General features: G+C 41.8%; 1 protein-coding gene and 2 long non-coding RNA genes across 3 annotated transcripts in view; 2 read left to right on the forward strand and 1 right to left on the reverse strand.

Annotated features, from left to right (window-relative positions):
- Positions 1-23,144: 23,144 nt before the first annotated feature.
- On the forward strand, positions 23,145-31,714 carry NPY (neuropeptide Y). Its single transcript, XM_084512112.1, has 4 exons — positions 23,145-23,256; positions 23,408-23,595; positions 28,379-28,459; positions 31,491-31,714. The coding sequence occupies exons 2-4, from the start codon at positions 23,408-23,410 to the stop codon at positions 31,513-31,515; spliced, it is 294 nt and encodes a 97-aa protein (XP_084368238.1). The 5' UTR covers positions 23,145-23,256; the 3' UTR covers positions 31,516-31,714.
- Positions 31,715-34,088: 2,374 nt separating this feature from the next.
- Positions 34,089-45,538, reverse strand: LOC311432263. Its single transcript, XR_014689924.1, has 2 exons — positions 45,212-45,538; positions 34,089-34,802 (listed from the first exon to the last, which is right to left on the reverse strand). It is a non-coding gene; the product is annotated as an uncharacterized lncRNA (long non-coding RNA).
- A 25,126-nt stretch (positions 45,539-70,664) lies between these two features.
- The window catches only part of LOC311432922, a 12,598-nt gene continuing 11,173 nt past the window's right edge, over positions 70,665-72,089 (forward strand). Inside the window, exons 1-2 of the long non-coding RNA XR_014690427.1 lie at positions 70,665-70,772; positions 71,424-71,497. This is a non-coding gene — a long non-coding RNA (uncharacterized lncRNA). The remainder of the gene's footprint in view (positions 70,773-71,423; positions 71,498-72,089) is intronic.

The raw sequence follows: 72,089 nt of genomic DNA on the forward strand, positions 1-72,089 counted from the left end.
TTTGCCTGTGCAATAGAAACAACTAACCAGAAACTCATACACAATAATTACACACTAACAAGCCTGTTTACTCTTCATCATCTTTCAAAATCTGGCTATTACCTGTTATTCACAATTTTATAAACACAACAGTAAATAACTCTGAGTGTTTTAAAAATAGGTCATAAAAGCAGGCTGATTTCACTTAATGCATATATATACAGCTGTATTGCAGTGTGCGCTGCCATCTCCATCACTGGAGGGAAGCACAGCCCTGACAAATATGACTAAGACCTTACACAAGAGTCAGGTTCTCCAGGTGTTGAGGGAGAACATGTTTGGACTGAAAATGAAAGACTGAGATGTAAAGACAACTTGATAAAAGGGGAGGAAAAAGTTAAAAATTACATTTTAATGAAAAGGATTAATCTTTTATTACCAATGGCAGATTCTAATGGAGATAATTTTAAAACCCAAATTTATGGTTTGTCATTACTTTTTCCTTGAATAACAGCACCACATTGTTAATTTTGAGGTACTGTGTTAACAGAACAATGTTTTAACAGCCAGTAGTACCACTGGAAGTGAATATTTGCGTTTAAACAAAGCTTCCTTCCCTGGTAAGAAAAGGAAAAGTTTTAAGTAAGAGTGGGCTTGCAAAGCCATAGCCATCATGGCTATGAACCCCATAGCCATTGTAAAGCCCCAAGTGCCTTTGCAAGCCCAAACCCGATTCAGCCACCAGAGCAGAACTTGCACCTGGAACTGCAGCTCGGGAATGTGTTGTGTGTAGGAATCACCATTTAAAAAGAAACAGCTTTGGCACCTTGTTAAGGGAAATATGTATCAGCTACAATTTCTGCTTCAACTCATCAGTAATGAAAAGATGAAAGGGCAGGCTAGACTGGGAGCAGGGAGAGCTGCATACCTTCTGATGTTCTCCTAAATACTCATGTTTGTAGTGCTTCACAGTTTTTCATGCAGCATCCTTCTGAAGTGGAAAAGAGTCACAGCTCTCATTTTACCAATGGGAATCTGAAAACAGGGAAGCTAAACTCTTCTGGTTTGGATCAAGCACCTCACTTATGGACACAGAGGAAGTTTCTGGTGAAATGGGCAGGGAAGACCAGCTATCCTAAACCGTGGGCTAACGCTCAGGTAATGGGCCCATCCTGTCTCTGGGAAACTGTTGATTCTAGCCTTGGGCTCTAATACATGTACATTCTTATTAACAGCCCATAATTTCTACCACTAACACAATGACTTCTCCTGATCTACACTGAGAACATTTTAAAAGCCCTGGCAGATGTTGCCCTGGTATAAGATGCCCTGCTTTATAGATGGCTAATCCTCAACATACCTCAAAAAAGGTGAAGGGGAGAGAAGATTTAAATTATTAGAACAAAAATCCAGGTAGTCATGTTGTATTAAATTTTTCCTGAAGTGGGAAGACGGCAACCTCAAGTCTGACTTTAGCCAAAATTAACCTTATTTTCTGTTGGTCAGAGAAAGCTTCTGGGAAATTCAGAGCAGTGACTGCCCTTTTAAAGGGCATCTCTCCTTTTACTTGCTCTGGTCAGGGGTTAGAGAGACCAGCTGTTAGGAAGCCCAGGTGCTGATGATCTTCCTCCACAGAAGGCTGAAATCCAGACTTCCCAGTACTTCCTAACCCAGTGGGAAGCCAAACTCGCAGACTCTTTGTTTGTCCAGCAAGGTCCTGTGATCTGGGGCTCTAGGTTCTACCCTGTTCTCCTGGATACCCAAGCTCATTTGTTGCGCTGGCTGAGGCAGGGACCTGCTTAAATCCTAACCCCCTTAGGGTCATATGCATGTGCCATGCCATGGTCACCTCAAAAGGTGCAGCTGCAGCTGCTGTCACCACCTGCCTTTGGCATTAAAGAGTGCTCATCTGCAAAAGGCAGAGCTATTCTGGCCTTGCAGCTGCTTGGGCTGGTGGCAACACCTTGACCCACCAGCAGTTCAGGTAAGAAGCTCACAGGATCACCATGTTTCTCTCTCCTACTGATACTGGGCAGCTAGGCAGAAGACTTCTGGTTGGCACACATGGGAGCCCGACTCTGCCCTAGCAGGTAGTAGAGCACAGAGGTGGACGGGTAAGTCTGGTCTGTTTCTATTTTATCCAGTAATGGACTAATGTGAAAAGTATTCTTTTCTGGGGGCTGAATTTGGACCTCCAATTCTGTACCCATGAATGTGGGAGTCTGGTCATCTTATTGCCTGGCTCTGTGATGTTTAAATTCTGGATGCACAGTGGTACAACCTCAATGGAGGGGTTATAAATGCCCCTCTCCATTCCTTCTAGAGTGCCTGGGAGCCTAATTAGGTCATGCACTGAGAATGTGGGAAATGTAGCCGAATAGAATCTTCCATTCCTTGACAGATGTTCTACTGGGACACTGTTGTTACTGCTACATAAAAAGAGCTGACCATCTGCACTAGTGTCTTTCTGCAGAAGACTCAGTTTGGATGCTAAGTGGAAGCAGGTATTTAATTTCTGCAATTTTTCTCTGTAAGGTCAGTGGAGAGAGGTGAACTTTTCATTTACATAGCTGTGACTACTCGCAGATGTGTCTGCTTTTTGCCATGGAGCACGTAGGGAAGCTGTGACCTATGTAGACCACTGTATGGCTGTGACAAGGCTCCTGCAGTGCAGAATCCACTGAGTTGAGTCTATGTGGTTGAGTTAGGTGTCTAAAAACACTAAGATAGATGTGATACATCTTTCCTTTCCCTCTTGTGTTACATAGCTCCCTCTGGGATGTGAATGGGAGAGATGGCATCAGCCTGTGGCTGTGCGTAACCTTATTGTGTAGGTATCCACAGTCAAAATACTTTGGTGTCTCTTCTTCAACTGAGAAGCCAGTTCAGATTTCTGATTCTCCTGTCTTCAGGGGTCCATAATTAGTAAGCGTGCCGGTGTCCTGACTTGGAACACAGACATTGATTGTCAGCCTAGCACCTTGCCACAGATGCAAGAGGGGAAGCCTTCACCCAGGTGTTCCCTGACTTCTGATTGCTGAGCAACCTCATTGTCCTGGTACAGTAACATTTTCTTTCCAAGGGATACTTGGTACCTTTTTCTAGAAAATGTGTAAATATTTTAAACCAAGTGTTGAGAAAGCATAGCAAACACTGGAGAAAAGTGATTGACTTAACACTAAAACTATTATTTTTATTCCAAAATTAACGTTATAAACAGAATGTTTCAGTCACTTCTTGGTCACAAATTGCCTTCCTCATCATCACTTCTATTCTGCTTATTCTTTGCTCTTAAGAGAGGAAAGCAGAGAAAGCTGGGTAGAAAGATGGAAAGAGGAGGTTTGCAGTTGACTTGAACTGTTTTAAAGGATGTTTTCCCCTGCTTGTCCTCTCTTGGAAAGACATCAAACACAGACAATCTCACTTACATTTAATGACTTATGCCAAAATACTGGGGTAGTTGTACCTGAAAGGGGAGGGGTTGACTTCACACACTTTTGTGGGCAGACATGCCTGCTCCACACCAGAATCCATGCCTGACCTACCTTGCTCAACACCAAGTTTTAAAGAGATTATGAGAGCAATGCTTGCTTTAATATATTTCAATTTTTCAACTTTTTTCCCCCTTTTCTAGTGCTATCTTTTTGAGATGTAAGGTGATACTCACAGGTTTTATTAGGGGTGTGTTATGGTCTTACTTTAAGCCAAAAAATAAATAAATGACTTTTTCTAAACAAAAAGGCAGGTGATAATTTTTCTAAAAGACACCATCAAACAATCAAGAAATTCAGTTCAGTTTTTATCTCTTAATGCCAGAAAGCAGGCGAGGTTCCATTTGGGTCAACTGTATGAGCTCCCTGACTGGCACAACAAACAGAAATATTCAATGGATTTGTAATTTACCCTAGAAACTGACTGGTCTGATTGAAAATAATGATGTCTGACTGTGCAGGGTCAGTGAGTTGCCCTTTGTTAATGCACAGCTAACCAAGATCTACCATGCACAGAGGCTGGAAAACCAATTAGCTATTCTAAGAAGCACTGGCAGATAAAATGTCCCAATTAATCACACAAAATATGCGTATTCCCTTCGTTCTCTAACGCCTGTTTGAAAATGATCACTAATAGTTCTGAATGAACTCATTTAGCTGCTGAATATCCCAGCAGGGCTTTTTTTCCTTTTTGTTCTTTATTTTTTTTTTTTAGTCAGATATAATTTGAATATCATTTGATATATAAATCCTTAGACAAGAACATAGCTGTGCATATGAACTCATGTCAAATATATTTGTACATATAAAATGTGTGTGCATAAGCAATAAATGTGTATTGTTTACTCTGGTGTATATCGTAAAAAAAAACCCACAAAGATTATTAAATCAGAATGGCTACATTATGCTAATTTATTATTTATTATCAGACTACTAGAACATTTTACTACTGAATGTACTATTTTGCAGACATACTAGTATGCTAATGCACTACTGTTTAAATAATTTCAACAATAGAGTTTTATCCAGAATACTTGTTCTGCTAAAATCATACTTGTAAGAATTCAATTACTCTTTCAGTGAATGGATAGTGAAGAATGTAGAATATTTTATTTTTCTTCACAGAATCAATAGAAAGTGCAAGGGAAATATTTCCTTAAAATCTACAGTGAAATTATGCTCTGTGTTTGGGAAAGCATGATTATGCAGCTAAAGGTGAGAGAGATTAAGAAGGATATGTAGACAAGAGGCTGAAAACCTTTAAAAAGTGATAGCTCAGGAAGATGCATATATGTGCTTGCTGTCAGCCTTGGACCAGAAACCTGGTCTGGGCTGTAGGGTTTGGCTCCCCAGCCACTCGGTTGCAGTCCAAATAAGCAGATAGGGAACAGGTAAGACTGGTGCAGAAAGCTCCCAATGGAAACACGTTGATTAAGACCAAACTCCTGTGGTTAATTCCCTAGTCTTGTGCTTAGGATTTGGCCATTCATGCATATTCCTGTGGATGCTGCTGCCCTGTTTCTTTCCTTTATTAGGGCTGGACCTGGAGGCACACTGGGCAACCACCCAGCAAACAGCTCATGAACACTCACTGAAATATGTTCTGGTATCATTATAGCCAAACACATCTGTCCTGCAGATACTGTTGAGTAACAGAAAGGGTTTGCTGTTAGCAGGCTGCCAGTTTCAACCCTGGACCCCAAATGTTGTCATTAAGGACTTGATTAAAAGAGTAATGTTCAGTCCAGGGAAGAGAGAATGTGGGGAGCCTGTGGTGTCTGCCATAGCCTCTCAGAGAGAACATGAAGAACCTTTAGGCCAGGACTGGGAGTGAGCAGATATAAAAATCCTAAACCCACCTCCGCTCTGCTCTTGCCGGATGCCTCCCAAGTCTGTCAGGAAATATTAAGGATACTTTGGGGGGTGGGAGCTAGCATCTAAAGGTATGAGTGTAAATCGGTTCCTGCAGCACCAAGACTACCCATAGCCTTGTTTTCATCCATCTTACAGGTAGATGTCAGGATACAGTCACTCATGTGTCCTACATCTTCATGAAGTGTCACAGAACTTTGTTTGGATAAACAGTGCTATAATGTAAACAGCTCTCTGCCCTGGAAGCCTTTCTGCCTCTGTTTTGCAAGCATAGCTGTTTTTCAAGCTATTGCTTAACCATGTGGGTGTCTGAGCTCTGAGGAGGAAAAAAAACATCAGAGAATTTGAGCAGGTGTACATATGCCTCTATGCTTGGCAATGGCTTTAAGACATTAATGAAGTGATCCTTGTTTTTGGTTCAATGAAAACCCATTCTTCGTATTTTTGCTATATAAAACAATGTACAACATGAGAGAAAATGTATTCAAGTACTCCTCACTCTACCTTAACATGAAATTGCTTAGTGTTATCTCTAATAAACCTAGAAATTAAGAAAGAAAGTACAGATTGCTCTGTGCAAGGTCTATTTTTTGTGTGTGTGTGCATTATATTAACCATGTCTGCCCAATTTTGTGATAATAAGGCAAATAAGGAAAAAGCCTCAGTTGAAAACCCCAGGATATAATCAGCAATTGCAAATGGGTAGTGCTTCATTGTAGATGGTTTTTACAGTCATTATGGATGGTAAGAGTCTTGTTTAAATATTTGAATATAATTTCCCAGAATCAGTTAGGTACCTCATTGTAATGACTACTGATGGGGTTGTCCATACACTCACCACCCTGTTTTTTGAGAATGTGGCCTCTGAAATCTGTAACGTTAGCTTATCATCTGTCTCAGTGTCAGGCAGCCTTCAGCCATGGGTAGATAATGAAGCCCCAGGATGGCAGCAGCATAGGAGAGCTCAGTAGGGCTATAGGAGCAGTGATATTCTTCCATGGGGAGACTCCAGCTTTACCTACAGCTCCTCAGTCTTTCATTTAGCAAGAGGCCTTAAATTATACAAATTATTCAGTGACTCCCTTCCACAAATGGGAGGGAGAAGGTTTGACTAACCCATATTGATCAGAGGAAATTTGTGTGCTGCAAAAAGAGAGAAAAGAAAGTCCCTTACTTGTTTCACATTCATATTTTCAAAGACTTAACAGACCACAGAGAAGTTTGTTTGTACTTTTAGTGTAGAAAAGGATTAATAAAGAAACTATGCAAAATTTGAATAGAAAAGACTTGTGACTAAAGACTGTGTATGATCTAAGAAAAGAACCTAATACACAGAGCCACATCAATCCTCAGGATCTCAGAGCATTAACAAACCTGTCCAGATTACAAAGGAGCTGAACCTCTGGTAACTATGAACTCTGGTAACTTTGAATTACCAGATAACGCTGTGGAAATTGATCACTCCCTTAAATATCATAGCCTTTCTCATCCCTGCCTCAAGCATTTAAGAGACAGTACTATTAGTCAAAAGATAATTATTCGTTAATTGATTTTGTAAAATTCTCAGCCAGAAGGTAATTTATATACTTGATTGGACTAGGAAAAAAAAAAATAAGGAAGAAAAAAAGCAGTTTCTTTATACCAAATGCATAAATACTAAAGGAAAAAAAAAAAGTTTAATTTCTTTTTCATCAAGGATAAAGAGTAAAGTTGTCAAGAATGATCCTAAAAAGTCTAAAGAATGAACTTGTGCACCAGAGGGAATCATGGTACTTTCATGCACCCAGCAGAAATTTTACACTGTGTTAAAGAGTGCACACTCATGCAATGTGTAAGTCCAGAAGTCTGGATAGATTTAACATGACTAAAATTGACTTTGACCTTATATGATTGATAAAGACTAATTCATTTTTCCCTAAATTCTCTTGATGCCTTTGCATCCTGACTGTATTTTTGCTTGCATCTAAGCATTTGCAACCCCTTTCATCCCAGACTGAAGCTGGAAAAAGTCATGTGCCATGGTGCTACATGCTTCTAGGCTGGAGGACACCTGTAGTTAACCTAATTCTCTGTATGTTTCTGGAGTCTGGTGCTGTTATGGAAATGCCCTTCTGGGGGGTATCCACCCCCTACTTGTGAATCGCATTATTCCTGCTGAACACCAACAGTTCAGTGATTATTGTATTCTCATCAGCCATCTGACCAAGCACAGGTGTGGCAAGGGTAGGGGAGGCTTTCCCTCTGGTGGGGCCACTAAAGTTAATTAAATAATTAAATAAAAATCATCACGCAGAACCAAAAGAAAAAAATTGCAGTTGTAACTGGATTGTGCCCATGCACTGAAGCCTTTAGCATGAAAGCAAAAACCATCTGCATATTGACTGAAAAGACCTGTACCTACAACGTACCTGGAATTAGCAAAAAAATCCATATGTTTCTCATAAAATGCTTTTGTTGTTTTTTAATCTGTGTGTTCACTTCCTGCATGACAAACCCAAAAGGAGACATGCACGTGAGGAATACACAGGCAATAAGCCGTCTGGGTTGAATTCATCTTCTGTGCAATTCCAGCAACATTTCTCTGTTGGATTTGGACTCTCAGCTTTTACAGAAAAATCTGGATTGAGTTGAACTTGCATTAACCAAGCCAGATATGTAATTATAAGGTCTGGCAAGGAATGTGTCTTTTTTTCTGCTTATTTTGTATTTGCTATTGTTAATAGCAAGTGATTGCCTCTGTTATTCTCACGCCAGTCTTGAATCTACGGAGAATTCAGAAAGATGAAGAACTTGATCTGAGAGACTGAAAACATAAGGCTCAAATTAAAGCCCTATGTAAGTAAAGTGAAGGTTTTCTACTATAGTAATGCAGGAAACAGTGGGTGGCAGATAATATTTTCCCTCCATTTAATATGACAGTTTGGAATATCACCTATTGTTTTGTGAAAGAAATTGGTACGTTTAGATTAGATCTTGAATTATATACCACACAACACAGTCTTAGATATGACTTTTCCTTTTATTACCAACTGTTTCTATCAAGAATTACTCCTCCTACTGCATCTTTTTGTTTCTTTTTTCCATGATTCTTTTGTCCACACCCTTTCTACAAAAATCACCCTGTATTTTTCAGTGCACATGCATTTTGACAATAGATACAAGAAATGTTTTAGTAATTTTTTTGTTTATTCCTCCTTGCTTATCTGCTGCATATTATCCTCACAGGGCTAACCGTATTTTCCCTTCCTCATGTAACTCTGTTATGAGGGTAGTGGTAATAAGGACATGGTAAGGAAGGAGTTGCACCCAGAATTCACTGTGCCTGTAGGGGAATGTGCAAGGGTGAGTGCCCCATTGTAGCATCACTTATCAGGATGGTGTAAAGACATCTTGGGGTCTTTGGATGCCTTAAAAACAGAAGTAATTGAATCCGTTTCTACAGCCTTGTTTCCTCAGTGTGCTCTGGCACCTTGTTGAGGAGGAAGGGCACTGCTCTCCAGCAGCTCACTGATTGCACAGCCATCTGCAGCACACTGACAGGAGTGTGGTCTTCTGTTTCACTCTTCTCTTTTATCAGATTTAAAACCTTCTGCTGGTGTTGAACTGGACTCTCCAGTTCAAGGAGCCTTGGCATTAATGTTAGTGAACCTGGTGGCGGTGCTTGCCGCTTTGATTTCTTATTTCAGACTCTATGCAGACTCACAGAGACATCCCTATGCCAGTTTTACGCAGTCTTATCCCATAAATAGGTAGTAAGGAAAGAAATAGGTCCTAGGGTCTGACCTCTTATGTATCACAGGCTTCAGTACTCTACTAAGGTGATTTACATTTGTTCTACAGTACTGCTTTTACATCAATGTTCAGTCTTTGTTTAGATTGCTGTTGCCAGAGATTGTGCTTCAAGGACTGTTTTCTACCAAAAACGTGTTTTGCATATTGTTTCTATTGTAAATATTGCCAGCCTTAGCTTTCTCTGACTTGCTATTCTTTGTCTGCTGAACCAGATAACACTTTATCAAAGTTATGTTCCTTTGCAGGTGCTTACAGACTCATGAAAATACCTTTTAACCTTTTCTTTCATTAATTAAATACATTGAGTTCTTGAACTGTTATTAATAGATGCTTCTTCTAGTTCTTTAATCTTGTTCAGTGTTGCCTTGATCCATCTCAGCCCTATCAATGTCCTTTCCAGGTCATGATACTCATGATACAATGTAGTCATGGCTACATTGATATTCAGAGCAAAACCAGGACCAGCTCCTCATCCTTTTGCTAGATGTGAGGTTCCTTTTTTGGCTGTAGAACTGAGCTAAGAACTCATGCTTCTTCCTGACTAATGCTCACACTTGGACGAGATCTCATATTCTTAAGGGACTCTGTTTCTCCAAACTGACTCCCCAGAGATGCACTCCTTCCTTTGTTTCTAGACATAGGACCACCAGATGGACTTAATACTGTATTTTCTCTTCTGTTCACCTTGCCATGTAGTAAATTTGGTTAAGCCCTGAGTGTTTGATTTTATGTTCCCTGTTTTACATGCCTTCATGTTGGCCTATGTGTATAAGCAAGAAAGTGTGTATGCATTTTTTATGTGCAATAACATACATCACCTCTGATGCATCATAAAGCACCATAAATCCTTCTGCAACAGTCGTCTATCATCTTAATTGCATACTTCTCACCCAGTCCAAAGACACACAAGTGTTATCTACAGTTCTCATCAGTGATGACTTTAAGTTTCCTTCCACATCTCAGGCAGAAAAGTTAACTGATGTAGGACAAAGACTGGATCCCCACTGAACCTCACTAAAACCACACATCTTTACAGTGATGTTCTGGTATGTAACTGTTTGCCAGTTCTAATCCATATGTTTACGGTGTTGATTCATAGCATTCTTCAATCCATTTTTTTTTTTCTTTTTTTTGCAATATATGGTACTGACTGCAATAAATGGCCTGTAGAAGCCCAAATATAGTGATACCACTATCTCTATCAGCCAATTTGTAATCTCATCAGAGAAGGATATCAAGCTAGTTTGACAGGATCTATTTGCCAAAAAGCCCTGCTGAGTGATGATAATTATACTACCTCCCATTTATTCTTCATTAATTGGGTCCTGTATCAGCCATTCCTTTATTTTGCCTAGGATTGATGTTAGTCAGTCTGACAAATCTTGTAATTACCTGAATTGTACCCTTTATTCTCTGATTTATTTTTTATTTTTTAAATACTGTCATCACATTACTTTTTCTCATCTTGTGGAACTTCCCTGGTATCACAAGTGTTATTCAGAAATCAACACTAATGGTTTAGAGGGTTTTTCATGTAGCTCCTTTTAAACTATCATATGCTGGTTTTGAGACTACCTGCTATAAATATATCTAAAATCAGTAGCTCTTATTTGACTTCCTTCTGATATACTGCTGAAGTGAAAATTGTTCCATGATTTTCTTATGAAATGGTTGCATCACCTGATCCTTGGCCAAATACATAAGTAATTTATTGAATACCTCTGCCTTTTTTTGGATTATTTTTGGCAACTTTATAATTTTCAGTTCTACTGTTAGGATTCCTTATTCCCTTAAAGTTCAAAGTGTCCTCCTGACTGTTGTTAGCCCTATTTATCACAGATTTGCATAATTTTTCATCACTAGTTTTCTTGTGTTAAAATTTCCAGTTTATAATCTACAATCAAATCTACATATTCACTTTTTTTTTTTTTTTTTTTTTTTTTTTTTTCCATTGTGAACTTTACTTTTTGAAATAAGGAGAATTTGAGTTTTAGCTGGTGTAAGCTTGAGCATCTCCAAGTGATCATTCACGTTTTTCCCATTGATCCTTTTATCCTTAGTGATTTGGACTCAGGAGGCCTAACAACTTCCTTAAAAACTAATCCCAATGAATAAATGAAACAATAAATGAAATAAATGAAATGAAATAAAAGCTAAGACATCTGTAAGAGGCTTCCAAGAGGTGGCACCTGTCAGAGACTACCAGCACAAGGGAAGACTGTACAAGACTGCCCTGTTTTGAGGAAGAGAAAACTGTCCAGTTGTGTGGACAAAAGTTGTGCTGTCGCCTTGGTTTCATAGCCAGAGAATTGCCCCCTGATCACTGTAGTTTCTAATACAGATGTGGCCACTTCTGCTATGTGACTGTAAGCTATTTCCCTGCATGTGTCCATTGCCACTAATTGTGGGCAGGCAGCTCTCAAAGATAAGCTTGCTGGATCTCAAATAGCATGACCTCTTCATAGGGACACCCCCAGTGTCTGCTATCTAGGTAATGTCTGAGGAGAAGCTCTGCGGTGACCACATCCTTGCTGTTCCAGTCTGGCAGCCAGAATTTACCCTCACAAATTAGTAGACAAATTTAAATAGCAGGGTTTGTTTGAGCTTACTGTGTTTTCTCTCTACTGGTTTGTAAAAAGAGGAAGAGAAAGGGTGTTGATGTTGAGGCTTAGCTTGGCTTGGCTTTTTTCTCTGTCAGAAGGGTCCTTCTTGGTAACGTCCTAGCAAGATTTATGCTACCGCTATAAAAAGAGAGACAACAAGCAACATGGAGGTTTGCATTCCTCTGCTCCCCCCACTTTCCAGGAGCAGGTTCATCAGTGCTTCATGGGAGTGTATATGGAGGTGACATTATATACTTTAATAAAAGTTAAATGGATTCAGGCCAAAACCCTGGAGACAACACCTTCCTAAGGATTGCTAATCAGGCCCAGGCACAAACTTTTGCTGGTATAAATGATGCAGTAACTGTTTTAGTGTTAAGAACGGAACAAAAACCCAATAAACCATGTTGGAATGTTGAGAGGAGCTTGGGATTAATTACAAAGAACCCATACAGAAATTGAGGAGAGTTAGATGGGTGCTAGTGGGTGTTTACACAGACACCGTGACTTGGAGAGAGGTGCTTTGGGATGCTATTGTTGCAGCTCAATACCAGTGGAATGAGAAGAAAATTCATCCATACTATCACATAAATATTTTTTCAACTGTTAATGATAATATTTTAGACCAAAGAAAACCGCATGTGTTAAGCTGGGAGGAATTCTGGAATCACCAATGGGAACAAGCTGATATCAGATGTAGCTTTAATTTAGTGGGCTGAAAAAAAGCAAAAGTCTTGGTGCTTCAGTACTGCCTAAACTGGAACTGAGGTAGAATACGAGTGGCTAAGACATTGGGTGAGATTTACAGTGTGATTCTTTATCAGTGGGGCTGAAAATGCTAAGCCAGTTGGTGGCACCATTTCAGTAATAGCAGACATGTTAGCACCCTCAAGTTGCCCGGCAATTTGGAGCAATTGCAATTTGGTTGGGGAGGTGGTTAAACTCCTCCTGAGTCCTAGAAAGTTGGCACAGTGGGAGTACGCTGAACATGTTCACGTGTAGGTTCACTGTGACAACCAAATTTTTGGTTTGGCCACTGCTCAAAGCAGAGTGAAGGAGAAAATTAAAGAATTTGACTCTTCAGCTCAGTAAGAAAAGCATTCTCTGTAGGGAGGGAGGCAACAGTCTGTTCTGGATTTTGCTCACGGTGGATCTTTAAAATGCAAGAGGCATTTATATTTTTGGCATGCAGACCACAAACCTTCCCCGGAGCAAGGGTCAAGACTGAGGACTCTTCACATGTGTCAGAATTTCCTCCTCCTCAGGAATGCCGTTCATCCTGCTTTCCTCAGCAAGAAATGAAAAATTCTGGTCCTTTGATATCACCCGCTATCTTGCAGTAAATCAATCCCAGCCAAGGGAATTGCATTTTTACTGCATTCCAGCCTAGGGCAGTTTGTTTTGGGAGCAAGTAGCTTCTTCCTGGCGCTGGTGTTTCCTGGTGCACCATCACCTCCAGGCTGAACGGTTCCTGTGGGACCATTCACTCACTCTGGCAGTGACAGTTTCAGGGGTTGTGCACTGAGTTTCTAGTCCACAGAGAACATGGTATAGCTGGGGATGTCTCTGTACTCCTATGGAAGACATCACTTTTTTTTTTTTTTTTTTTCTTTTTTTTTTTTTTTCCTTCAACAGGCATTGCTATTTGACTTTTTTAGAGTATTTGCTTTTAATGGGGAGTGGGAGCGTACTTTCCCCTGGCTAATTAAAACACTTGGAGTTGGCATTTCTATTTCCACTCCTGCCAGGGCTCTGTTTGCAAAGGTTTGCCATCTCCCTCGGTTTTAGTTACTTATCTGCCAAATACAGGGCTAGCTCTTTCCCCCTTCACAGGGTATGGTGGAACTAAATTCACGGCTGTTTATGGGATGCTTGGCTACTTCATTAATGAGCAGTGCAGACAAGCCAGCAGAAAAATATGGTTTCAGTGAAATATACCCAGAGTCTGATGTGTACCAGCACTGTTTTATCACATCAGCATTCAAAGCTGTTGATTAATGAGACTTTGGGAGTCCATCATGGGAATAATTTGTTCCTAAAAGCTGCACAGAACTAGAAAACCTCCCCAGTCAGATGGTGATGCCACACAGTAATGGGGATGCCTTTTTGCACAGATCCTCTTCAGTACTTTACTTGGCTTGGGTTCCTTACTCTTATTTGAGCTCTCTAGAAGGATAGGGAGAAATTCTATACATTTATGGGTTTTAGAAGATATGTAGAACTGGACAATCAGGCACTGAGAACCCCCTTTTTGTTTGTTTCCTGTACCATACTTTCAACATCCTTCTTAACATCCTTATCGGGTCTAGATAGTCTGAAGGTGGAAACCTGCTGAAAGCACTGGTTTCAAACACAGTAAACGCTAAGATTAAAGCTGCACCTGAAAATATATCTGAAACTATTTTTTAAACATAGCTGATAATAGTCCTCCCCCAATACGAGCTGAGCTGGTAGCCAGACTGTAATTAAACAGGCTAACTTGTCCTGTTACACCGTATTTAAAGCTATTTCCATTAGCAGTTACATAGCCTGGGTGGCAGATGAATTAGTACGGTCTTTTCCAGTAGTGAAAGCAGCTATAACAGCAAGATAAGCTAAAAGTTTTTCTGTGTGTTTCTATCTGTCTGGTTGGCTTTAAGGGGATTTTCTTTGACTTTTGTCCATGTATTGCTGCTACCTTACAAAAAAAAAAAAAAAAAAAAAAGCTAAAACATGAGAATACAAATTCAATAATAATATCATCATGGCAGTAAAAAAGTAATGCCATATTAATTTTGCAATGCAAAGTCAATACATTAAAAGCAGATGTGCTAATCCATCATGGTGGTGAATCTGCCACAATTCAATAGCACCACTGAGTTTGAGGAAGTTACAGTAGGGACTGGTTTGATCTAACACCTTTAAATAATAGTTCTTCTTTTGATCGTGATTTTCTTCTACTTTGCAAGAAAAAAAAAAGTCATCTGGAATCTGGAAACTTCTGAAGAACGGGGAACCACTACTATTCTCTGAAAAATTAAGAGCAGAAGAAAACTACAGAAGTTATCCAAGCAAATCCCAGATGTATTTAGGGATCATGTCAGTTCTTATGACTGGAGAAATTTTGACTGGTTTTCCAAAGATTTATCCGGTCTGCTATGAACCAAATAATGTTTGGAGAATTACATTGTGCAGTTGAGATTTTGCTTCTTGGGAACAACGTTTTATTGGTTCCATTTGAACATACTGTAGTGTGCAAATGATCACAGGTTTGGCAAGTTCTTTGCAAGGCTTTGTATTTATAAGCCCAGAAACAGATGTACAGATTATTTCAGATACATGCATACTTTATATGGTTGTAGACAAATACTGTGGGGATGGGTGCTTTAGAAAAAAATCAGATCTGTGAATATCCTGGACATCTTTCTTCCAGCCTCTCTTGTTATGCTGGAAACCAGCAGAATTCAGTAAGAATCACTAAAGTATACAGATCTGCATTGATTTCCAGTGATATTTATTTGACTAGAGATTCTTTGATCCCTGTGTAAAAATGTAAATTTTGTGCTAACGGACTTGTTGTGAATGAGCACTGGCTCTTCAGCAGTGAGGTGACAGTCTCAGGTTGCCAGGGGCTGGGAAATTGCTGGGGAGGTTGTGCAAAGTGCTGGTAACTGGCAGCTTAATCACATCAGTTGCTTCAGACACACACGGGCAACAAATGGGAAAGGAAGGATGAAGGCTGTGTAAACAGTAACAGTGCTATCTCATGTCAAGACCTTTCAAGATTCAAAGGACGGACACCCTATGCAAGAAATCTGTGCTTTGCCAGGTGTAGTTTGCAAAGCAAAGGCCAAAAGCTGTACCAAATATTCTCCTGTGGAGCTATTGCTTGAAGCTTTCAAAGATCTGCGCAGGGCCATTCCCTGGTCTGGTGTCTTCTTTGTGGGCCATCCCTCCACTCTTTGCACATGTAGCATGACTGGCAGCATGCCACATTTGGCTTCCAGCCTGCAGCTGATCCCTGCAACCTGCCCACACTGATGCTCACCAGAATTTGGCTCTCATTCAAGCTCCCCAGCTCCAGTAAAGCCTTTTGTCTTTTCCTGCTTTGGGCGGAGGTTAGAGTTATGCAAAGAGGGAGCCAAAAGTATTTAAGGCTGTTCCTTCTCTCCAGGGAGAGTGTACAAAGAAAGGCATTTCCACAAGATCTTAACCTCAATTATAGTCAACATGATTACGAAGTGGGAGACTTTCTGCATTTACTTATGCCGTCTCTCAGCAGGCAACAATTTACAGGTGAGGTTACAGACAGCACAGTGGTAGGCTGAGGGGCAACATATCAATTCTTGCATGATTGCTTCTATTTGCATAAAGAAAATCACTGCTAAATTTAATAAATTAATGTACGATATTAGTAAATAGCCACATATTGTCAAACTACAAGCAAAGGAAAAAAGAGTGCATGTACATACATCAGGCAGAATCTGTTCTCAGTCATGCTCATGGAAGATGTGTTTTGATGTACTTTATCGGGGCTTTAGTGCCTGACAGGAAGTTGTGTGAGTGGATTAAGAGGAGATATAAAGAACTAAAATATGAAATATATAATTAGTTGTAACACTATGAGAATTTTTTAGAAGCAGTGTGTCTCAAGGGTAGAGTTTGTAATCCTTATGCTTGTCATATAAAAATAAGCCTGCCCTTACCATTACAGCCGCCATGATCTTATGTTCAAAATTGCACCAGTTAGTGAGAAAAAACACACGACACAGAACAATGGATAAACAAGTCACTTTTACTGATGCCAGAATTATCGAATTAATGGCTGAACTTGGAATTTATCTGATGGAGCTCATCCATTTAGGATGAATGGAAAGCTGCTAGCTAAGCTACAAACAAATTGTCTAAGGCCAGTGAACCCTTAAGAACATTTGGACATCTTTTTAGGAGAGAATCAAGATATTTTGATTTGTCCATGCTCTGTGAGACCAGCACAGACTGCATGATGCTATTCTAAGTGCATGACCCTTTCCTAAATCCTATGTGTCATTTCAAAACTGCATGTCAGGGTATAAATGAAGAATGATTTCTAATGTGGACAACTGTGGTGGTCCTCTGTGCTATCTAAGCCCATGTGATGGCTGAGGATTCCCTGTCACCAAAGTGTGTTTTGTTCTTGGTTTCTATGACTGTGTTCAATTGGATAGTCTACTGTCTCTGTGCTTTTGGACAAGGAGAGAGGAGCACCTTCCAGAGGGGTCCCAGTTGTGGTAAATGCTTATCTTGGGTGAAATGCCTTGCAGCTGCCTGCCTTTTTCTTGTTTTGAGTTTAGGGCCTGGACCACTTAAAGCAGGAGCCTTCTTTTTAGATAGCCAAAGCTAGCAAATCCCATCCTGTATTCCCATTGAATTAATCAATCTATCACTCTTGCCTCCAAGTTTAGATCTGCTTTCTAAAGTTCTTCAACTTTGGCACTGGTGGTTTCCTGTGCTATACTCCATGACAAGTTATAAAGCATTCAACACATACAAAATTATGAAACCATACGGGACAGTTTACTCTCAGCTGTGTCAGTGTTGCAGGACAGGAAGCAGAAGTGATTCTAACTGTTCTTGGACTGTGAATCTGCTGGGAGAGATTTATTTTTTTGTCTGTATAATATCCACATTTTAAGCATAAGGATGTTTTTCAGCTCCAGTGCCTTGGATGGAGATGAATTCATTTCTGTGCACATATCAGTAAGTGGTAATATTCTACAAATGAACACACATAGGAGGGTTTTTCAGAAGCCTTTGCAGATGTCTTTCTTATATCTGCTTCTCTGATTTACTCCCTGCAGGTAAGATGTGTGACAGTTCTCTACATGACTGTGATTGGATTTCTTCAGTCCTTGGCACAATCCCACCAACCTCTGCTATCTCTCATGTTTCAGGCAAGTCTTTGCTGTTCCCTTTTCAGGCAGAGTCACCTCAGCACAATCATAGTGCAGCCTGTTTGGACTTCTCTCACTTTTTGTCCTGTTTCCCTCCTTAACAGGATTGAAGTCAAGATGTACACCGCAGCAGAGAATGGTTATTTCTAGTAACGCTGGTTGTCCCTAAGTCATGACAGCTTTGCCAACTTTCTCATCTTACATGCATGAAAAATCACTTTCTCTCAGTGAGGATAATTTTTTCTTTCCGATGTACACACTATTTTTTAAACCGCTATCTTCTCATAAGCTGTTCCTTACCGACTTTGGTCTCAGCAGCAGGCGTGTTGCCAGAGGTCATGTTCTGATCTCCATCCCACTAATCTCTCCTTGTTTTTCTGTTGTCCTGGGGGAGTGGGGAAGGGAAGAAGGTACAGAAAAACAAATGTCACTACAGTTGCAAAAACTGTTTCTGGCTTTGCAGCTTATATGAGTATTGTGTTCCTGTCAAAACTGAGCATTGTACCATGTGTCCTCAGGACAATTTCCGATGGCCCTCTGACCTCATGGTGGCGTTACAGTGGTCTTCCTGGTTCTGTTTTCAGAAGTAAAAACCAACCAAACATCAACTTTCATTTTAAGATTCCACTAAAACCAGGTTTTGTTTTTCTGGTTTCCAGTCATATGTTGCAATGATTGAGAGTCAGATGTTTGCAGGGCTCTTGATGTGAACAACAAGGATTTAAATAGCAAGGATTTTATTCATGTTCCATCTGGGGTCTGCAGCTCACAGTCAAGGAGCTGTATGGAAGCTGTTCACACATCACCAGAAGCCGCTCGTGTCAAGGGGAGCCACCTTTCCCTTTCTGTTTCCCTGAAGGAGAGCAGGAGGTGCCAGGCAGATGTGTCTGTGGCTCGGGGTCATCGCTTAGTGGCACCTCACCTTGGTGCCTTAGTGCCACCATCTCCCCAGCACCCAGCAGCTGGACTGCCCTGGGGCTTAGGAGAAGGGACACACGGGGGCAGGTATTCATGTCAAGGCAGTAAGAGAGAGATGGTGCCGGCTGATGACTTCTATTCCTATCCTTTTTTTGGACTGACTCTCCAGGGACACCCCCAAGTGAGTTCTCCTAGGCTTTAATCTTGGTTACTTCCCAGATCTGCTTCCTTGTGCTGCCTAAGGATGCTGGTGAAAGATGAGAAGAGAAAGTAGAGTTCAGTCCGAGAGAAACCAGCTGGATTCCTCACACCACCTGCAGGAAGGCTGTGGGACTGGCACGGGAGCCTGGTGATGCTTGGAGTTTACAGTGATGTGCAAAACCTTGGCTGCTAGTTAGGACGTCCCTAAATGTTAGTTTTTTTCTGGAGGATAGGAAGGATTACTACCAAAATAGTGTCACGTGCTTTTCCTGTCCTGACAGTCTTAGAAGCATGCTTTTTAGAAGCCACTGAAGACAAGACAGACAGGCTTTTGGCTTGATCGATGGATTTTCCTTTCTCTTATGCTTTCTTATAGTTTGTCTTTAGCCAGAGCCCAAATTTTGGTGGAGCATTATGAATCTGCTTAACATTTGCTGGATTCACAAGGGTGCCTCTTGAAAATGGTACTACTACCAAGCAGCTAGGAGGGCTTATTGCTCCAGGATTACAGCATGTTCTGTTCAACTCTTAGTGGTATGTACAGGGGAGGTGAATAAAAGCACTGAAAGGAGCCCATAACATTTGGAAATGTGGGGATTGGTGTGGTGCATCAAAGTACAATGAGAAGCTTTTCTTACAGTGTTCCTAAGCACACTGAAATCAGCAATACTGTAAAGTGTGTGAGAGCCTGATTCTGTGAGATTAACAGGCCAATTTTCTGTCCAAATAGGTTCAGATAAATTCATGTGACTACCGAGTAATTATACAGTGCTTATCTGACTGAACTTCCAGTCCTAAAGATTCAGCATGTCTGGAAGGTTTGCTCGGCTATGGAAACCTTTAGTGAGACATTTCAACTGCAAGAGCACAGCCAACATCAGCTGATAACATCTGCCATTTCCAGGTCCCTAGTATCTCACAAATCTTTTCCTCCCGGGGCTCCAATTTTTAACACTTTCCTTGTACTAGCAGATTAGTCTTGATCTTCTATTTAAAACAAGGACTATTAGTGGGCTATTAGGGAATGGTACTTTAGGATCACTGATGCCACAACTGTACTTTGTTTCAGTGCGAAAATGACATTTTGTATATTTATAATATTTTTAAAAAAGTAAAGCTCTAATTTGTTGCCTACCACAAAAGACACACTATAAATAATATTCTGTCCAAACTTAATCACACTAATTTTAGTTTTAATTAAAGCAAATATCATGGCTTCAATGCAATCATATATACATGTATTTCCAGTAACAAATGACTTGATTTTTCTTTCACATTTATGCTGTTTCTAGAACAAGCTTTTAAAATGTTGATATGTTCTCATGAAGTTTTCATGTTTATAGTATAGCCTGATGTTTGGAGTCTAAACGGCTGTGGATTGAATCTTTAAATACCATGGCACTAAAACGTAGATAAAATTTGGCTGTTGTGCTAGGGGTAGCACATCTGCAAGCCCAGACATAGTGTTGGTGGCCACTTTAGCCTTGTAGCCCTGTGCCCATACTAAATTTACTCCCTGATAAGGGGAAATGGTATCATGCCAGGTTCATTCAGAAAGGGTGAGAATGCTGCACAGAGAAACGTGGCTGCATTGCTGAGTGTGGTGGTGGGAATATCTGGCAAAGATAAGATATGGGTATCTAAGAGCTGCCATTCCTGAGCTATGCCTGTGTCTTTCAGCTTTACCTCCTGGGCTGTGTTTTTCAACCCTGTTCAGTTCTTCCCGACTTTCTTTATCAGCTCTTCTGAGTCTCACCCCTTTCCAACTACTCTCACCACTTTCTTATTCACCTTTGTGGCCCGTCCAAAAGCTGCTTGTGGTAAAAGCAGCTCTGCCGTTTGTCAGAATACAAATGCCTGCCTGCTTTGTGTGAGGGCAACAACCCTGGGCAAGCATCCATGTGGAGTAATCATCAATGGGTGCCAGCAAAGGTGCAGGAAACCTTGATTTTGGAAACTATTTATAGGACACCCATGAATATCTGTGAGACCCAGGGATGCTCAGTTTCATTGAACAATCAAACTGTGCAGGAGCCTATGTATGCCTGTAACTTTAGCTGTAGGGGCTGTTTCATCAATTAAAAAATGCCTGTGTTTGCTGCATTGGGATTATGGCAACTAATATACTAAGGATCCAAAGTATGCTTTATCCACCTTTTTCATGCTTAATAATGTTTTATGGTACTAACCAAATGAGCCAGTATGGACTTGTGGTTTTCAGTGCAGAAGAAAAGAGAGATTTTTTTCCTAATGGAGCCAAATGAAAATTTCCATACCCAAGTAAGCTCCAAAGTGTCTGCTTAATCTTAAAAGATGAAACAGGACATAAGTGCACACCTGAAGCTGAGCAGTGCCTTGATACTGTTGCAGAAATTGGCACAGTAGAAGGCAGTGTTTCTTTCCAGACCATAGCCTTTCAGGGGATGCTGAGAGCTGTTTAAAGCAGCAGCAGAAGTTAACACAGAAATAATTTCCTTCTAAACCATTTGGATTGCAATTTTGGATTCAGTGTTTTGGGTTTCCTAAACTGAATGCTGGAACTACACAAGAAGTGTTACTCTGAAGTTGTTTTGACAAGAGTGGTGAGGTTTGGAACCTCATAAACCTTTATGCCACCCAACACCAGGGTACAAGGCCAGACTCAGCACAAGCCGGGAGGCAGTACTTCATCCAGAGGCCAGACAAAAATGGTGAGCTGGCTGGGGTCCTGTTGCCCCTGGGAAGAAAACCTCTCCGTGGGTGGGAGGTGGGTGAGGCAGAATCAGGCTGGAGATTTTGAGTGCTGCAGTGGTGGCACACCTCCCCACTGTTTTGGTGCCCAGTGCTGCCCCTACATGTTCTCTACACCCCATAAAGGCAGATCAATGCCAGATTTAGATTGGGCAGCTTGTTGAATTCAGGGCAGCAAAAGGAAAGTGAGGGAGGGCAACTGCATTACTACTAACGTCAGATGTCCCCAGACGCGCTGAAATTAGGAGCTAGACTCACTGGCTGTGCCATGGAAATGCGTCCTTCACACACATTAAAATTCTTCAGTCAGCATGTGATAAAGGACAGCCTGCAATCTTGCTGTAAGGTTTGTGGCTAGTGCACGGTTGAGTCATGAAGAGTTTAAAATACCTCAACATTAAGGGCTCTGGGATTTTCTTCACTTCCATGGCTTGAGATGGACGTAGTCCAGTGAGCTTTCCTGCACGCTGCAAGAGCCATTTATTTGATAGGCCTTCTTGGGGCAATGTTGAAATTAAGTTTTGGGAGTGATGAAAATGATTTCTGGCTTTGCTCTTGCCTGAATCTAATTTTTCAGAATATGCTGTATTATTGTTATTAAAGCAATAGCTGCATATGTTAATAAGTATAGCAATTAATATCTACATTTGTAGTAGTATGTATGATACAATGTTAGAATATGTCTTAGTATCCTGTCAGTATGTCTAATGTTCTTACTTATGCGGTTATTTTACCATCACATTACAGTAAAAATAAGATCTGTTCAGAGTCATGATTTGTCATTCCAACTGGAATTAGTCATTGGTCACCAAGATGCTAATCAAATTACCCGTTTCTAAAGAATTGATTTAATTTTACTAATATGTATGAATAGTTTCCAACTCCACTGAACTCTTTAGCAAATTCGGAAACTTTGTTTGGCTTGGATTGGTTTTATCTGACTTCAGGCACCCAGTTAGCTGGGTGTATCACCCAGCCCCATCACCCAGGCTGCAGCCGGTGGAGAAGTGCACATCACTGGGAGATGCCTCCGCTGTATGAGGCCTCAGCTCACCGTGAGGGTGCCCATCTCTCTGTAAGGATTCAGGGTCTGGATGAGATCAGGCAGACATCCAGACCAAGCACCATGGCCAGATCAGCCCCTGTAGTCCCACACCTGTGAGAAGCTGCTGCGTAAGGGATTCAGCAGCGGTCATGACACGATTCTGTGGCTCTGGTGGGCTTTCCTGCGGCGCGTTGCTCAGGGAAAGAAATAAAACAGAATAAATTCACTTGAGAAAGGCCTCTGGACAAGGGTGTATGGGGCCACCTGGGCAGAGTGAGCACCGAGGTACAACTTAACTGCTGCAGCAGGTGACCCGCAAGACTGAGCTATTTAGTAGGCATAAGACTGTAGCACCGATGTGGCATTTCTGGACGCCCCCACCCTTCTTATAAACCTCCTCAGATGCTTTCAGATGCTTCCTTGCTTTTTTTTTTCCCCCTCCCTCCCTGCCTGGGCGGCGGGGGCGGCCGCCCCCTCGGTGCCGCCGGGCGGGGCCCTCCCGGGGCAGGGCGCGGGCGGAGGTTTGGGGGGGAAAGGGGGGAGATAGAAGGGGGCCGGGGCTACCGAGGCGTGATCGCCCGAGGCCCCTCCTGCCTGCCGGGGAAGACTTAAACAGCCCGGCGAGGCGCGGAGCCCCGCACTCGGGAGCCCCGACCCACGGGCACAAGCGCCTCGCCTCGCCCGGAGCCGCTCCCTCCGCTGCAGCCGCCGCCGTGAGTACCGCGACGGGGGGGACGTGGGCATGGCGATGGGACATGGGACATGGGGATGGGGATGGGGTCGCGGGGCTCGGCGCCGAGGGGGCGTCCGCGCTGCTCCGCCGTCGGGGCGGGCGCTGACGGCGGCTCTCTCCCCGGCGTGCAGATGCAGGGCACTATGAGGCTGTGGGTGTCGGTGCTGACTTTCGCCCTGTCGCTGCTCGTCTGCCTGGGGACGCTGGCAGAAGCGTACCCCTCCAAACCGGACAGCCCCGGCGAGGATGCCCCCGCAGAGGACATGGCCAGATACTACTCGGCGCTGAGGCACTACATCAACCTCATCACCAGGCAGAGGTAGGTGCCGGGGCCCTTCTCCTCGGCGAGGTGGAAGGGAGGGATGTGGGCTGTCCCCTCGGAGCCGGGGGTCTTGCCCTGCTTCCTTCGGGGTGAGGGGGAACCACCGGCAGGAAAGATGCAGGGGTCATGTAACCTCTGGAGAGTGTGAGCCCTGGGACTGGAGGTGGATTTCCACCATCCAAGTTGGCAAAAAGGGCAGGGTGTACATGTCCACAGGGTAGTGTGCGTGGGGAGAGCCCCCCGAAGCTGAGGGAAAATGAAACTCTCCCCAGGGAGTGTAAAGTAGGGCAGGAAGAACAGTTTCACGCTTCTGTTGCTGCCGCTGTCTCTAGTGAGGATTTTGTTGGGAAGAAAGTTCCCCTCTATGCTTGCTGAGGAGTTGTAGTAGTTTGGACACTTTATAGTTTGTCAGCTACTTAATACAGCAGCGAGTGCCAAAAAGCCCATTTGTCCTAACAAAAACTCTCAAGAGCACAAACAAGAACCCGTGCCCAAGCTGAAAGAGGAGTGAGTGTGACCCAAAGCTGCCTTGCTCTGAGCTGGTTTTCTGAGGATGGCTGCGATGGCTGCGCTGCTTACAGTGGCAGTGAAGGTTCAGTCTGGAAAAAGTGAAACTTATGCTATAAAATTATTTTATTTGGGAGTGTCTGTCCAGTTTTGACTGATTAATAGAAACATCCCCTAAGGTCCCTGGACAGTGTGTGACCCAGGAGAGCTTTGGTGTATTTATCTATTTGCTTAATATCAAAAACAGATGAGAGATCTATAATTAGGCTTTCATTTGTCCCCGTAGCAGTCTGAGGAATTAAATTAGAAGAGAGGCTATCGTGTAGCTGAGAGCTTTCCCAGCAAACCCATGACATTGTCTGCCAGTGTGCTAATGCCATAACACAGATGAAGAGGCTGATAGAACAGCAGCTCTTCGGTCCTGGACTTTTAAAGCAATATTCACAACCAGCTCATGTGTGCGGCATGCTTCTGTGCCTCAGTCTCTGCTCTCATAACTTTTTGTCTAGATAGCTGCTAAAATAATCTGCTCCTTAACTTCTGCCCCTGCTGCCCTTTTCCCTTGTGTGTGGTGGGATCTCCAGGCTGGGTTCATATATCTTCCTTTTATTTCTTTAATTTCTGATTTAAAAGGTGGCTTCTGTCTAAAACCAGTTTGTATTAAAAAGCAAACAAAAACAAGGAAACCAACCCCCCTTCGATATTCATCCCTCACTGCGCACTTGCTTTAATTTTGACTGTGCAGCTTTCTTTTCTCCTGCCTGGGGTGCAGGTCCGCAGCTCAGGGACTGAGTCTGCTTTCAGTCTCATGGGTGTGTTTGGGTTCTGAAGTGAACCAAAGAATTGTTGCTGACGGATAAAACAATTCAGAATTTCAATTCTATTATTCACGTTCAACCAATGTTTCCACCCCGCGGCCCCGTTTCATATTTGAGGGGAACAGAATTGGAATTAGAAGGACACTGACAGCTAAAATCACCAACTTCATGGTACATGTTTTAAAGTTGCTAGATAGCTTAGCTTAAACAAACAAACAAACAAACAAGAGTGTGTTCTTTCTGTTCTGTGGTGAATTAACAGCACAGAAATAAAGTGACAGCTCCTGGGGGTTTGCTGTTTTGGCAGTGACAGTCACTTGCAAAAGGAATCAATAGCTTAATAAGCATTTTGAATGGATCTAAAAATTTGATTCATTCGGTCTGTTTCAGATGCGCTCAAAGCTTACTCTTTTGTTAAAGCTTCTTTGGCTCTGCCTTTTGTGCTTGGTGCCGCTCAGGAGCCCTGTAACAAGGGGAAATGGAGGGGCTCTCTTCAGCTTCATCTATCTAGTCTTCTTTGATGTGTATGTGATTATGGATAACCTTCTGGCACATCCTCCTGACTTCTGCTTCTGGCCTAACAGCAGCATCTGAATGTTGTTCCCTGTGAGTAGCCATGGCCTACAGGGTCTTCACTCCAGCTTCCATGAAGCTCCTTCCAAATCATCTTTCTCTTCTTGTCTTTAGCCCTTGCCTGTGTGGCTGCTTTGTTCTCTCTCTCCTTTAGGGTCCTTCTCCTTCACAGCCATCTCACTTGCCTTTAGACATCTGGGCACATCAGCTTGATGCCCCTTTGAGGACAGTTGAGGGAAATACATGTAGGTACTTGTAGCCTGCAAGTCACCGGGCCTCTTTCAGTCCTTGATGAGATCTGTTGTTCCCTAGGTGCAAGATCTTCGCTGGTGGTAAGGAGAGCCTGAGGTGACCAGCACAGATGCAGACTCCTGCCTTGCAGATGTCCATGTGTCTTTGGATTAATCCCACCTCTGTCCTAAAAAAATGTCCTTACCACATACCCCTCTGCTGCACTGTTCAGGGGGCTTTCTTCAGAGCATATCTTTACTTGAATAATTGCTCCGGCTGCTTGGTACTACCTTACCTCTACACCCTGTCACCAACAGGCCTTCTTCCCTTCATGTCCCCCATAGCTTGTTCTTGCATCTATAGCTCCTCTGTGCTGTAGCTAAACAGTAAGGCCACTCCTGCTGGAAATGGCTTGAACCATAGGCAAGGCAGAGGATATTATCTGAAAGTGTGTCTGATTCTGGCAGTACCGATACTTCCACTTCATGTCAACAACTTTAAAGTGGAAGGGAGCAGACCCTGAGCTGAGCATAAAGCCTGACCAGGTGTTTTCAAAACTTGGAGCCTAACTGTTCTAAAACAGAAGTTACTTGGTAAAAGTGTTCCCCAGATGCCAGGTGAAGGCCTGGCTTTCTGTGTTTGTATTGTCTCGGAGCTGTGCAGGGTAGGCAAGGAGCAAGCACAAAGCAGCTGGAGCGAAGATCTCTGGAGGCATCTGCTTCAATAAGAAGAGATCAACTTCTACATCAAGGCATTGCTTTCAAGGCTGTTCATGACCTCTTTATTATGGCTGTAGCACGGTTGTTTCCTAGTGGCAAAATTACAGGGCAGACTAGAGGGTTGGGCACCTGCCATAGGAAGAATGGCTGCTCCTTGAGCACTCCACTTGGTCGCAGCCAAGTGTCACCTGGTGTACAGCTTTGTGTGAGGACAAGGTGGGTCTGTCCTGGACAGGTAGCAGCACTAGTCTTGTCATACTAGAGGGACTCATTTAAAAAGCAGTAGTAGTTTTCCACATCAGAGTCTTCTTTATTATTTGAGCAAATCTCTGCTCTTCTGAGGGTTGCTACCCATTTCTTACTCAGACAAAACTTTCTGAGAGATTAATAGAAATTTTGTCCAAGCATAAGCTGCTGGAGCAAGTTGTTGGATTTGTTAAATCAATGTTTTAAAAGCAATGGCAAATTAGGTTCCCCTCAGTTGATGTGCAGGTTGCATCCATATTGATTGGAGTAGGGTACTAGAAAGAAAGAAATCCCTTTGTGGTGATGGAGTGGAAGGCGTTTTATTCAGCATTATTCTGAATTGCAATATTGTAACAGCATTTTACCTTCTTTCAGTCAGTTTAAATTAAGAAATTTAAAAATCTGAAACTTTTACTTTGTCTTTTGAGGGGACATGGGAGGCACTAAAATGATTACGGTGAGGCAAGAATACAAAGAGTAATAAAATGAGGTACGTTTCCACTTTTCAAAAAGATATGTCATCAATAGATATAACTCCTAACTTTTAAAATAAAGTTTGTATTGTGAAGTTTTTTTCCCCCAAAATTTAGATCAAGCCATTGGAGAAACATCTTGATAGCAATGGATAAAATCTAAGTCCTTGATTACACCTTTGACTTCTCTGGAGCCAGAATTTCACTCAAGTGGCATTCACAAAGCTATTATCTGTTAATGTACTTTGTGATTCAGACTAATTACATACACAAGTTACAAACCGTGATCTTAATTCTTCCCAACCAAGGGAGCATTTGCTTACAGTTATCACTGTTAAGCTAATGAATCCTTATAGTGATGAAGTGTCTGTCAAGCTGGCTGCTAAGTGTTGCTTCTGTTTTCTGAGAAAAAGAGAGCAAATTCCTTCCTAGAACCTGGAATTGCAGTATTTTATCTGTTGAGCAATGTATGATAAAATATCCGTGATTAAAACAAACAAACAAAAACAAATAGAAGGACAGCCATTGTGTAGGTATAGGACATAGGTTGTAGGTGATATCTCATTTAAGCAAATTGTGGTTCAGAGAGTTTTCTTTCCCATAGCCACATAGTTCAAGAGTGGTTATTGCTTTGGGTTAGCTCAGTTTTTATGACTTAATGTGGTGTGTGGTAGGCATCCCCAAATATATTAGCTGCCTTTAAAAAATCTTGGCCAATTCTTTAGATACTATGGCTTATCTGAGTTTTGTTTACTATTCACAGAATAGATAAATTTGACTCCCATTTATGTAATTTCTGATGAATGAATAGCATCTAAAACAATCATAAAGTTTATGAAATGACGGAACCGGGTTTGTAGGCAAAAATGATGCGCGTGGAGGTCATGTCATACAGTTTCCTTCCCCTTTCTTCACACTCACATCAGTAAGGTGTGAGTTCCTAGAATATCCAGGAACAGGGATTGAATCAGTAAATATTCAGAGTTTCTCAATACTGTCCTATAACATGATAATGGAAAAAGTATATTGAAAGAAATACTGAAGAATGAACATTTTCTGACATGACTAAGTCAAGTTAAAATACTTGCTGTAAAGTTTCCTTTATAACGTCACTATTGAGTTTTTCTGAGATTTGCCTGATGGTTTTCTACTTAGTTTTCATTTTTAAATACTGAAATACGCAAACATATACCTTTTTTTCCTCTTTTCTTAGGTATGGAAAGAGATCAAGCCCAGAGACACTGATCTCAGACCTCTTGTTGAGGGAAAGCACAGAAAATATTCCTAGATCCAGGTATGTATGAAGATATTTTGTGGTGGCTTTCATTTTTTGTTTGCATATAATAGTTTTGTTCATTATCAATAAACATATGTCACAGGGAGAAAACGCTTGTCACCAACAGCTGGATAAGCACAACAAAAATCCTTTGTTTTTAAGAGCTAGAACCATCCTATGAATGCAAGTAATGTCATACCAGATATGATGAAGTCCAAGCTCCTTGTTTTCCTCTTTTGTGAACAGGCAATACTGGCTGTCTGAAGGGAGGGAAGCATTCCCATAAAAGTTACCCCTTACTGGGCTTTATTGCAATAGAAATTACAGAATTGTACATTGATGCCTGATGGTGATTCATTTACATACTGGATCCCCAAAGATGGCATCTTTTTATTCATTTGCTACTTAAAAAGTTTTACCTTTTTGCTTTAAAGATATGTGAGTGGTGAATATCCAGATATATTAACTTATACACAAGTGCAAGGCTGTGATTGATATTTAAAATATAGTATTTCACACTACGTCTGTACCTAATGTTTTATAAAGTGAAAAAATAAAAGCCTTCATATTCCTAATTGCACTTGATTTAAAAGAACAGTGGTGTTTCAAGCAACAGTGGGATTTCAAGGGTATGTACTATATTTTTCTAGGCAGGGAATGACACATTAGCTGTAATGTAAGATACTACATTGGTGACTACAATTTACGCAGCTGTGAAAATTTTATTTCCTTTTGCCTATGAAAAAATAAAATACTTTTTTTTTTTTTTTTTTGCTTGTGAAAGAAAACCTTAGTTTTAGTCACAGAAAAGCATGAATAAGCTCAGATTAAGCCTTTCCTGAAAGTCTGATGCTTGCTGATAATACTTCTGCTGCAGAAATAAATGTTTTATGCAGTAGTCATCTCAGGAGTCTACAATCTCTGTATTTTCATAAGTTGTGCAAGGCTAGATTAAACTAGTTGAATACTTGACCGGAATAGTTTGTAGCAGTGAACTTTTGGGCATGATCTTGTCACTGAGAGGTGACCAAAACTTTGACTGCCATCAGTGGGTTGTCCATGAAACCTGCAGTTCTATGCATAGGGAGAACGTTGACTTGGGTTTGATGACTAACCACAGCTGTTGGGAAATGGTTTTCTCTGCAGATGCTTATAAAAAAAAAACTGCACGGAGTGCAGTGAAATGTTTGAGACTATTTTGTATTTTGTAATGATAAGGCAGAATCCTCATATAATGGGAAATTTCCGCTGCCATGAATTTGAGGCAACACAGAGGGTAGTACAAAGTCTAATACTCTCTGCAATTTTCCCTCCTTCACAACAGAACTTTATGGTTGTTATTGTTTCAATAATGCTATTTATAACACGCCAGGGAGCTAAGACTCATGAGCAAACTAACAAACTAGTACGCATTTAAGATCAAGAATTGATGAGAAACAGATTTTTATCTCATACCCCCCTGTAACAGCACTTTAAACTGAGAAAAAAACATGGTGTTTGTCATTCGTCGATGACAATTATGTGAGCACTGGGAACAATGATGTGTAGTTTCTTATGGATATGTTTTCTAGGATAAAAGCCAACATGGATTCTGAACTCTGCTCCAGCTTTCCCCCCCCATGTGAGGATGTATCTTATTTCTGTACGGTCCTGTGTTTGATGGCACATCAGGAACTTACTATCTCCAAGATACCCGTACCTCTCTCTGACTTGGTGAAAATTGTCCAGAGGGTTGGACAGCTTGTGGGGAAGTTAGAGGAGCCCCGCAGGGGTGGACACACATCAAATTTGCCCAAATACAGTGTGGTTGCATAAACATCCTCCTGGAGGCATCTAGCCTAAATGAATTAAAGGCAGGCTGTTATTATTCTGAACTTAAATTAACAAAGTACATGTTTTAGAAATATTTATACACAGCCAGTTATGGTGCAGATGTAATTTCCAGTCAGTGAGTCAGCAGCAGAAAGACACATTTCGTGCAATCCCTGAAACTGAACACTGAGGTGTTAAGAAACAGCTTAACTGTATTCAGCCTGGCTGGCTGAGTTCAACCCATCACTTTCTCTGACTAAAATACACGTATGCCCCATAGCATTTTGCAGTCTAGGTGTGTGTCTGAGCATCCAAAGAAAGGATAGAGAGATTCTTATGGAAACCAGGTGGAAATTAGGAAGTTAAGGAATTAAAAAAGGAGGTGCCTTGATCTGAGTACAAGTAAGTTTTCATAAGAAAAATGTGAGGGGATGTCTTTCTGATCCTGTGTATCCTATGGAGTTATGACAAAATTTTCATTTCCCAGTAACACTACATATCCCTTCTAATACTGCATCTTTGAAAGTTAAGTGTCTAGTGTGAAGTAGCTGTCTGGACTCCCTTTGTAGTCAACTGGAGAGATGACTATCTCCAAAATGAGCCATTCCACCCCAAAACAAGCAGGATTAGTAGCCCTCTCAAATTGTCAGTGTCTCTCCAGCGACTGTAGTGGCAAACTGGACCTTAAGTCAAGACTAGGCACCCAACTTCTAGATAGCAGAAATTATGGCAAATCCACTTCTCCGTGTCTCTCTCCATGTTCTACCACTTGCTGAATATCTTTCTACATATCCAGAACAGCTATTTGCAAGCAGAGGCCCTCTGGATCAAATCCTGCACTCAGGACCCCTTTCAGCGTGTATTTCAACAGTTTGATGTTAAGCAACAGAATATGATGATAATATTTTAGGATGGTTTTAGGATAGTTACTTTGGTTTTGTCCGAGGGTGCTAACAGCATGACATGGTTTTATTTGTCTCTCTCTGAAAACCATTTACTCCTGAAAAATCTAAAAATCTCTCTTACGAATATGTTTGTTTTTTGCCATATCATAGTTTTCTAGATTTTGGCCATCCTAGATTCCTCTGTTTTGATGGGAGTCTCCAGCTACAAATGTGAATGTGTATTCCTTATTGGTGCTATTATTAAAATGAAAATTTCAAGTAGTTGTAACTTTGGATTTTCCAGAAGGGACTGTAAAATGTGTTTAATAGTGTCTATTCATAATATGTTACAGGTTTGAAGACCCTTCGATGTGGTGATGGGATTTTCAGCACACCGTCAAAACTTTTCCTAGTTTTCAATTCATACTCCACTCCTCTGAAGCGAATCATAGTGTCATTCCCAGTGCATGCAGCCATTGTACTGAATTCTGTAGAGTTTTTCCCTCGTCATATTTGTATATACCTTTATTTAAATAAATTATTTGTGCATTCCAAAATACAACATACTAAATGAAAACAAGCACTCCTGTCATTGGTATAGCAAAAAATGGTTTTAAACAATTACAACTGAATTATAAACTCCCTGCAGTCTAAAGTAGTATGGGCAACAACACTGTCACCGTTAATACAGTAATTAGTATGCAAAGTAATATAAAGGCACCATTTAAAGTGGCCTCAAACTCCACTCAGCTGTTGGATTTATACAAAACTGTTTAAAATAATTTATCATGTACTACATAATTTAGGAAAATACTGTTCCGAGAGGAGATTGCTCAGAATCACCATACTAAAAACTTACTTAGTATGTACACTGACAAATGCATTAAAATTAAATTTCAAAATACAAAGGAATGAAGTGACGGCTTAATTCTCCGAACTCCTCCAAACTGGTTTGAAGCCTGGGTGTAAGCCTGAGCTAGGAATTTTAAATGAAACAGGTATAACATGTTTGTTTTGGCAATATGCAAAGCAGCAGAAAACAGTATCTAAAGTAACTCATAAAACAGGACAATTGTACAGCCACTTGTGCCAAAAAGGAGACATCTAATATTGCTTAAATTAATGGGCATGCTGCTTAATCACAGGAGCGTGCTGGTAAATTACAAGCCTTTGGGTACCTGCACTCTGAGCACTTCTCTAATTTGGAAATATTCATAGTTTGTTTTCACCACAAGAATGTACCTGGAGTGGGACAAGGGGAACTGCCTTCATTCTGTTTTTCTATATTTTTAATGAATTTCATCACTAGCCTAGTAAGGAAGCTACTTATACGTAAGGACTTTGGAGGAATGCCCCAATGCTTTTGTTCAAAGTAACATAAGATAATGGCAGCATGTGTTACCCTTGTTCTTAAGTGGTTTTTATTCAGAGAGGCTCATCTTGTGGTATGGTCATATGCAACATGACACAAATGCCGATTCTTGGTTCCTGATATAGAAGCACACTTTCTTTTCTTTAAACACCAGAACTGGATATTGTGTAATGAGGCACATTAAATGTTCCAGGTTGGAAAAGAATCAGAGTGAAGGTTAATACATTTCCATCTCATTCCTGATGTTTAACTGTTTTCACAAGGCTGTTGCCCCCAGGAAAGATGCATCAGTGCAAGTCAGTTCCAGACCCTTACAAATGCAGGCCAGGTGTATTCACAAAGCATTACCACGTTCCCAGGATTTACCATCTTTTTTGATCACACTTTCTTCAGTAAAGCATAATATATATATATATTTGTAAAACATCTAGATGCCACTTGAATCGGCAGATTTTGCCTTCAGCAGCAGTATTTTCACTTACAGGCTTGATGATGGGTTTCACAGTTAAATCGAGAGGATTAAGAGCTGTCTACTAGTGGCACTAATGGACATGGTTTAGTGGTGGAACTTGGTAGGTCAGGTTTATGGTTGGACTTTATGATGTTGAAGGTCTTTTCCAACCTAGACAATTCTATGATTCTATGATAAAAATGTTTGGGGCCCCCTGTATAAACCATTGCCACCAAAGGCAGTAAAGTCATGCTGTTCAGAGGGACTTCAGCCACAACTTGCTGATGCTGCAGGAGTCTATCAGCTGCAGGCCAGGACCTGCTGGGTGAGAGGCCACCATATGGTGCTTCTTGGAATAATTATTCAAAAGAAAACGAGATTGGTGAGGTACCTGCTATATGTTATCTCTAATTCCTGGTTATTCCAGTAACCAGTAATAAGTGTAGTAAGTAACTACACACATATATTAATGACTGAGTAAATGTTAAAATCTGTAGGTGATACACCAAACTCATGTTGCTTCGCACTGTCATTGCAAATGTGCCCTAGTGGAGAAGGAAAGAGTTAAAGGAGAATTAGTGGATGCTAATTGTTCGTGCTGAGCAGTTCCACTCCATTACCTGAATTTTCTTGAAGTTAAAGAACTCCCACGTGTGTAGAAAAACTAGAAAACTCTAAAAAATGCCAGGTTTATTATTAATGAGCTGTAAAAGACAGAGGTGAGGCAAGGCAAAGCAGTCATACAGCATACATCTATCCACACCATGCTGTGATTTTCTTTCTAAAACCTTCCTGTCCTGGCAGACACAACCTCACCAGAGAAGGCCAACGTGCTTAGGGCTTACTTGCCTCGTGTACTTCATATACCACTCTTGACAACCACGACATTGAAAATATTGGATCAGCTCCCCAAACTGCAGGATAGGCTTAGAAAAATGAGCTGTGAAATGAAGATAAATGCTGGATTTGTTTGGTTTGGCTTCCATATTTTGACTTTAAGCTTAACCTTTTCATCTTTTTCTCTCTAACCATGAGAAATAGAGCCTTGTTTCTAAAACAAAGGCTGAAATTTATGTCAGACTCTGAGGAAGTGCCAGGAAAAACAACAAAAAGTGAGAACCATAAAAGTATTCTCCTGTTTATTTATTGAGGGTTTGAAATTGTAAGTAATGTACATAGATATGTGTAAAACATTTAAAAGGCAGTCCACCTTTGCCTTTGGCAATTTCTGTAATAGATGTCCCTGAGTTACACTCAATTTTGATTTAACAAATGAGGGAATCCAGATACTCCCATAAAACTATATATCGTCTCTTCTAAGACAGGAAATTCTCTCTGTTCTTTTCTCTCTCCATCCCCAGAAAACCAGTCTATCACAATGCTTTCAGCTCTGGAAATCTGTGCCAAAATACACAAATGTTTAGTCCTCTGATGGCTATTCCCCTTCTTCCTGGCTGTGGAGTGAAACATTGTTCCTGTGGCTGGTGTCAGACCCAACTGGAATGGTGTTGGTGCCCATTACTCAGCTACTGTCCCCATTCTTGATGGGAAAGGGTCACCCATCAAGCCAAACTTTTCCTCACGTGTCATTCAGGAGTTGGAAACCCCATTCTGGTGGCAGGCAGAGAGCATGGACAGCCTTCTACAGGCAGGGCAGCTTTGCTCTGCCAGAGCATCCTGATCAGGGTGGCTGTGACTGGGGAGGAGAAGACAGCCCCACCACAGCTTCCACCGTGAGGAAGCAGAGAGGTCCTGGTAGTGTGAAGCTGGAGGGAAATGCAAGCAGGTGAGGCAGCTGAGGTAGGAGTGATCTTGATAGGTGTCCTGGCCTCAAACCAGACCCTAGACAAACATTTTAAAACAAAAGTCAGAAGATATGCCAGAATTTATTGTGACAGAGTCTGTGTTTGTCTTTTGAGATTTTCATTTACAGCTTGTGAAAAGCTGAGGTCAGAGAAAGAAGAAACAACAGCATACCAGAAATGAGCAGCTGAGGCTTTGTAATGGCAAAGTCAAGAGAACGTGCCTTGTGTACATTTCCAAAGCAAACTGTTACAGGAATTGGTACTCTTTGCTTTACTCCGAACAGGTGCTTTACAGCCCCTTCCCTTTAAAAGAAGTAAACAGCACTAGGTTAAAAATACATGACCAAAAAATAACCCTAGCAAAAATTATTTCCTTTTGGAAAGGCTTTTGGTTTTTAAGTGTTAAGGAAAAAAAAAAAAAAAAAGTCTTAGGAAGTATTTCCCAGAACATCTTTTCTTTCATGATTTGTGTTTTCTCTTGAATTAAAAAGCATTTTGATTACTTTCAAGGTTCATAATATTATTTTCTAAATTGTAACCAAGAGGAAAAGATGCCAACATGCTTCTTCCCACTGCGCACAACTGAACTATTTCACAAACTTAGAAAAACTGGACATTAATACTGTTCCAGTAATACTCAGCAAGGTACTTAAATGAATATTTTCTAAATTTAAACCAATACTGGTTTTGCAGTACACTTTTTTGGTCAAAGAATCCAAATCTGCCTTGAGATCTGCACATTGTGTGTCCAGGAATAGGAGAAGGTAAAACTACATGGGACTGTGCTCATTTGTATATACACAGCCCTGAAAAACAGCTTTCATGGGTGTGAAAGTATTCCCCTTACAGGAGACATGATTTGGCAAAAAGCAAGTGGTTTATGTCAACTTCTGTGCTGCCATCTAAAACAGATGGTTCTCAAAAGCAAACCAAAATTATACCAGCAGTAAGATAGCTGGGGTATTGTGTGTGTGAACCAAATAGATGGACTGTGACCAAAGAAAGCGGTCCATATGTATTTCAGTGAAATAAGAAAACAATTCAAAATCTATCCCTTGGGGCCAGCTTCTCACGAAGCCCCAGGGTTACAAACATGTGTCAGCCCTCCAGCCCATACTTCACAAATCCTGAGTTATCACTGAGTTTGAACTCCTGTCAGATCTGGTTGTTTAATTTAACATTTAATAATAGTTTCCTAATAACAAATTATCAGAGTAATTTAACACACACCACTAATGTAAATTAAAAAACCCTCCTGCTTCATGTTGGTGGTTTAGTACCCTGTGTGAGAAATTGCACCTGCGTGGAAATTGCCTAACTAATGCAGCAGTTCACATCAGGCCAGCGTATTTTATTATCTGGCAATGTTGTTATCAGTCATTTATTTATCTGTATTACAGAAGCACCTGGGGACTCCAGATACGGGGCTCATTGTGCTGTGGTTTGTAGAATTATAGTAAGAAAAAAAAATCATCCTACACTGGAGAGATAATTCATCCAAATGCAAAGAAAGAAAGTGGGAGGAAACTCGGGCTAAGAATTAAATATGATGGGAAGGATACGGTGGCCCTACTTTTAGAGTCACTGATTGCAACAATTAACAATGTGCTATAAAACATGTAGCCCCAACATTATCTTGCTTCCAGTTCATATGTATGTTTGCTGAGCTCTTCGTAATCCAAGTAATTTGCTTTTCCCTAATGACCAGCTCTTTGCAAGGCCAGAGCCCTCCCATGCTCTGTTTCTCCTGGACCTGCACGATGGTCCAGCCTCTGCCTGCAATGGACAGCAGCTCCAGCCCTGCACTTGCTGCAGGCTGTGAACTTGCCATACCCTCTGACCAAATTCCTGGCTTTAAACACACCCCAGGGAAACCTGGTCCTGACAGTACAGGATGAGCTCTGGACGCGTCCTGCCTTTGAAAAAATGGGGTTGATGGGAGCAGGAGACCCCTGAGAGGGACTCGTAGGAACAGCTGCTGGTGCTGCAAATCAGCAACCTCTCCCACAGCTACGAGGGTGCAAAGTGCTCTTTTTCAAAGGAATATGTTCTTTTCAACTAAGAATGAGGGTTCAGGAAGCTCAGTTGTAAGTAGGTGATTGGCTGCTTAGGAGATCTTTCACGTTTGTCTTTCCACAAGGTCCTGCATCCCGTTTTTAAGCTTCTTTCCCTTCAAAATACACCTATTTATTTTCTGTGCTTGGATTAGTTTCTTTTATATGGAAGAAAATAAGGATTGCCATTTAAAGTTTTTCTGCATTTATGATGCAAACTCTTCTTTATATTCAGGAATGATTTTCTTGTATTTATCCATGCATTCACTCTACCATGTAGATGACAATTACTGTTGTTCAAATATTTTTTGCAGTGAAGTCAGCTGGAAATACAGCCTTGTACAAATCCTGTTCCATGAGCAATGGTACAGAGGGTTTTGCTCAAAACAATTGCACTGGTACTTTTTTCACTTCTTTGTAAAACTTGAGGGTGGATTCTAATGAAGTCATCTAAATTAGGAAATAAACTTTGTTAATTGAATGTTGTAGTCCAAAGGCTTGGGCACCTTTTGATATGATCAGTTTTCTTCTGAGCAAGAAGAGTCAAAATTAAATAATGAGCTCAATTAGAAACGTTAACTTGCTTTTAATATGTCTGTATTTGAAACGTTTTAACTTCACCTTGGTCATTTGCTGCCTTCACATCAGCAATCAGGAAAGTCAGAAAATTACTGACTTTTGACATGAAGCTTTGCAATGCTGTACCATGGCCTTGGTGTGAATCTGCTTTTAAAAGATGAATTGCATTTAGAAACGCTTAAAAACACATCTTAAATTGGCTGCCTTATCTGTCTTAGCCAGAAGTGCGTTTTACATTTCTTCACACACGAGTGGTGGTACCCAGCTCTACTGCAGCGCGGTGCACATCAGAGTGTTTGTGCTTCAGCACGCGTGGTGACTGTCACAATAGCGTGTGCGGACTGAAATATATTTCCTGTACCGTGAGTCATACCTGGTTATTAATAATGAACTACATTTAAGTGGGAAGAAGTCAGTTTTCATTCCATTTAAACGTCCTGATTTACCAGCTTCTTTTAAAAAAGAAAAAAAAAAAAGAAATTCACCAGCAACAAAAAAGGTGTTTCAGCTTTACGTTCTGTCAAGGAAATAGGCTGAGACAATGAGATGCTATATTTAAATTTTCTTAAGTGTGTTTCTTCCTGACCAGGCATACCACATTTTCCTCTGGTGTTCAGAGGTAAACTCCAGGCAGCTGGTTAACGCTGAATCTCTCTGTTACGGACATTTCTCTTTTCTTCACCAGCTGGATGACTATTTCCAAAACAGGCTGGCTTACAGGCATTGCATTTACCCAGCCCACTGCCTCTCCTGTTCATCCTCACATGGTTTCTAAAAAAGAAAGCAGTTTTTGCAGGCAAAATATGTATTTCTGTTGTACTTTTTTACCTCTTTCAATGTAACCTAAGGAGGGTGGATCATGTGGTTTTGCCAGCCACAAAGGTTATATACTAGAGACATATTTTTTAAATTTTAAGTACCATACTCTGCATATGATACCATAAGGTGGGCTTTTCCCTCATGCTGTGCCCCCCAGCTGTGCTTCTCCTTTGATAGCTCTGCTCAGAGATTTGACTACAACATCTCCCTGTCAAGCTTGCAGTGTAACAATAATTTGCATTAATTGATCTAATTAGATAACATGAGTCAACTCTAAATCATATAAAAATTTTGTCATTTGGAAGTGTCAGAAATGAATAAATTTACAAGATTTTTTTTTTTAAAGTGGGTTGTGGAGGCTTTTACCATAGATGTTAGGTGAGTGCAGGTCTCTGTGCTATATCAAGTAGTAATAGCAGTAATTAGGGACCTGTGTTGGCCCCTTTTCACTACAGTGGGAAGTGACTTACAGTGTGAACATTGAGTTGTGATGGTTGCCAGAAGTGGCAGAGAATCAACTCTTTGTTCTAATGGTTTAACAGAAGGTGTCTGCCTTACTGTCTCAGCAAGAGTTTGGCTTAGTCTCCTTGGGGGGGAAACTACAAATTTCAGGCAGCTGGCACTGGAAAGGCACAAGGATAACTTTGATAAATCCAGGTTGCTAGCAACTCTTCATCAGTGTGAAGAGTATAGTGGGAGCTGTCAGAAGTCCTCTGAGCAAATACAACCCACCTTTGACCAGCAGCAGTGCAGGTCATGGGGACCTTGTGAGCAAAACCCACAGAAAGACTATGAGAAGGAGCATGAAATGATATTCTCTGTAAAAAATAATGATTCTAAGAAACCATAATATTCTCTGATTTTCAGGAAACACACATCATTTTTCCTTTATCAACTTAAAGTGGGGGGCATTTTATTGAAAAAGAGAATCTTCAAATACCAAAGATGAAAATGAGACTAGATATAATCTGGGATGGCATCCTTGAGTATGTGCTGAGCCACTGGCAGGTCAGAGGGACAGAAACAGCAATCAGCCCCTTCATGATGTTATTGCCCTTCTCTAAATGGTAGTTAGGGTGTTTTCCTACCAGCTCCAGTGTCTACATTCATATGGACTTGTGCAAATCAGAAGCAGAAGATGATCAGTCAACAATACCTTTCACCTTCCTGAGAACAGCAAGGGTATTTCTATCTGGATGTGAAGGAAACAGTGAAATGTGCCCCTAGAAGCTGAGGCAGGAGAGGCTTATGAAAAGACTCTACCTGCTACTTGCTAAAATATCTTGATTTTTAATTGTACTTGGTGAATGGGGAAAGAAGGGAAAGGGAGATGATTCAGTATTTTTGACTGCTCAGAGAAAAAAGATATTTCCATCCTCCCCTCTACCCTCTCCCCATGAATGCTTTTGGTCAGTTGCAAAGAAAGGGTCCCAGATTTTTTTCTTTGACAAATCCATGCTAGCACAAGAGAGGAGGCTGCACGCAGCCCAGACCTCACCAGAACCTCTCCAGCTGAGCAACCGGCCAAGCTGGAGCCTCTGGTATCGAAACTGGCACTGCTGCTGAATCCCTACAGTTTGTCAGCAAAGCTAATAGCATTTCCTGTTCTCACTTCTTGGGTCCTTGGAATTTTTGGACTGTCCTAGCCTACACCATGGATGTAAAAGTCACCAGAAAAGCTGTAGTGAAAAGCACAAAAGCCAAAGCTACAGCACCCCAGACAATCAGTACTTGGTGCTCTGAAAAGAGCATTTCTTTCTTCTCTGGGTCTCATGGGGTTTTCATGCTAAGATGATATATAAAGTAATGGGATTTTTGCTTTTTTTAATGTTACCGTTTTGTTTACTAAAATAATTGTGTACAATAAAACAAAGAATACAACTCTAGTGGGATCATTCAGTGAAGCAACTAGAGGATGTGAAAACATATTGGCACACCTCAGGGGGTTTATGCCTCTTCTTTAGTCTATGTAGTGTAGCCCACTGTTAGAGACACGGTATTAAACTCAGCTGACCATTTGTAAGCCTTGCTGTGACAATTCTTCCCTGTCTCAGCAGTTTCTTCAATCCTGTACATGCTGTATGTAAAAGACCCTGCTTTCTTCCCATCTCTGCTCTATTAAATGCTGGTTTGAAAAGTATAGCTCAGGATAAGAATGTAAAGTAGTAAAAACTGACCTCTCACCATGCTGTAAAGTAAATGGCATTTGGAACATTTTCATGATGAAGAGATGCTTCCAAAAAAAGGTCTGTAATGACATACAAAAGCCACTTCACAATCATTTTACATGCCTTCAAATATTCATCATTATGCTGGACTCTAATGGGTATGGAACTGCGCTGCATGCTGTGGAGATCTCCTTTGCAAGCCTAAAGTCTTCAACAGCCTGAGAGACCCATCTTGGAAAACCTCCCCTGATGGAATGGATTTAGGTTTTGTCAGGGAGAACCTCTTAGGGCTCCCAGTCTCAAAAGTGACAGCCTTGAATTTGGCTTTGGTGCTTTCTCCCTTTTCACACCTCGTCGGCCTGAGCCCTTGGGGACTGCAGAAGGAAGGGGATTTCAGAGGAGCAAGGTGAAATGTGGTGGTGATGTTATACTGCCTGGGGTGGGATTTGCTTGGAGAGAGACCACAGATCTACGGCTCACTTGCTGGGGAACTGTCAAAGCCGATACAGCTCCCACCTGAACAGTGAAATGGTGAAGTGCAGCCTAGCAGGGAGCTGAAAGTAAATTTTACACAACTTCAGGGTGGATATAATAGATGCAGCCCATCAGTGCTGGTTCAGCTGGCCCAGCACTCCAGCACCACCAGGCAGCACCCGAGGATCCTCAGGGGAAAGCTCCCTCCCTTCTGTACAGTGTGGAGTATCTATTGCCACTGAGATAATTAGATTTAATTGTCTTTATTCTTGCATGAAGTAGGATTTTTGCAAATCCCTCCATTATCAGCTTCGGAAAAAAAAAAAAACAACACAAAACAAAACATAACAAAACAAACAAACATAAACCTGTCTGTTCACATAGCCCGGAGCTTAACCTAAATCTTTTTGGTGGTGACATTACTGTAAGTGATGTTAACAGGATCTGGATGTTACACCTCACTGGTCAGGGAGTGGATAGCATATTTTGGCAGATTTACTCACTTCGTTTCTGCCTCTCGTGAAAGGAATTTGATTAGACATTTCTTCTATACTCTTCAGAGAAGAGCTCGGAGGGAAATACTTGGAGAGCGCATCGACCTATTAAGTTGCCTGATTTGTGGCCGCAGCTGTTTCCTTTGTCTGAGCACAGGCAGGAGCAGTGATTCATATAGGGGAAAGGAGCTCCACCATGCTTGGTTTGCTGTGAGCTGCTCCTCGGTACCCTCCTGCACTCCTGGTGGCTCTGGTGGTTTGGGGGCATGCAGCCAGAGCACCCTGGTGGGGGCACAGCCACGCTCAGGCCTTGGGAGAGCTGCTTCAAGGCAGCAAAAAGCAGCAAGGTGCTGCTTTTCTAACACTTTAAGCCAGGAGACAATAAGTATGACTCTTTAAGGAGAATCAGGCAACTTCCCATGTTTTGATGTGCTTCTTATGCAGCCTGACAAGCATCGTGCATGAAGGCATTATCACTGCTGGGAATGCCATGTGGATCACGGGGCTGTACGCACCTCTGCTCAGTGGTAGAAGGTGTGGGTGACTTATATGGACATTGGGAGAATGGCAATCTTTAGATCTTTTCTGGAACAAAACCTAAAAACTGCTAAAGTACTTCAGGCAAATTATAACACCCACCTTACATTTTAATGCCACCTTAAACTGTATTCTGCAACAGTCAGCTGTGGGAGGAGATGACATAAACAGACAATTAATGTTTCTTTTCACTTGCCAGTTAAGACTGAAAAATGTGGTCACTGAGCTGTCTTTTTCTGACATTTTCTTAACAGCTTCACATTTTGCAGAGAAGTTGCCTTCACTCCCCATGCTGAAGCTGTGCTGTAAGCAAAGCGAGGAGTCTCTCCCCTCCACCGAGTGGACCACCACCCTTTGTGGGCACCACACATCTCCACCGGCTGCAAAACCCCCTGCTGTTTTCCTGGGACCATGTGTTTTGCTGGATGTGCCAGCATCTGGGTCCCTAGGGGCTGGAGGAGGGTCCCAGTGCAGGGCAGTCCTGCACCCAGGGCCACCCAGAGCTAGGCAGGGCTAGGAGAAGACTGGTGTCAGGCAGCTGTGACAGCTGGTAGTTGCACCATCTGAATTCCCCTTTGGGTCTATTAAAGTCGTGTTTGTACTTGAAATATCCTGAAAATACAAATCACAACCTCCTTGCAATCAAGTATTTGAGTACACCATTTTCTCTACAGCAACCCCGCTGCAGCACAGACCTACCTGGGAGCTTTGAGCTCTCTCCCATTCACCTCTGCATTTCAGGCACCCAGCAGCTAATTACGCCAGCTGCCTGCTTTTTTTTTTTTTTTTTTTTTTTGAGCAGAACTCCCTAAAACATCTTCAGGTTTCACAGTGGTAATCTGCATTGTCAGCAGTGACTTTGTGGGTACTGACAAGCTGAGCTCAAGATGCATTGTCTCACAGGAGGTGGGTGGTGGGGAGAAAAGATCTGTCTTTTATAAATATATTTGGATAATTGCATTTTCCCAAATCGCCTTTGTGTCCTTTCCCACTCCCATCTGAAGACAAGAATATTAACAAAAGGAAGTCTGATATTTGCTGTTGGGATAACCAGATTTCTGACTTTTCAGTCATAATTTAGATATTTTTTTTAGATGTCATACATATTGAGTGTGATTGAATTTCTGCCAGAATTTTATTAGATAACTGGCACAGCACTTCTCCCAGCAGTGAGACACTAAAGAGAAATGCAGCAAAGGAAAGGAAAATAAGAAGATGGAAGAAATAAAATGAAAAGAAAAGAAGTCACAATCTGAAAGGCAAATAGGTTTTTTGATTATTATTATTATTTTTTAATTAAAATGAGTGTGAATCACAGTGCAACATCAACTTTATGTCTCAGTTTCACTTAGTTAAAGCTATGTTCCAGGTTAGGAAAATAAGAAAAGCCTCCAGGTGTGGTTTGGAACTGATTGAGTTGCCTTCCTGTGGTCCCTCTACATACATGGTTCTTTTTAATTAAAGCACTCTTATTTCTGATCATAAATGTCTGGACTAAATCTAATTTCAATCAAATCCATCCACAAAGCACCACTTATATCTACCAAAATCCAGGTGTGTGCTGGCAGTGCCGGAAAGCAACGCTGCCCCTGTATAAAATGGATTCTTCACTTCCCTTGATAGAACTGGGGCAAGCTGCTTCCCACAGCTTATGCTATTTAAGCTAATCTAGAGGGGAGGGGGGAAACAAATGTGCTTCTGTGAGGCAAAGCAGCCTGCCAGCCCTCCTGCAGCAATGGCCTGGGTGCATGTTTTTTGTCCACAGAGTGTGGAAAAGGCGCAATGAGCTCTCAGCTGCCTTGTGTGGGTACAGAAATGGCCAGAGGTGGTGACCAGGGACTGGCTGATGCCCTTATGGCATAATAATTGTTTATCTGCATGTAACCAAAGCCACTCTTTCTGACGGAAAAGGATTTGCCCTGGCCAAGCTGTGCACATTTTCTACAATGGAAAAGCAGAGAGGGGTATGCAGCAGCTGATCTTGCCAGAGCTGTAGTAGTCAGAAGAGAATTGAATGAATCTAAGTAAATAAGCTTGATGACTACCTTTAACAATGCTGCAAACAGGTATTAAAAACCAGTGGTGGAGAAAGGATTATGTGCATGCATGCATATATTGTTCTGCTAGAGTGAACAAACACAAGATGAAACTAGGCCAGAGGGCCACAAACACGGACAACCACCTATTGATCAGTTGAAATGTGACCTGGAGAGGAACTGGTTTTAGAGCATAATTACAATAAACACAGCTTATTTTTGCTAATGGAGCCATCAGTCACAATATCAGCAAAATGTTTTAGAAAGAGCGTTAGTGAAAACAGAAACCTCCTTTCTGAGAAAACTGTATGTCTTAAAATGGTGTTAAAGAAAACCAGGAATCCTCTTTTTGTGATCATATAACTCAGCTATGTACAGAACTATGTAGCAACCTATGTAATCAGAATTTTGTATTAAGTACCAATCATTTTGCTCCATGTGTAGGTATATTTGCAGACATGCAAGCATATTTTTTTGGGGTATATATATGTGTGTATATACACATAAACACACATACTTACATGCATATTTGCATGTAAATATTATTTTTTGGCATCGAGGGGACACATACTTCTGGTTCTGTTTAGTCTTGTGATCTCTTGCTTCTTTTCTTGCTTGCTTTTGGTGCCCCAGTTTGGTCTGATCCCACCTGCCTCTCCACCAGCACCTCTGCAGGTGCAAGAGAGGAGGTTTTGTTTGGCAAAGGAAAGAAAGGGGAGGAATGCTAAGCAGTTTTTCAGAAAAGCTACAAAAGGCAGCCTGCTTCCAGCAGCTCTGTAATCCCCCAGATTCTCCTTCCTTCCTTCCCTTACCCTGAGGTGGACTCTCTCAACAACTTCTATTTCTTATTCTGTATGTTTAAAATTTGAGTATCTATTTTTTGAGGTTATGGGCAGAGAGGATATTTATATAAAGTAGGAAAAATAATAATCACATTACTCTAGGAAGCCAAACCATAGGTCTTAATACTTTCAAAGATCACTTCATCATTTTGTTCACTTCCCCCTGAAGGGAATCAGATTACTAACCACGTCGCTGCTCCATGGGGCGGCTGCACAGCTTTTTTTCAGTCTCTTTCTGGTTAACCTCTTTGTCATAATATTGATTTTTAACAAAAATATCCTTTCTGCCTTACTTAACTTTGATATGCCACAGAGCCCTATAACTATAGCTATCTTTAGATCATTGTCTAATCTTAGTATTTGAAATCAAGTTACTATGTCTAATCAGTTCTTCCCAGAAGTGCTGTACTACAGCCATGCAAGGAGTTTATTAAGAAACTCACCTGACTTTAGCTTTGCCTCCTGACAGCACCACAGACCCCAAAATTGCTTCAGCCCACCTTCCTGCAGGCCAGAGGGCCTGGGACGGGACTGGCTGGGGATCTTGCTGCTGCCCTAGTTTCACTGGGCTTCTGGGAGGCTCATTCTGGTGTGTAGGTCTGGTGAGTGGCTTATGTCTTCTCCTGCACAACCTATGCCATCAGTGTTATGTGGTTGTCTGGGGCTATCAGCTTCACCTCATGGACGTTGGCACTGAATTCTTGGGATTTTCCTTGGGTGCAATCATGTAGAGTCTGGTCTTGGCTGGGAAGGTCAGGAATTGTGTCCATGGTAGCTGTGCTCCTTGCAATGCGGCTTAACCCATACACCCTCCCAGCACCTCAGCGTAGGCCACAGGAGCACATCCCATGGCCCGGGTGCCTGCTCTGGTCTCAGCTGCCCCTGGCCGCTGTGGTGGTTGTGCCCCCTGCTCCCTTCTGTCCCTCTGAAGAGATGGAGAGACGTCTGGAAGCGGAGTGAAGCTCCCCTGGCCCTGGTTTGCAGGGCTTGCCAGGAGCTGGATTATGTAGTTGCCTGCTGCTTTGTGCAGAGGCCTGGCGAAGGGAGATGATCACAGTGGTCCTGCCCCAAAACCAGCTCAGGCACTGGGGCAAGATCCTGGTTCAGGTCAATATGCTATCTGGGGCACCAGGCAGGCATCGGGACAGCCTTCTCCAGCCTCCAGCCATGGCTTTTTCCTTCTCTTTTCCTCTTGCACGTGCATGTGCACACACATTCTGTCAGTCAGAGACAACAATGAGGACAGTGACTCAGCACTGAAGTGACCTTTCTTCACCCAATGGTGGGCTATAAGCACAAAGGATAGTGAGGAGTGTTGCTGGAGGTGGTTCATGACCTTCACAGCCTGGAGCCTTTCACATGGTTTGTGCCAAGGGATAGCTATGAGCTGCTTGCCTAGTGGATAGTATTTACAGGTGGCACGGTAGCCTGGCTGGCCCCAGGTGTTTGTGCCAGCTTAGTGACTAGCAACTGGCTGTGGCAACAGCTTCTGGTCAAGTACAGCGTAGTGTTTTCTCCCTGGGGGGGCTCCTAGGAGGACGTTGCATCCATGAATGGTAAGTCTGAGCTCCTGGAATTGAGTGCAGAAGGCTGGAGAGTGGCCAAACCCTGTGGTGTGCAGGCTGTGGCCCATATTGCATTGATGTGGCATGTTGTAATGGCATGTGGGAGAAAAGAGACTACTGGAGCAAAAGAAAGGACTCTGCTTTCTCTCTGCTGGTGTTTGACCTTCTTCTCACAGAATCACAGAAAGGTTGAGATTGGAAGGGACTTGTGGAGGTCATCTGGTCCAAGCTGCTGCTCAATCAAGGACATCTAGAGCAGGTTGCCCAAGACCATGTCCAGGTGGCTTCTGAATATCTCCAAGGACAGAGACTTCACAGCCTCTCTGGGCAGCTCAGTTCTAGTGCTCAGTCACCTGCACAGTAATTAAGTTTTTCCAGATATTCAGAAACTCAGGTGTTCCAGTTTGTGCCCATTGCCTCTTGTCCTGGCACTGGGCACCACTGATAATAGCATGGCTTCACCCTCTTTGCACGCTCTCTTCAGGTATTTACACGCATTGATAAGATTCTCCCTGGCCCACCTGTTTTCCAGGCTGAACAGTCTGAAACTTCTCAACACCTCCTCATAGGCAGGGGAATTTTGGCCCCTTGGTATTGGCAATGCCAAGCAATTCCTGAGCATGCCAGGATGGTTATTCTATGCGGTATGTTTGCCCAGTGAAGGTTTTTTGGGACAGAGCTGATGTTCTGCAGCACGTATGCACATGCAGTCTCTTCTTTCCCATCTGGCTCTCTGATGGAACAATTACCTTGTGCATGCTGGTCACAAAGGAGCAGAAAGTGGCACAATGCTCTGTCATTCTGGCTTTATAGAGGCAATTATGTGACTCCCTGTTAGTGTCTACTGTGTCATTACCACCATAAGCTTTGTTTTGCTGTCCTTTTCCAAGGAACATTAATTAGGAGTGACAAACTTGTATGCCAGACAAAGGTATTGCATCAGTTCAGCAATTTGTAAACATTTCTGGATGGGGTATGTAGTTCTTTATGAAATGCTGGTAATTAAGTCCAGATAATAATCCCTCCAGCCCTTCAGAACAATCAAACAAAATGTTAATTAAACAATCAGTGTCCTCCATGTAGAAACGAAGTAGTTCAGGTCATGGCAATTAATTATATTTTTCTCTATCCCCAAAGCAGTTTTTGTGGCTTTGGTCTGTGAATATTAAAAATAATCTGGTGATGAGAGACCAGATGGCTAAGAAGGCTGAAAATGGAACGTGTTGCTTTTTGCTTGTGGATGATGCAATTCATTCAGATGTTGCTGCTTCTGATGTCTCTTGAATTGTGGAAATAAAATGAATTGGTGAACCACAAAATTACCCCCAAACAGGACATAATTTGCACCGGTAAGGAAAAATCTCAGACAAGGCCGTTGAGGATTAAAGAGCTTTATAACTGGTTTTATTTGACTGTAATTAATAATTCTAGGCACCATCCTATTCAGGGATTATTACATTTTTTATATATTTTAGGAATGTGTTATCTTTGGAATAATTCTATTATTCCTATCTTTTCTCATTATCTCCAAATTATTAAATATTATTTAAAATTACCCATTTTAATTATTCCAAATTATTCCTAATTATTTTAGAAAAAATAGCACTTAGTCTGGATTTCCAAGTTGGACTAATCTAGTGGAAAGAATTAACTGACTTCTGTGATTTTTTGGATCAAGCTTTTAAAAAGCAATATGATTTACACAGCTTATTTCAATTCTGAAGGCTTGTGTATTTCTTAGCCTACAAAATTCACCAAATCCCTTACCTTTTACATTAGTTAGATATATTTGAGAAAGTATTACACTGTTTGTGATCTTTCCATCTTCTGGGAGCTTCAGTTTCTAATGCGGAGACCTCAGCACTTCACAAGGAAAATGTATTTTAAATAGAATGAGAAGCGGAAGAAACCACTCTCATGCAAGTAGTATCAAAGCCATAAAACTGAGTTCTATAAAGGTGAAAACTGGCAATGCAGCACAATCGTATATCCAGACTTAACCCCTTCATTATTGAAGAGGATAAGCCACTCTCAATCCCCATTTTACCTTCCCATTGCACTCCTAGCTTTGTAAGCACCTGTGTGACTAAGGCAGTTTGTGTTTTACTGCAATTTCCTGGAAGGCTCTTTTGTACTGCAAATTGACTTTAATGTTTCTTCCATCAAAATTTTTGTTAGGCTTAAAAAACATGCCTTGAATACATTTCTAGGAGGAACTGGAGGTTCCTGCTTCCATACTCCCACTACAATGACTCCTAATAAAAGAAAGGAGACTAAGTTGTTCCAGGGCAATTCCTTGTCAACAGCAGAAGATCCTCTGAGATCCTCAGAGATCCTCTGCCACACAGTAATGTGCACTAGTTGGGGGTCCGTATCATAACTAAAGAGATGTTGGAGTAGGCCCTCCCTCTGCCATTTATAGGATTCCTTTTCAAAGGAATATAGGATTCCTCTTCAAGAAAAAGCCTTTGATAAGCAATGCTTCTCCTTGTCCCTTCCAAACCCAATTTTTCTATAGTAATTATGGCATCTGCATGTTTCAGGGATGTTTCAAGAGAGGCTTGTTCACCACTGAAGAAGGATACTGTGCTGTACTTGAAGTGATGCTCCCCTCTCCATTACAGCAGTAATGGTACATAGTCTTAGCTTAAGTGGCCTCCTTGTTAGAAGAAGCTGAGATGCATTGATTTGCTCTGCAGGTCTGAGATAAGTAGATCTGAAGTGCACTGGAGACTGGTTCCATTTCATTGCTGTTTCCAAGCTGACACCCTGAAGAATCATAGAATCAGAAAATGGTTTGGTTGGAAGGGGCATTAAAGATCATCTAATTCCACCCCCCTGTTATGGGCAGGGACACCTCCCACTAGACCAGGTTGCTCAAAGCCCCGTCCAGCCTGGTTTTGAACACTTCCAGAGATGTGGGGCATCCACAGCTTTTCTAGGCAGGCTGTTCCAATGCCTCACCAACCTCTGGGTAAAGATTTTCTTCCAAACATCTAATCTAAACCCACCCTCTTTTAGTTTAAAGCCACTACCCCTTGTCCTATCCTTACACTCCCTGACAAAGAGTCCCTCTCCAGCTTTCCTGTAGCCCTCTTTAGGTACTGGAAGGCTGCTGCAGGGTCTCCCCAGAGCCTTCTCTTCTCCAGGCTGAACAAGCCCAGCTCCCTCAGCCTGTCTTTGTATGAAACTAAAGCTGGTAACTAAAAAACCTAAACATTTCTTGACCCTTACACTTTCTCTGACAAGCCACTGGCAATCCTTCATAGCCAACACTTTGTGAAAAAAGTCAGAGAACAGTAACAGCAAATGTGTAAATCATTCTACTCTCACTTGAGTAATTGCAACAGGCAGTCTGTACAGTAGTGGTAGACGAGAACTAAATGTCAAATATATCTGTCAGTTTTGTACTCTGCTGTGAAACGTGATTAAGGGGGAAAAAAGAAAAAAACTAAAGCAAGCTGCTTTTCATAGAACGAAATAATCACAAACAAAATATTAGAGATAGGGCCTACTGAGTTCTCTTGTTTGTCTCACCATGCTTCTATTGCTTTGGAAAGCATTTTAGGCTAAGATTTATTAAGCGTAATTAAGAACCTAAATGAGATGCTTAGATGAAGAAAATCATCACTGAAAATGCTTTTACTAAAAATTCCGACTTCTCTCTCTGCACTAGTGACAAGATGGTTAAGCACCTGATGGTCAGGAAGGTGATTCCAGGCCACCACTTCTGGAGACATCAACTGCCCCTGCTATGAGATGGAGGTGAGAGTATTTCTCTGTATCACAGAGCTACTGTGAGGGTTGACATTTGTGAAGCATATCTGAGTGCCTCAGGTCTCTTTGTATTGATCGTACGATTCTCTACTTAAGCCAAGACATTTATATATTAATTTATAGATGTAGTGCTGCTGCTTTTCTCTCAGGGCAGATATTTAGTACATTTGAATTAGCAGTCCTTCACACAAAATCAGTACATTTATAAATCCTATAATTCTGCTTTAACTGTGTTTTTTTTTTTTTTGTTTTTTTTTTTTTCTTTTTGTTTTTTTTTTTTTCTTTTAATTTATTATTTTGTTCTTTTCAGTACTTTTGTGACTTTCCAGCAAGATGTTTGCCTGCTGCTAGGTTGCAGGAAGGTCATGCTTCTGTAAAAATGTCCAGTCAACTCAATAATTTTCTCAACAGGACTGACAATGTCATTTTCCAACTTCTAGTATTATGTAAAGCCTGTCATTTTTCAAGCTGTGCTACTGCTAACGTTTGATTAACAGGGAGGACTTGTTGCTTCTTATATGTCTTTGAGTAGCTAACTGAATATGTTATAAATGACTCACCTCCTCTTGGGTAGACTAGCCTTCAGGATGAATGAAACTTTGGGTGTCAATCTGTCAGGGACCTTTCTGCCACCTGGCAGGTGCCTAGTGTTCAAACAGTGGCCTTTTTTACTCCTCTTTAAAATTCAAGTGGTTCAAATCATTCCAAAGCAGAGGAGCAGTCTGCTGAGACCTGCCTGTGCAGGTGCTGACTGTGAAAGGGGGAGATCCCAGTCCGGTCTGAAGGTTGAATTGTGGTTACAGGAATCAATCCTGCCAGCAAACAGTTTGTAACTAATCCAATACCTGAAGTGTATCTATGTAAACTACAATTCAAATATTTTAAGCAAAGAAGAAATATGGAGACATCCAATCTGTTCACTAGTGATATCCATATAGAAAAATATTGCAGGAGAAAGGTATTTTTGGTATCAGCCTATACAGCTACATTTTAGATAACCCCAAGCTATATTCTCATTGTGGAGGCGTATGTGCCTCCAATAGCTAGAAATAAATACCAGATTTTTTAATTATTATTTTTTATTTCTCACCATTTGCATAAAACCGGATTCATAACTTCTTCTCATGCTCCATACACAAAGTAGAGTACAAGTGGCACAGTCTGATTTGAGGAGATGTGGACTTCTCTGTTGCTGAAGGTTTCCATATAATATATATATTTTTTTTCTCCTGGTTTGCTTCCAATTCTGTTGTTGGTAGGATGTTCTCATGATTCTTTAGCTTTTGTTTTTTCTCCATACTTCAAGGACACATTTGAGTTTTACAATGATGGAACAACAAAACTCAGAGGCTGTTGATGTTTTCCTGTACAGTCTACATAAATGCTGATCTAGTGAAGAGGGACAGAACTAGCTTTAATGCCAGGACAAAAACCCAGAGCTAGCCATGATGTGCAGCTTTTTTACTTCCCATTGCTGTGAGAAATGCTGGGAGATAGGCAGTCTCTATGAAAGAGATAATTTTTTATGTTTAGTCACGTGTAGTCTTTGGTCCTGGTGGCTGTAACCATAAATCCTAGTATGATGATGACACCAGACATTTGGAAATGGATTTATGCCTTTTCCTCGTACAGTACCACTTAATGAATTACCAGATCTGTACTAGATTGTCTGATCAGCTGTCAGTCTGGTTCCCACTGACACTAGCAAGGACACTGCATATGTAGGGTCATGACTTACAGCAGAAGCTTCCCTTTCCAAACCTTCTCCCAGGTTTCCCTATAAGCTGCGTTTCTGCTTCCAGAACCCTGCATACCACTGTTGTTGGTTTCATGGCTACCATTAATGGGGCACCCTTGCTCAGGATTGGAAAGGTTGGAAATCCACAAAACACCTGAATCTGGAAGCATTACTGGATATCCTGGTGTCTTCTCAAATACCCAGAGAAACTCAGAATCACGTATATGCTGTAGATCAAATGCTGTATCTGGATCCTCAGTTTCAATCTACAGTGAGTTTTGGCAAGATGAACAGCTCAGAACAAAGCACAGATACCATTTAAGGAAGATTTCTATCTAGTCTTCCACCTTTGCTGCAATCCTAAAGAGACAAACAGAAGCTATGGACTCTCTCTTTAACCCTTCTTTCCTCCTACATCTGTCCCTCCTGCAAGAGGCTCATCCACCTCCATTCAGAAAGACGCTCAATCATTGCTGAGTTCTGGATATTAAACACCATTGCCAGCGGCTAGCTGAATTTGTCTGTGTCTTCCATGCCCTGAAATCTATCATCTGCTCTATTTATTCTCAGAAATTTCTCTCAAATGAGCCTGGTTTGGCCGAAAGTGAACTCTGTGCAGGCCTTGACTGCAATAAAACTCAGTCTCTTGCACTGCAGAGATAAAGAGCAAAGTTTTATGGGGATGATTATGTTTAATGCCAGAACAGAATGAAGGGTAGTAATGCCTAGCAGACATAGAAATCCGAATCTTTTCACTGGCTCAGACTCAGGATTGATTTTAAACTCAGTTTCCCTGACCATTCAGAAAAAAAATGTTTCTCTTGGCCTCCAAAATGCCTACTGCTGTATACCTATCTAGGCATCTTTTCAGAAATATCTTTATTTCAAAGTGGTCGAGCAATTTTCTCTCACTTGGACTGTGCCCTGATATCTTCCCCCCCCCCCCCCCCCTCCCCAAGATAATAGTAATGTCAGCTGCTGGGTGAAGCAGGATGCTGGCCAACTGGCTCATCTCAGCCATAGAGTCTATTGTTTTGTGAGAGACTGCAGCTTTTCAAAAATTTCAGCTTAAATATGTCTCCTGAAGTTCAACAAAGCAAAATGCAAAGCCTGAATATGGGGTGGAATAACCTCAAGCAACAGCTGTGGCCTTATACTGGCTGGGTAAAGAGGGACAACAAGTTGAACATGAGCAAATGGTGTGTCCTGGCTGTGAAGAAGGCGAACCACAACCTGGGCTACATCACCAAGGTCGAGGGAAATGATCCTTCCACTCTATTCAGTGCTTGAGATCCATATCTGGAGTGCTGTGTCCAGTTTTTTTGTCCCCTCTACAAGAAAGACATGGACATATGAGTGATGGGTCATCACAGTAATCCAGGGCTGCAGCATATGATGTACAAGGAGAGGCTGAGGGAGTTGAATTTTTTCAGTCTGGAGAAAAAAGACTGAGGGGGGGATCGCATTGCCACATGCAACAGCTGGATGGGAATTGTGTAAATAAGACAGACCCAGACTCTTCTCAGATGTGCATGGTGATATGACAACAGCAAGAGGACACAGGTTGTAGCAAGAGGTGGTTCAATCAGCTGACATGAAGAAAAGATTATCACGTGGACTGTCAAACACTGGAACAAGCTATCCAGAGAGGCTCTGAAATCTCCATCCCTGGAGATATTCATAGCGTGGCTGGGCAGGGATCCGAGCAGTCTGATCTAAGCTGTTCTTGCTTTGAGTGGAAGGTTGGACAAGAGGACCTCTGGAAGTCCTTTTCAGCCTAAGTTATTCTATTTTTTAATGACTCATTATCTTTATCCATCCTTGAACTGACAAGGAGAATGTCGGTGCCTCCCTACCCTCACCCACGTACGCAGGTCTTCGTTGAGTGGTTGCACCCTTAGACAGCTACTAAAACAAAGTATTTTCTGAGGCTGTGAAACAGAACTAAGCACGTATATGACAATCCATGCCAGAGAAAACATAATTCTACTGCTGAATTATCTGGAAGACACTGTGTTACATAACAGCCGCTGTTGCTTTGAAAGCAAGCTATTTCCTGCTGTGATTGCAGCTGATTGTCAGTGTGGCCCTTAGATAGCAAGCAGCAAGCATAAACATGTGAAGTCTCTGCCCCTCTGCAGAGAAGCAGCCAGCAGTGTTCGGCTAAATGAACATCTTATCTGCTAGCTCATTAATTGCTGCAAAAAATAAATGGCAACTGCCTAAATAAATAAATAAATGAAATTTCTTAGAAAGTCGTATTGCTCTAGGTAGACATACATTCGGATTTGTGCCACAAACATCTATATTGTTTGTGGTTTGAAAAATGCCAGTAGGAAGACTATGGAGCCTCTGCTACTTATTAATAGCCTCAGTAGCTGAAGTTGCAAAATGTTTCTTCCTCATCCACTTGAGTTGTTTCAAATTGAGAAATCTTTTCCCTCTTTGTCACTTCATCCCTTGTTTCAAGGAGCAATCGCAAAACAATTGCTGTCAATAGTATTAATGTATTCTTAAGTAAGTGGAGTATACCACTCCATTAACTGTAAGGCAAAAGTATTAATCTTTTTCAGCTACTCACCACCAAAACTGCATGTACTGTAATTGTTCAATTTCTTTCCCAAAACTAGAATCACCACAGCATATTAGGATTTTTCTTTTTGACAGAAATATGCTCTATTCTATACTCTCTTGTAAGCTCTTGTTGGTACTTTCTTGGGAGACAGGATTTGAAACACAATTAGATTGTGAGATATTGCAGGATTGTACACCAGTAGTTTTATGGGGAAAAAAAAAAGACACAATTTTTACTTTTCTCTGTGGGCAGCTGGAAAACATAACAGCCTTGTTTTACAGTATTTATTGTTACTCTATTTTTTTCTTGGTGGATGAATTAGAAGAAAAAAAGAAAAAAAAAACAAATTCTGAATCATTATTTTCAGGATTACATGTTACTAGCAACGAGGTAGTCAGAGCTAACTCTGCCACTATCTCACCAATAAATGCTAGTTTGAAATCATTGGATGAGCTGGAGTGGATGGATTAGGAAAGGGAACTGCATCAGCTACCTTTCTTCCTGAAGGTTAATTAATGAATATAGACAAAATGCACTCAGCCTTTGCATGGTATGGTGAGGCATGATCTTCCATCCTTTCACAAGATGCTGGGTGCCACCAAACAAGATAAAATAGGAGCCCTTCTGCATATTGTATCTTCTGGGAATCAGAGGGTATTGTCGAAAGGAGTCATAGGCTTCAAAATTAATTAAATAGCTTTTATCTCAGCTCAGCACACAGGAAGCCCTGGTGCCCTGTAGCTGTTCAAATGCTGCATATTCCTAGCTTGAAATTTCAATAGCGACAAGGCAACAGGTAACAAAGAAAGGAGTTTCTGCTGAATGAATATAAACTACATTTTAATGCCCTGCATCAAATTTTAATGTATTTTACTAACTCAGTCACATGCTATGAAGCAATACTGCACTGAGAAGAAGAGGAAAATCCATTTAGAAAGCACATAATGAGGTAAGCTTTCTGGTGGTATACATTGCTGAGGAACAGAAAATTGTCAAGATATAAAACATTCATGAGAAACATGAATGATAATGTTCTTGTTCAAAACGGTAAAATCAGTGTTTCTATGCAGAACTCTATTTTCAGGAGTTGTTCCTGAAAAAAAGTTGTTTTGAACTGGAATATAGCCATGGGTATGTTAGTCCTGGAGAAGAATTTTCTTGTTCTTCTGGTTTTGTTTCCTGTTAGAGGAATGTTAGTATTTATTACCAGAAGATATATTCTAATGCTTTTGCCCAAATAATAAGTACTCAATTTCTAATTATATTAGTATATTATCCAATCCTGTGCAGGCAGAAAATTGTGTTTGGGAAGAAATATAGAAATATGTTAGGGAGTGCCACCTAGCATGACTGTGACAGTCAGCATCCGTCTCCTCTGTGGCTCCAGCATTAAAAAACAGAGTTTTTTTGTCTCCATAGCACTTGGGCTCCTTTGTGGCTTGGTCCCCACTGCATTTGGGGCTTAGACATCAGTGGCACTTCATGGCAGCCAGTAGTTTTGAGGCTCTTGCTGGCAGTCAGGGAAACCCAGGTGGAAGGAGATGTCTCTCTGCAGGCTGGTGGTGGAGTCTACAGAGCCTCTGTCACCTCTGAAAAAAGAGGCAAAGCCACTCACGGTCATTTAAGGACAAGTTTTTTTCTTAAAGCATTTAGTTGTCTTAATGTGGGAAATTAAGCTCCAAGGCCCTCATGATAAGCTCGCCAGATGCCCATCTGCAACATTAGTTTGTGAACTACCTTATAAAATCAAGCCCCTTGGCAGAACTGAGCAAAGCCAAAATTTCTGATTTGGGATGTGCATGCAGTGACAGGAGCCAGATGTATCTGAACGTGTGCTCCTCTGTGGGACAACATCTCCATCGGAGGACATTCAGCCTTACCGAGAAGCACATGGCCTGGCCCCCGTGGTTTCCTTTTACTTTTGATTCATGGCAGGAACGTGTGGATAACACAAGGAGTCTTTGGAGTGTGTGTGTCAGCAATATCCAGAGGGCAAGGAGCTGACAGAGCAGCGGTGAGGGGCAAAGGTGTGTGACGGAGCCACTGCAGCTGGAGGTCTGAGGAGAAGGCTGGTGCAGAGGCAATCTCCGAGCCTGTCCCGGTGGTAGCACTGAAGAAATGTGTGCACATTCTTTACCTTGGCAGGTCACGCGCATTCATTCTCATAAAAGTCTATTGTATAGATATTAATATCTGCAAGCTACCTTTAATTTCTGCTGTAATGATGCACTTTTATTACATTAGAGTGACCTGAAACTGTGTCCTAATCTCCTGGATCCCATTTTCACAGCTTGCACTGGAGGTTTAATTTCACAGTTTTTAGTTTCTCAGCTTAAAAATATGAACAATTCATGGAGCAAAATTAACAGTTTATTAGAAATATCAGTCACTGCAAAAGTCCTAAGGGTAATTCACAGCTCTATAAAAGGTCGTGATATAAATAATTGCTTGATGAATATGGACCATGTCTGTTTGTCATTAAACACCAGCAGAGAGCTAATGCACTTTAATAGTCCCACTAACTGCTATCTGACAGGCAGAGAAATCACAACCAAATACAGCAATTAGGCTAAACAATTGGCTCTTTTTTTTTTTTTTTTCTTTACACGAAAGGTAAAATAATGACATATGTTGTTTTCTTCACACTTCAGTAGTGGTCATGACTTATATACCCCCATAAAATACTGCCACCAATAGCTTAAATATTACAATGCTATTCCACAATTTATCAAACAAAATGTTGTATTAATTCCACCCCTTTGCATGTTAAAAAGCTGCACTCACAGTGTGCAAACTCATAGTGTGCAACAGTGAAAAACTGTTATTTCCCTTTCTGTTTGTAGGGTGCATATTCAAGGTCCCTGATGTAATCAATGTATTTATAATCTATGCATAATGCTGCCCTGGTCCAACTATACACCAGTAGGCTCCCATGATCCACAAACATCTCAGTGTGGGGTTACAATATATAGATTTAAACCATATCCAGAGCAAAGCAGCATTGTAGTGAGGTTTCTCTAATGAATGCAATGATTTATTTATTTTTTCATTAAGGGGTTGTCATATTCAGGTGTGACTGAACCTAATCACAGCACATCCAGTCCTGCCAGTAAAGATGAGGCCACAGTCTGTTGTGGTTGGGAGTGATTGCAGAAGTAATAAAGGACATTGACAGAGGGGGATTCCCCATTCTAAAATGCCTGGGTCTCTTTCAAATTAATTCCTGCTGTAATTGACCAAAGGGGCTAAAAGGAACTGCTCTCCTTCTCTCCTACTTGCCCCACAGCATCTCAGACTCCAGGGATATTTCATCTACTCCCTTCTAGCTGCCCTCAGAGAGGCTGCTGTACAAACCACAGCACCCTTAGGTCTGCTCCAGGCACCCCGAATCCCTTGATCCCATCACACAAAGGCCCATGTCAAGTTGTTTGCAGCCCTTTCTATCACCAGGTCCCTGGCAAAGCTGACCCTGTCACATATGACTGAGTTGCTTTATGTCAAGAACTTCCCACGGATGAGCTGGCTACTTCAGCTGCCCTGTGTAATAAAGTGAATTAGAAGATAATCTATTTGTGTAAGAAATTATTTAGGCCAGGAGAAAACAGGCAGTACTGTGGCTCAGCTGACAGGAAATAAGGCTTTAAGATGTGGTAATTTCATCACTTACAGTCAACCTTTCAGGACACTTTTGGCACCTAAATCTTCCAGTGACTTGAGCCCTAAGAGGATGGCAATCATAGAGAACCCTTGAGAAAATTAACAAATCTGTATTCCCTTTGGGATCTGACACATGTGCTTGAGGCCACATATTGACTGAGACAAAATAAAATTTCTGATTAATTGATCACTGTCCATTCAGGGCAATAAATCATCAAGGAGTACCATGGACAGGATAGGATGTGACATTGTAAATAAATGCTGTATCATGTTGAGCATGAACATGAGCATGTAAAAATGAACTAACATGGTCATGTCCCTGATTTTGGAAGTTATTGGACTTTGTGATGTTGGCAGAGTTTGCCCAGTGTAGTTTCTTGACTTCTATAAGGCAGATGTCTTAAGTGAATGTTTTAAAATAGAATCAGTTTGATAAGAAAATCAGCTGATGGGAAATAAGATCAATAATGGCAGGGAGTTAATCTTTTGATCAGATGAAATAACATCAGGTAGAATTATTCCTGTTTTCATTCACAAGACAAGACATACGGTGTCATGATAAGTAATTATGTGTGGGAAATTACAACCTGGTTGCAAAATGTGGCTGCTCTACCATCCTTTGCTCAAACAGGATGAGCAGCCTAGGGGAAAGAGAGGCTTACACCTTTAATGAAAATATTTATTTGACTTTTCTTTTCTCTGGACCTACCCTGGGAAGTGATCCTTGCTCAGTTATCAACAAGCAGCTTCCCAAGATGAGAGGCAGGCTGAGCTTCTCCAACACGTTAAGAAGTTGCTGCCCTTCCAGTTACCTCCCCCCTTCTCCTTGACTGTGAGAGCTCACCAAGTCAGTAGGGTATTTTAAGAAATGCTACAAGTCCATGCTGTAATTGATTGCATGTGCACAGCACATCTGTACCTGCCTGCAGCTTACCCCTGTGCAGTGGTCAGCAGGGACATCCAAAAAGGCTGTTGACGAACCCTGTACAAAGAGGTGACCTTATTTATTGTTTCTTACTATGAACTCTCTGGAGCTTTGCACAGCTCAGAAATACCAGGCTGGCTTTTCTACCTTGGTTAAGCAGTCTGAAATGAAGTGTTTACAAAAATGCCGATTTCAGAGTTGCATACCTGTGCAAGCAGTGGGGTTACACAGCTGCCAGGGAGAGTGCATGGGCACTGTGATCACCCAAATATGTTCCCTGGCAAGAGTTACATGTACTTAAACAAAGGAAGGGCTCTGGATGCTGCCGCCTGCAGTTGAATGTAACAGAGAAATGAAGATAGCTCAGGTTGTACCAGAGTCCATCAGAAATGGTAGTCCAGGTCATGCCAGTATTGGTGGTATAAACACAGGAATAAATAATTTGACAGAAACGTCTGGCACATCAGCAAGCAGGATTGTCCTTGTCTGCTTGCTCAGAGTATACAGAGAAGTAGGGTCATGGGAAAGCGTGTGAGGATCCCACCATTGTCAGGCTGGAGGAAAGAAACAGCTGCAGTCATCTTCCAGGTCTAAGTTACTGCGATGTGGGAGGCTTCCTTTATTAAATATACTTCAGGTGATGATGTGAGCAGAATGATGTATTTTTCCTTATGCTTGTGATGAATGTTGTTTTGCAGAAAGATTTCCGACCAGTTCCAGCTATGTCAAAAATCCTTCATAGAAAACTTTCATACCACTGGCCAAAACTCTTTGATACCTGAGCTTGCCAGGTTTTCTTAAGAGCAAGAGAGCATTCTCTTACCCCAGACAACATGACGCAGACTTGGTTCATTCTTGGTAGGTGAGTGTCTAAATCGCCCTTCAAAATGTCTAAAGATAGAGAGTCTACATCGTCAGTAAGCACCCTGTTCAAGGCTTTGCCTGCCTCACTGTTTTTGCTTGTATCCATTCTAAATTTCTTTTATTTCAACCCATTATTACTTGCCTTTTTCAAAGGGGACATGCAAACTAATTTACTTATATTCTTTTTATGGTAATCATACTAATCTTTGAACTGGCATCATTTCTCTTCATCCTTGCCTTCCCTGGACTAACCAGCCTCATTTTCTTCACTCTTTTCTCATAACGTAGGTCACACTTTCTAGACTTTTTACCCTCACAGTTCTCATCAGTCCCTCTCCAGCTGACCACTATGACATAGCCATGGCTAATGCTGTCCAAAACTGGACCCTTACTAATGCCACTTGCAGACAGAAATTTCTTCATCTGGCTCAGAGGCAGAACCCTTGCTCAGGTACAACAGGATGCTGTTTGCCTGTTTCACAGCCATGTGATATTGTTGACTCACGATGGGTTTGTGATTCACTGAAAAGCTCAATGCTCTTCTGCAGTACTGCTGCCTAGCCAGGCATTTTCCATCCTACATCTGGAGAAATAAATGTAGAACTTTGCATGTCCTTATTGAATTTTGGCCTATTACTTTCAGGCCATTTTCCTAATTTATCTAGAATGTTTTAAATTCTAGTTCTGTCCTCCATCGTGCTTGTAGCCTTTCCAGCACTGGTGTTGCTTGAAAATTTAATAAGGTATGCTTGTTAATTCATCATACAAGTCATTAATGAAAATATTGAATAATACTAGATTGAGGACAGACCTCACTTGATACATCCTTCCGTTTGTGAGCTATTGATTGCTACGGTCTGAGTACGGGTTCCCCAGCCACTTAGATACCACCAATAGCTCTCTGTCTACTAGTACACATTTCGCTCACTTGCTTGAGAGTCTGTTACATAGGCCAGTGAAGACAGGGTATTGACAGTGAGGGTACTAAAGCCATGTCACAGGGACCCTCTCTCCAATCCACACAGCTTGTTACTTTGCCCCTCTTTTTCTCCCCTTTTATGAGAAAGCCATAGCATTAACCCTCCTCTTGTGTGAAATCTCTGTTGCTATCCAGGTTCTGCAGAGCCTCCAGCCTGGGTCTGGAGGGTGACTGCCAGGCAGAGCCTGCAGCCTCATCCGTCAGCTCCTGCCCCATCATCTCTGCTCCACTGGGCATGGCCAAGCTGGGAGCTGGACTGGGGACTGTGTCTGGGCTGAAAAACAGCCTTTTCTTTCCTGGGAACATGACAGCAAGCTCAGAGCTGAAGGCTGGAAGGGGGAGGGAGCTGGCAGGGTGCTGTAAATGCCTACACAGGCATTTACAGCAGTGCCCCCTCACCTGAAATGTGTGGCCAGAGCCCAGAACGCTGCTGGGTGTTTCTGAGCCACTGGCTCCAAGAGCCTCTGACTTGTGCGAACTCTGCCTGTTCCCTGCTATCACCTGAGTGCTTGTTTTCAGCTGCTGATGTTAGCTGCGTTGACTACCTGATCCCAGGTGGCCCTTTTAGTGACAACTGATGATACTTCTCACAGTATAATCAGTACATAATTTTCCTGCTCCATTACAGGTCTGGACGACTCTTGCCTTAGTCATTTCCATGTTACTAAAGCATTAGTACATCCTGTTTACCAGTGTCTGGGGGGAGCTGTGCCTTGTTTTGCTCCAGAGCTTTTCTACCTGCATCCCTGCACAATTACTCTTTATATATGCCCATAATAACACGAGGTTTGGGAAGCTTCCTTCATTACTTCTCAAGATGGCAGGAGAGCTTGTGGATGGTGATGCTGGTCTGTGACCATGCCTCACAGCCTTCCTGTGCGAGGAGGGAGTTTTATGCTTCTGCCCTTCACATAGCTTCCTCAAGGAAATGCCAAATCCTGCAAGCTTATTTCCCTCGAAGGCATCCAGCAGGATATTACTTACCTACAATAGGTTTTTACTTCTGTGAAACTCATCCTTTTACTGTGCCAGTTTCTCTCTTTCCATTTGTAGGAGTTGTGAACCCCCTCACATTGCCCTTTGCCTTCCCTTTTTCACCAGGCTCCTCCTGCCTTGAACCAGTGTCTCAGGGCTTAACTGTGGGCTACTGACGGAGAGCGACAAGTTGCTACCACACAAGGAAGAGTTTTCAAGAAAAAATAGGGACTATCTGAGGCTTAGCTCAGGAGAGACATTTTGCGTGTGTGTGTATGTGTGTGTGTGTGTCTGAAATGGATTCAGGGATGATCTTAGATCACAATCAGGATCACAACTAGTTTAGTTTCCAGGACAGCTGGATGAAAGCAGATGTACCAGGTGGACTTTTCCCTGGTATCATTTTGATGCGCTGAAACTCAACCACAGCTGATGAATAAGAAGTGAAGATAAGGATCCTACTCCTTTAACTCAATCCACCACTGCTCTCATATATATATATATGTGTGTATATATTTAATTCCGAACAACCTTTCACAACTTTCTCCCAAAGCCAGGCTGGATTTAGTTGGCTTCTTTCTGTTGAACCCAGGATGACAGTGTGGCAGTAGAAGAATTCTTTGCTCATGGAGCTAAATGACAGATTTGTAGCTTACAGTAAAACTGCCTACAGGTTTATTACCTTGCTGTCATGCATTTCAAAAGCTACAGTAGATCGAACCTGAACAACCCCTCTCAGCCACGACTTGCCATATTTACTCGATGATAAATGTCAAGTCACTGCTGAGTTCAAGCATCAGAGAAGATAATGGTAAGTAAAAGAGCTTGGGTGAAACAGCATCAGCAAAAACCCATCTCTGTTACCCGTCACATTGTTTTCATAGCATGAAAGATTTTCTGTGATGTCTGCAACCACCCCTGTGACAAAAGCTAAAGGAGAACGTTCTCCTTCTGATCTTGTGCATCCAGGATCTTCGGGACACTTACCAGGATGGGGCTTACTTGTATTTACCTTCATAGTCTGAAGACTTAGTGTTGTAGTTTAAGGCTTTCAGTGAAGCTCCACAGGTGTTCAAAAGGATTTTGCTGGTGGTTTCAAAACGACCGGGTTTTCATCATTTTTGGCACCAGGGAGCATTAGCACTTCTAAGTAAACACTTTGCCATAAAAGTTGTACTTTAAAAATGGTAACAAAAGCAAACCTCTTTGTATCTGGATACTCACAGTGAAATCACAAAAGTTAACAACCCTGCAAATCCTATCAACAGCAACTCAAACAGTTTGAACAAACACAGACTGACTCTTACATGTAGTTATAGAGAGGTGATCCAAAGTACCAGATACCATCAAACAGAAAAGAAAAAAAAAAAAAAAAAAAAGATAAAAAAAAGAGATTACTTTGCAGGATGTCTAATATTGAAAGACATAGTGTGAAGCCTTCTTCAGCTCCTTGCTAGGGGAACTTTCAGGAACTTCTAGGCTGTTTTCAGGAAGCAACCCCTAACAATATTTTCTATTTATGGATGTTATTTACATGCTTAACACACATGCACAAATGCAGCATCTTGGATCCTTCATTGCAAAGTGTTTCAGAGTGTCTAAAAAATTAGCTGTCTTCAATATGCAAAGCAGTTCTCTAGTATGATGACTATTAAGTATTAAATCAAGCATTCAGGATTTATATTGCTAAAGCACCCTCTAGTGGGGCAATAACAGAAAAGTTGCTTTTTACATATGCATGATACTTGCTCTATGCATTAGAGAATAGCAAAGCAAAAGTCTGGACACTTGTGAGGATAGACAAATACACTAAATCTCTAGTTTAGTTAAGGCTTTTGCTGTCCATGCAGCTTGCAGCATTCACCACAATACCTGAAAGGTGGCTGTATGCTTTTATTGCATGTAATCACAGAATAATAGTATCATTTTTGTCAGAGGAGACCTTTGGATGTCATTTCATCTAGCCTCCTTCTCAAAGAAGGTTCAGATAGATCAGGTGGCTTGTACCCTTCTCTGACTGAGTCTGGAATATTTCCATGACAGACATTTCCCAACCACTCTGTGCAACATATTTCAGTATTTGACCATCCTTGTGGTGATAAAAATAATCCTTATGGCTAAACTGAGTTTCCCTTGTTCCATCTTCTGGCTGTTGCCTCTCAGCCCACAGCCATGCACCTCCGAGTATTCCTGATTGTTCCTCAGGGTCTTCACGATGTCATCATCTTGAAATATTTGAAAAAATATTCACAGTCACCTCTGGATATTGTTTGCTCATAAATACCTTCCTGAATGTCAGTGAATTTCTGGACATAAAGGATGATACCATTAGATATGATACTCCTGGCACAATGAGGCAGATTACTTTCTGGTTTCATGCTGGGACACTCGTTCTGCCAAGTTCATCCTGCCAAGTAATTCCCAATAAAGTTAAGGATATGCATTAAAATGTCTAAGACATAAGCTTGCACAGCTGCTTGTGGGACCTGGACCAACTACCAACTGCAAAATTTTGATGTAGGATTTTACAGCTCCCTGACTGGTTTTGTCATTTATCAGGTGAAAGAGAAGAAAATCCTAAATTAAGTTTTAAAACAACCTAAGTATTGCTAAGAAGTGGTTAAGCTTTATTGAAGCTGGGGGATACAGCAGCTGTATTTCCATGGAGGTTAAGTGTAAGGAAGCCAGTGAGTACCTTCACGAAACCAGGTGGTGATAGCAGCAGATATCACTGTCCAAAACTTAGGCACGTGGTGAAATAAATCAGTATAAACACACCCCTCTGGGCTCATCATGTCAGGCATGATGCATGTGAGTAGCTCAGCTGGACACACGTGCGAGTGCATGATGGTGACAAACAGCAGCAGGAAGACAGGAAAAGGCACACGCTGAGGTGGCATCGGATGCAGCTCAAATAACCAGAGGGGTATATCCTTGAGGAGATAAAAGAGCAGTGAAGGAGGGAGGACACTTTTGGTCCAAGTGCTAGCTGAAACGGAGTTGGGGCTGTGGTAATGAAACTCCTCCTTGTTCCTGTGTTCAGGAAAAGGACATTTCGTAGGTGATTTGTAAAGAAGTATAGCTACTTTCATGAAGCTCACCCACTTTTCTTTTTAGGGGAACAGCTGTCGGGTCCTGCTGGAGGCCACCAGCTTGGCTAAGGCAGCCAGAGCGGGTGCTCCAGGCACTCAGAACAGCACACAGCATTGACATCTGTGGTTTTCTTTTATTTCTCCAAGGCTGGGATAGGAAGCTGTTGAGAGACATGTAGGAGATGTGGTTCTTCCAGGCGAGCACTGGTGCACCTCTTGAACCTCCTTGGACCTTTCTGGTCCCCAGAGATGTGGCACCCATCCCTGCAGCTCCACAGCCTTGTCCTCACACCATCCAGAGCAGCTGCACCCCCTGTGCTGCTGATGACCACAGCCTGCCAGCCCAGAGCAAGATGTTCAGAGGGAGGATTAGGCGAACAGTAATGATAGTTCTTTCAAACTGGATGGATAAAATTAGACACGTATAATCAGTGGTCAGGTGGCTGGAGGAAAGGAGCTTTGTTTGTGAATGGTCAGCAGCGAACGACTTCCAAACTCATGACCTCGGTTTTCAAGTGCCTGCCTGCAGGCACCTCAGGATGGGAACACTCACCAGGGCCAAATACTGGAGCTGAGACCCTCCCCGGACCTGTTTTCTGCCCCAGTGCTTTGCACTTCCATGTGCCACTGCTCACCTACTGAGCTATGTATTTCTGCGACCTTGCTTGGCAGGGAGGCCGGTGTCTCTGCAGGCAGCCAGCTGCTGGGAACATTCATTTTTTCCTATTAGTGGAAAACAGGGGGTGTTACTTCTACCCACGTTTTAAAAACAGGAAAGAAAACCTTAGAGAATGTGTAATAATCAGCTCGATACCTCACTGCTGGAAGCCAGCAGTGCTCTCCTGCCTACAAACAGAAGACATGCATCCCCTGGACTTGTGGGAAGACCCAGAGATGCTTCAGGAAAGCTGGCAGGGGGAGCAGGGTGACCCTGACTTGGGACTGCCTTGCTCCACCTCAGGCAGAAGCAGCGATGCACTGAGCACCCCGCACAGGTGGGTGGTTCAAGCCATTGGGCTGGTTGCCCCGAGCAGTTGCTCTGAGTGCTCCAAGAGCTGTAAGCCCCATGCTCCAAATGCTTGCAGCTTACTGTAAAAGAAGACCTGGGAAAGCCCATAAAACCACGGCAGATCCCAAGGCAGTGAGGAGACTCTTTTTCTTCTCTACTGAATTTCAATAGACCTTCCCTGGATTTTCTTCTCATTCTGGCTCTCCCCTTTGGCACATTTCTGTTGTGCGATTTGGCTTTTCATATACTCCTTTTCAAAGCAGCAGTGTGGAACTGGAATTAAAAGGGTGGCAAAAAGCCCTAATCAGAGACCTGGCTTTATAAATAAGACAAGTACTTATTTTATTTCACTGTTTAATAATATATTTCTTTTCTATGGCTGCAGTGCTGAGGAGGCAGAATAGCAGCATGTAAGACTGTTGTTAATTCTATATATCACTATAACTTATTAGCCTTGAAATGTGGAGAAATGAAATTGAACCTTACTTTAGCATTTATAGCAACACTTGATCAAAAGCAGTGTAAGCCCATATACAATTTCTGACACTAGAGGGAGTGCATAATTTATTTTATGAAAAGAAAAAAAACAACCCTCGCTTTTTAAATAGGAAATATATCAAAGGGAGAAAAGCAAAAATATTAAAGGAGAACTTTATTGTCTCGCTTTGCTGTGTTTTGAAGAAAAGCTGAGAAGCTGTCTTATGTGCTACCCTTATCTAGGCAGGCTGCGCAGCTGGTGTCTATAAAAGCCACCGTGGGGCAGATAACCAAATAGCCTGTGCTTGGTTTGTGTGTGCTTGTGTCTATCGAGCCCGAACACACAGGGTGTGCAACCAGCCCACAGGACAGCACACACAGACGTCTGTGCCCACAGCTTTCCAGCTCTGGTGCTGCTACGTTCCCACTCCCCTGTCCCCCACGGCTACCGCAGCGTCTGAGTAGCTACCATCTCCCAGAGTGTTTATCCTCGCAGCACGCCTGGGAGGCAGGAAAAAGGCACGATGATGTTTTATGGCTGGGAAACCGAATTACAGAGGGAGCACCCACAGCTTCGCAGGAGCCTGTGGCAGAAGAGTGAGACCATGCCCCGGTGCGTGCGTTGTGTCCAGGCTCACCACTTATCTCCAGGTACAGCAGCATGTTAAGCTGTAAGGTGTCTTTCCATGGCTTTTTTCCCAAAACACAGGTATAAAAACTGCCCAGTGCTTTCTGCACTGAGTTCTTCCTGCAATTGGCTATCCGGGTCACCATGCCTCTGAGCCCTGCTGCAGTCCAGGTGTGCAGGAATCAGGCTCAGGCTGGCATGGGGCCGATGCCCTTTGGCAGGGAAATGTGGGGAGAAAGCGGCTCCTTCATCCCTCACCACCAAGGCTCTGACACAGGCTGAAGCAGATCTGCCTGTCCTCCTCTTACAACATTCACAGGGTTGCAATGAAAACACAAATGCAGTTGTCCAGGATGACCCGAATGGTTTTGCAGCCCGAGCATTTTGATTTTTGCTGCCTGTGTGATGGGTCTGACTTGCAGCATGTGATGAAGTTTATTGCTTCCTTATCTCAGTTACAATGCAATTATCTGATACAGACATCTCCTAAGTCTCTATCAAGGGCCAGGGGATTTCTTTCAGATGGTGGAAACAAAGTCAGTTCTGGAAATGTTATCAGATCATTATCCCTGTACATACCATCAGCGCTGAGACTCCCTTCGGAAGCCTTCCATGGAGCCCTTGTCTAGTCCATCTATGGCTGCAGATTTAAATCAACAAGTAACTTAACTCATCCTATTAGAGAATATTACCCAGTGAAATTGCACTACTTTTAAAATGCATTCTAATATCTTTAGCAAAGAATTTGGTTTGTTATGCACCGATTTTACAGATAGAAATTCTAGCCAAGTATAAAAATACTGTAATGTTTGTGGGTAGATCTTGTCTCCTGCCAGCTGCAGACACCAAATGCTAAAGCCATGCCAGTGGAAGGCTTTACACCCACAAACACACAGGTCCAGACTGAGAGAGCTCAATGAACAAAAAGCATGAAAAAGACTTATTTTTCTCTCTCCCCATTGCTCCTTCAGACCAGGCAGTAATGGGTGGTCCCTCAGCCCCCAGGCCTTGTTGAGAGACAAATCTCCCAGGAAGGACCCTACTGTGTTTGAGATTTAAGAGGCTGAGTCACATTCCCACAAATATTTTCTAGCACCTGGGCAATGATTTGTTAGTAAGAAGAGGAGGCTGGTCTCTTGGGACCCTGAAGAATCCACACAATGCAATGCAGCTGCATTTGGAGGGCTTTTTTTTTTCTTTGTGTGCACAAAACTTGCAGTGTGATTTGTATATATAAGAAAAGCCAGATCTGAGCTATATAAGGAGTACCTATTGTTAAGCATTGGGACCTTCCTGTCTCTTTCACTCAGATATGAATTATTTCTCTCCCTTTCAACTGGTACCCATTGAAAGGATTTTTTTTTTCTCTGTCCTGTTTACAGATTCACAAAATATAGCAACAACAACAAAAAATCATAAACAGGTGATTAAGCAGAGTATTCACTGCCTACCTGAATACCAGAGCACAACTATCTCCTCACTTACATCAAAATCTCGCATGGAATAATATTGAGCAGATCACTCTTAAAAGCTCATGCTTTAAGGCTTGACATCTCTTTACTTTCCTTGTGCCTCTATCTACTTCTGTAACACAACAGGAGGTTTGACAAAAATAAGGAGGTGGGCTTGGTGTCTAAGTCCCTGAAGTTCTTATTTCACCCATGTAGTGAGTGTCTTTCCATGGTACATCCAGAGACACTACAGTCTTCTGCCCCATGAGGCTTGCTTTTTCTCTCCCCAGGGGAGAAGACTGTGTACAGGATAATGGTCTATCTTGTTAAAATTTTGTTTTGTGAATATTAAACTTTTTTTTTTTTTTTTTTTTTTTTTTTTTAATACATTCCCTCAAAACAGCCAATTCTTCTCCAATGTAACACCAACACTTGGGTGCTGCTTCACACTTGGTATTTCTCTTTAAAGGGGAGAAGTTAAACAGCTCACATATATGTATCCCTCTTATTGTAATTGCAGAAAGGAGAACTGAAATGAAAAAGAAGGGATTGGAGATGGTAATTTATTTTTATTTATTTTTTATTTTATTTTTTATTTTTTATAAAAGGAAGTGAAAAAGCCAGTAAGAGATGGAAGGAGCCAAGGAAAGGTGGGAGAAGAGGGTGGTATCACAAGCACAAGACTTTGGTGACCTGCTCCAGAAGGCCTCCTTTATGGTCCCAAAGAAAGCACTGAGACCTACCCAGGACTGTGAAGGAATTGAAGCAGTGACCTCCTCACTGGGCTCAGCTTTTTCTGCATCTAAACACCCAACCCTTGAAACACATTAACCTCTCATCTGTCAATTAGGGAAGATACCTCTACCTGCTCTGCAAAAAGACTTACTAAACGAATGGGAGATACTTAAGTCATATGACATAGGATGGGTCAAAGCTACAAAACCCAAATCTTAGTAAAAGAAGGGGCAGTGGAGAGAGGAAGGACTAAAAACATGAGCAGAGGAGGGAGGGTGGAAGACCACAGCTAGCTTTGGAAGGACAAAAAGCTGGAGTAAATAAAAGCGTGGGAAGAGCAAAAACCTCAGGGACAAAGTAATAAGTTTTCATGTAAAACTGCATGTGCAGAATATCATAATGAAAAATACAGCACCATTGTCAGGGGACCTGGCTGCTTAGGAAGCAGAGGCTGAGCAATCTGGCAGGGAGGAAATAACCCCAGTGTTCATTAGTCAAAGGCAGAGATATACCACAAAAGTAGATTTTTTCATGACTTCCATATGTGACTAGGAAAATGTGCAGGTTTGGTGCCCTCTGACTGTGGCCTATCTTCACTGTGCCCATGGTAGCACATTCCCAGCCCCTAGCTGGGAATCCCATTTGAGTGCACCACATCTTTCAGCTTCCCCTTGTTTGCAGCAGCTCCTCCCTACAAAGGATTGACACAGTCCATCTCCCACTTGCACAGCTTGCACTGACATTTTCCCCTTAATTGTGCTTTGCTATAAGCAATTTCATCTATCCATAGGCATCAGTGTATTATCTGTCTATATCTCCCAGGGTTCCTGGTCATGTTTATGTCTTCTAGATTTTTATTTTCTTCTCTGCTTTTTTCTGCCATTTCAGTTGCTGGTTTGATTGGATGTCTATTGTATTACATGTGTGCTTTTGAAAAAAAATCAATAGCAATTAACTCAAACAGGGAGATGTAAGCATGCTCTAGCCTGTACCTGCTAGCCCAAACAAAGCTGCCAGGCCCACCAGCAGCCCGCAGGGTTATAGCCCGGGTATGTGGGCTCTGTGACTTTTACATGTTTCTGGAGATATTTGATAGGGAAAGGATATCAGATTTCCAAAAATATTCAACAGGGACTGATTCCAGCCAGCTGTGGTTCCTCTTCTGAGGGTGGAAAATGTGAACATTGAGTGGTTTTTGAATTTGTTGCTGAATTTAGCATTAACGCAAGGGAGGAACAGGCAGCATGGAGGCAGGGCTGTGGGGAAGGTGTCGTGCTTGCTCCTTCCCTGGGCCCCTGCTAAAGCACTGATCTTGACTAAACTACAGCATGCCTCTTGTCCTTGTTGGCACCTCTTTGGTAGAAGTGTACACATGAAGTTTTAGTGCTGAGGGCACTTAGCATTTAGATTGAAAAGGGAGGAAGCAGCTACCCTTTGCCTACTATCGTTACACAGTAAAATTACACTGACCCTGACCACATCTCTGGTTTGCCTGGAGTGCTCTGAATTCAGGAGGACTTTAGCTGCACAACAAACACGCAGCAATCACCATCACAGGTAAAATGAAACACATGAATGAAGGAAAAGTAAAGCTCTTTATTGATAACTGGGTTCTGCAAAGCAGGTTCCCAGATCTAGCTTGGTATCTTTTCCTCGTGGCTTTCAGATAAGATCACCTCAGAAAAAAACAAGTCCTCTTCTGGGCCATGGGCTGCTGTTCCTGCAGTGCCCAGGTGGATTTTTTTTCCAGATGGAAAACTTAGTGCAGATCTTTTCCTGACATAAATGTAAAATAAGCCAACATAACCAGTAATGTATAGAAATCTGTTTTGTAGAAACCCAATTTACAGATAAGAATTTCATTTCCTGTAGTCAGGAACTATTCAAAAGGAAGTGGGGGTGAAAGAAATTGGAAGAATTAAAATAATTGCATTTAGCTATTCTCTTCCTCTCCAGACACCCCATTATCTAATCTCTTGCATTTCTAATAAGCTGTGATCAGGCATTTAGTTTGCCCACGGCTGATATTCTATGTCAGGATATCAACTAAAGGACAATATAGTAAACCTTCTACAATAAAGTCTTAAAAAATATGATTAGGTATTAGTGGTTGTAAAATGCATTTTGTTTTTACAGAAAAAAAAAAAAAAGTGATGAAAATGTGTGTTTCATATCAGAATTAATCACCTGACAGCTGGACTTTTACAGGCAGAAATCAACCCACCCAAGCTTTCAGCTGAAGACTTCTGGCTGAACACTAACATTGCTGAGTTGCTCATATGGTAAGAGGAACACAAAACCCTGAAGTACAGGGGAACTTCACCAAGGAAGAAAAGCAAGAGCAAAAACTTGCATTTTACTAGGATCACTGCTGGTGCCTGTCTTAATTTGGCAAAAGGGGTGTAAAAACCTGGGCTTCTCCAAGGGAGAAAGCACAAGCAGCACTTCGAAGGTGCAGCAAATGGAGCAGTGAATGGCACGATCACTCTTGGTGCTATTTGACTTTTAGGGAAAGAGAAAAATGTGCACACTTTGCTTTCTGAAAGAGCAATTTTCTTCCCAACCTTTTAGAGCTATGAATGGAAGCTCTTAAGAATGGGGAATGAGAGGAACATTAAACGTAAATAGTCATCTAAGAAAGACACAGCTTTCAGAAGGATGATTTTGGCCTTGCAGTATTTGTAACATGCTTTTCAATGTAAAGATGGTTAATGAGAATTTCTTGCTTCTCACTTTATGATGAGGAGAAAATGGGGCATATGAAAAAAAAAAAAAAAACACGAAAAAAAATAAGAAGGGTGGAAGTTATACTTGCAGCCAGGGCAACATACAACCTTTTCCCCATCATTTGAAGGAAAGGAGCAATTTGTTACT

The sequence above is a fragment of the Aythya ferina genome (genome assembly GCF_964211825.1).
Source record: "Aythya ferina genome assembly, chromosome: 2".
In the NCBI taxonomy this organism is placed as follows: domain Eukaryota; kingdom Metazoa; phylum Chordata; class Aves; order Anseriformes; family Anatidae; genus Aythya; species Aythya ferina.

Bases quoted from the DNA above. Each gene is read 5' to 3' on its own strand.
- NPY (XM_084512112.1), top strand. From the start codon at position 23,408: ATGCAGGGCACTATGAGGCTGTGGGTGTCGGTGCTGACTTTCGCCCTG. The intron at 23,596-28,378 runs GTAGGTGCCGGG...CTCTTTTCTTAG, and splicing joins AACCTCATCACCAGGCAGAG to GTATGGAAAGAGATCAAGCC. The intron at 28,460-31,490 runs GTATGTATGAAG...AATATGTTACAG, and splicing joins GAAAATATTCCTAGATCCAG to GTTTGAAGACCCTTCGATGT.